The 72,089-nt window shown below is 41.2% G+C and overlaps 5 protein-coding genes and 1 long non-coding RNA gene across 6 annotated transcripts in view; all 6 read right to left on the reverse strand.

The window, feature by feature from the left end:
• Positions 1–896: 896 nt before the first annotated feature.
• On the reverse strand, positions 897–6,283 carry LOC308101555 (E3 ubiquitin-protein ligase TRIM47-like; the record flags this gene model as incomplete). Its single annotated transcript, XM_080450977.1, has 5 exons — positions 897–1,241; positions 1,989–2,084; positions 3,004–3,378; positions 5,710–5,959; positions 6,186–6,283. 5 exons carry the CDS (start codon positions 6,281–6,283, stop codon positions 897–899), a joined length of 1,164 nt encoding a protein of 387 aa, XP_080307103.1.
• Positions 6,284–30,439: 24,156 nt separating this feature from the next.
• On the reverse strand, positions 30,440–31,185 carry LOC308102458. The gene is made up of 3 exons (XR_013934656.1): positions 31,110–31,185; positions 31,024–31,057; positions 30,440–30,791 (listed from the first exon to the last, which is right to left on the reverse strand). It is a non-coding gene; the product is annotated as an uncharacterized lncRNA (long non-coding RNA).
• A 9,179-nt stretch (positions 31,186–40,364) lies between these two features.
• LOC308102453 (uncharacterized protein) lies at positions 40,365–44,064 on the reverse strand. The gene is made up of 2 exons (XM_080452178.1): positions 41,659–44,064; positions 40,365–41,524 (listed from the first exon to the last, which is right to left on the reverse strand). Exons 1-2 carry the CDS (start codon positions 42,449–42,451, stop codon positions 40,821–40,823), a joined length of 1,497 nt encoding a protein of 498 aa, XP_080308304.1. The 5' UTR covers positions 42,452–44,064; the 3' UTR covers positions 40,365–40,820.
• On the reverse strand, positions 44,056–50,135 carry LOC308101556 (endonuclease G, mitochondrial-like; the record flags this gene model as incomplete). Its single annotated transcript, XM_080450978.1, has 6 exons — positions 44,056–44,622; positions 45,381–45,462; positions 47,185–47,294; positions 48,255–48,396; positions 48,615–48,820; positions 49,935–50,135. 6 exons carry the CDS (start codon positions 50,133–50,135, stop codon positions 44,431–44,433), a joined length of 933 nt encoding a protein of 310 aa, XP_080307104.1. The 3' UTR covers positions 44,056–44,430.
• Positions 50,136–58,633: 8,498 nt separating this feature from the next.
• LOC308102455 (tripartite motif-containing protein 16-like) overlaps positions 58,634–72,089 on the reverse strand; it is a 17,257-nt gene continuing 3,801 nt past the window's right edge. The window contains exon 5 of the mRNA XM_080452180.1: positions 58,634–59,247. Within this exon, the coding sequence (XP_080308306.1) occupies positions 58,736–59,247 (512 nt within the window). The 3' untranslated portion in view covers positions 58,634–58,735. The remainder of the gene's footprint in view (positions 59,248–72,089) is intronic.
• On the reverse strand, positions 61,459–68,392 carry LOC308102142 (E3 ubiquitin-protein ligase TRIM47-like; the record flags this gene model as incomplete). Its single annotated transcript, XM_080451744.1, has 5 exons — positions 61,459–61,803; positions 62,504–62,599; positions 63,506–63,880; positions 67,063–67,269; positions 68,321–68,392. The coding sequence occupies 5 exons, from the start codon at positions 68,390–68,392 to the stop codon at positions 61,459–61,461; spliced, it is 1,095 nt and encodes a 364-aa protein (XP_080307870.1).

Genomic DNA, 72,089 nt, shown 5'->3' on the forward strand with positions numbered 1-72,089 from the left:
AAAGACATTTAAATCTGACCCTAACCTCTCCTTTGAGAAATATTCTTGCTTAAATTCTTCAATGTTTCTGTCCAATCTGACAGACAGCCAACCTGTGTACCATCAGTCTGCTCCAGTTCAAATCTCTCCAGTTGCCTTCAGACTTCATCAATCCATGTTTACTATGATGGCTGGTTAGAAAAACAAGAAACACATTTAAATCTCACCTCTCTTTGATATCTCTGGGCAAGTTGTCTTCAGGATGTTGTCTAGTTGGTCTCTCAGACCAGACACCACATCAATCACATCTGGACAGATGACCACACTGGGTGAGACTGGAGATCCACTGGAACTGGAGAGAGACTGGAAACTCTGGAGAGAGACAAGTAAACCAGTATAGACAAGGATGGAAGATCATTAAAGATCAATAAATTGGTACATTGACCACACACACACACACACGCGCGCACGCACACGCACACGCACACGCACACGCACACAAATGATGATTTCAATTTGTCTCTAATTCTCATGCAAATAATTGCGTTTTTGGTATTGAGCATATCAATAAAAAATATACATTTCCGTTCCAATCTATGAACACAAATTGTACAGGGCAGATATTGAATACATTTATACTTTCAAAATATTTGACAAAATAGTGGAAATAGACAATCTACAATCTACAAGCTCAGAAGCTGAACTTGTAGATCTGCTATTTTTGGAAAATGTTTACAATTATGACAATTGTGGAAACTAATTGTGATTATCTCAAATAATTGTGATTAGGCAATTATGTAATAGTTGTGACAGGCCTAATTCTGACAATATTATTGTGGTCTGTACAACTACTGTATCTAGCAACTATATTAGTATTAGTAACTACCAGCATTAATAATGTCATGTTATGTAATATACTATGATGTCATAATAATATGACATGATGGAATGAGATGAAAGAGATGAAATATGAAGCTGATTTCTCCTAAATGAGTCAAAACCAAACAGTAAAATGCCATGTGTGGAACCTGAATGAAAGTGATGATGTCATCAGTGTTGGACAGCTCCTCCAGGTCAGCATGTCTCCTCTCCAGCTGCTCCATGTGGTCCTCCAGCTGCCTCAGGAGAGCCTCAGTCTGAGCCACTGCAGTCTGCTGCTGATCTCTGATCAGTTCTTTAAGCTCACTGCGTCTTTTCTCAATGGAGACCATCATCTCACTGAAGATCCTGTCACTGGCCTCCACTGCTGCTTCTGCAGAGCTCTGCTTCACACACACACACACACACACACACACACACACACACACACACACACACACACACACACACACACACACACACACACACACACACACACACACACACACACACACACACACGCCGAAAGGAAGAAAGAAACTCTTGGTTATAAGTTCTCATGTAAGTGTAGAACTTTGTGGGGAATACATTCAGTCACAACATAAGTATTGTTGGCCATTCCAGAAGTTCCATGATATGATGGATTCTTTACTGTCACTGTTCTTTACTGTCATTCTGGGTACTTTAGTGCAGGGACCCCCAGGGGTCCTTCAGGGGGTTCCAGGGGGTCCCCCCAAAAATATGTTAATATACCATCAACATCTGTTTAACCAACCAAAACAAAAAAAAATCTGTTTAACCACTTAAAATAGCCTAAAATTCTACAAGTTCACAACACATGGCGAACTCGTCGTGACGCGTTGTGAGCTTGTAGATCTGCTATTTTCAAGAACATCTTGATAGAATGTGAAAACATTTGAATAACTTTGTAACATTTTAACAACACAAATCTTATATGTGGATTGCTGGCACATAAATATTTTCAAATGTGGGTCTGCAGCCAAATACATATTAATTGGGGGTCCTTGACATGAAAAGGTGTGAGAACCACTTCTTTAGTGCTTCTGATGACACAAGGCACTGTCTCATCCATATACAGTAGCATCACAGTAAACACAAGAACAAGAACTATTATCATAACATCAGCTCACGTTCAGGGCCTCCATGACCCGTCTCAGGTCTTTCAGCTCCTTCTTTTTCTCCTGGATCTTCTGCTGGACTTCCTCCTGCATTGTCACCAGCTGTTTCTGCAAGAAACAGGAAGAGACAGTTTGGCTTGTAAACAAAGCACATTTTCAAGTCGGGCTACCAATTCTATCCAATCAGGAGAAAGAGAACTCATACAGGATACGAGGTCAAAACAAGTGAGATTTGGATCCACACATCATCTTAAATCAACTTTGTAACTTCCTCAAAATACACTTTTGCAGGGGCAAGATGAATTAACTCATTCAATCTGGGAACGCATCTGTGTCATTTTAGATTTTAGCTATAACAATTATTTTTATAACTTGGCTATTAAAAAAAAAGCAGATCTACAAGCTTGTAGATCTGCTATTTTAGAAAAATCTTTAACATTTGTACAAATCTTTGAATACATTTTTGGAAACATGTTTAACTCAAATCTTTGCTTCTGGGGGTCCCTGGAACAACATATTTTGATGGGGATCGGCGGCCTAAAACAACATTTTGGGGAGTCCTTGACAAGAAAAGGTTTGAGTGCCACTGATATAGCAACGATAGTTTTTCAGATAATTAAGACATTTGTTGAGACATTTGACAGTTACAAATGTTCGCTTTAAGAAATATGTATTCAAAGATTTGCACAAATCTTCACGATTTTTCAAAATGAGCAGATCTACAAGCTCATAGCGCTGCACTCGGTGCCACGCTATGAGCATGTGTATCTGCTATTTTTGAATAGCCAAAGAAATCTAAAATGACACAGATGCATTCCCAGATTTAATGGGTTACCATTATGAAAAGTGATCAATTGCGTCTGTTTTTCATTGGGTCCAAAAGGAGTGTACTTCATCCTTTAATACTTGTTATTGTACAACACCCTGGTTTGCGCTTTTAATGTCTCTGACATGATCATTTAGTTCTGCTTCTATATTTAAAACATGATCTCTCTTATGATTTATCTTCAAGTGATCGTGGTCCTACCTGTTTCTCTGCCTTCTCTGCAGCAGCTGACACCGTGTCATGGCCCTTATGTTCATCCATGGTGCACAGATAGCAGATACACTGGCGGTCTGTGCGACAGAACACCTCCATCAGCTTGTCATGACTGGAGCACATCTTCTCCTGCAGTTTGTTGGTGGCTGGGACCAGCTTGTGCTTCTTCAACGCAGGAACATTGTAGTGAGGCTGGAGGTGAGTCTCACAGTAAGAGACCAGACACACCAGACAAGACATGAGAGCTTTGTGAGGTCTGGCTCCGGTGCAGAAATCACAGGCCACGTCTGCTGGACCGGCGTACAGCAGAGCAGCAGAGGCAGAAGACTGCTGACCTCCTGTACTGCTCAGCTTCATCACACCCTGGAAGTAAAGAGAGGTAACACAAAGAACAACACAACGACTTACTGACATGAGATATTCACACACACAACTATAAAACATATCAGAAATATAAACATTTATCGCTGTGTAAACACGCTCTAAATTCTTACCGTCAGTCCCTCGGCGCTCATAATGGAAAATGACAAACACAGCAATAACACCCTGGTCACAAGTAACACTGATGCATGCAGAACACACTCCTGTTCAGCAAGCATCCACTCTATTTATATGGGTTGGTCTACCCATGTGGGTGAAACCTTCCGTTGATTAATCATGTGACTTGTGTATTGGAAACACAGGCTTTAGCACTATTCTATAACAATGGCCACTGTACCCCAGCTCCTTATCTGACCTAATCAATCAACCCTCTCAACACTCTCATGTGACTCTCATGTGACATGTGCAAAGTCCCCTGATTTCAACACTCTAGGTCAGAGCTGTAGTTTTTAGAATTGTATATATTTGTACTTATTATTATGACTAAATATCCTTCTGAAAATATGATACAGGAAGGCGCTAGATTCTAGCGCCTTCCTGTATCTTATTTTCAGAAGGATATTTAGTTCTAGCGGCTAGAAGGCCACATGTGCAGGTAATACAAACGCCACCGTTACATCATAATAATAGATTATTCTACAGACACGCTGTGAACTTGTAGATCAGCTTTTTACGACATGCCCCGAAAGGGGACGCTAGGGTTCATGTGGTTAATATAATGTTTCTGAGGGCAAATGTTAGACTTTTCCTTCTCCTTCCTTTTTGTCTTTCTCTTCACTTATAGATTATAAGTGAAGAGAAACTTCACTCAGTTCCCAATTTAATTTCCACAAGTCAACGCACGCACACACGCGCATGCACGCACGCACGTGCACACACACACACACACACACACACACACACACAAACACACACACATACATGTGCACACATGTGCACAACCACATACGCACGCACACTCTCTCTCTCCCCCTCTCCCTCTTTCTGTCTCTTCCTTCATCCTCAAGCCCTTCCCGGTGAAAAAGTCCCAGAAGTTGGTGATGGCGGCGGAGGAGGGCTTACTCTCCTCCTCCTCCTGGGGCGCCGCCTGCTTGATCCAGATGCTGTTCTCGGCGGTGGAGCAGCCCCCGCCGCCCACCAGGGAGAAGCTCAGCGCGGAGCCCATGGGGGGCCTCCCGTCCTGGGGCTGGCGCTCCGAGTCGGGGGCCTGGAGCCTGGAAGAGCTGCTGCTGCTGTCCGAGGGGGGGGGGGGGGGGCTGAGCCAAGCTCAGCAGGTTATGGTGGGAGTGGAACTGACACATGTGACGGATGGACTTGCCCGGTGCCGGCTCTGCAGCGTCACCTGGAGGGCGATGGAGAGACAAATAGTTTTTAATAGTCAACACACACACACACACACACACACACACACACACACACACACACACACACACACACACACACACACACACACACACACACACACACACACACACACACACACACACACACACACACACACACACACACAGTCAGTCCTTTCATGTCAGATTTTAACATCTATCTTCACATCCTGTATCAAACATCATCTAAACATGGAGACAACGTTTACAGAGACAGAAACAGAAGGATAAACATTCTTCAAAATAACACTCTGCAATAGAGATTGCAGCCACAGTGCTCACATTTATTTTGAAGAAAAAAGTAGTTTGTTGATTACTTTTGACGCAGTAATGCTATGTTTTAATTTTCATTTTAGAGGTATTTAAAAGGTCTTTAAAGTCCTTAAATTGTCACTTTAAAAATGGACAGATACCCTGTATAAACTATACATACTGTATGTTGGTTTGTTTACTGTTGAGTGAGAAAACAATGTTGCACATTAAGCATAATATCATCATTTGGGGACCTCCTGGGGATCCAGATGCAAAGTTTGAGAACCACTACATTCAGTATAACCAATCTACACTGACTGACAGAGGGCTCTGTAGTAATATCAACAAGATAACAGGGCATACTGTATAATGATTGTCTGCAGCAGGCTTAGTAAAGAAATGTAATGAGCGGAACACAATGGATTGATTGATCATGATGGTGTAGTATACTGTACACATCATTCTTACACATGCTTTATCTAGAAGAGAAAATCTATTATCTATTATTAATCTATTATCTATTATTATAATTATGTTGGGCATTATCAACATACAGAACATAATGTGTAGTAACCAACATATAGTATAACCAAATCAAAATCAAAAATAGTCAACAAGGAGTTTTGTGTATCAGAACATGTAGTTTAATGTGTGGTTGTAACTTGTAAGGTCATCTCACCTCAGCCAGCAAGGTGTTCTTCCTCAGAACAGGTCTGGGACTGAAGCTCTCTCTGCACTGGGGACAGCTGTAGACTCCAGTCTCCTCATACTGGTCCCAGTAACCCTCAATACAGCTTCTACAGTAACTGTGTCCACACTGTAGAGTCACTGGTTCCTTTAGAAGGTCCAGACAGACAGAACAACAGCAGAACTGGTCCTGGTCCAGATCACATGTCTGTTGTTGTTGCTGCTGCTGTTGTGCCATTTGACTGACAACCACACTCACACTGAGAAAAAACACAACACTTTGGTTTACTCTGAAGAGAGACTGGGTTTCGTTTCCTCTGTAGAAAACTAGGAGAGGCAAAGACATCTATGAGGCAAAGGGAGGGACTTCCTGGATGTTTGCAGGAGGCAGTGGTTTTAAAGAGACAGTGAATGTGTAGCACAAACAGGTTCAGCTTGTGGTTGAACATTGTACAGCTGGACTCTCACACTACACCATCATTTCCCCTCCGTGTGGAAAAGCCTGGTGGTGGTGACACGGGGTTAACAGATAATCGGGGGTATTTATTTGGAGGCGGGAACGGCATGAAGGAGAAGGAGGGCAGTTCTGGTAGAAAATGTGTATTTTAGTGAAGTATCTCGACTTTCTCACTAGTTCCACACAGACCACTTTCGCTCCACTTCTTCCAGTGGGCACACATGGTATTGAGTAGCCTGACACTCGACCTGAATTTTTATTTCGTTTCTCTCATGGATTCAGGGAAGAGCGTTAAGAGTTTAACACTCAGGATTACAAAGACATGACCGGGCCAATCAGTGACTGCGTTTCAACTGCTGTCTGTACAACAGTGAAAAGCAGCCCCCTGATTGGCCCGCTCATTTTCTGATTTCTCATACTCTCTGCCTATGGGCCGAAGTCCAGACTGATACCGTGGAGGAACGTGTGAGTGAATCCACATCATCAGTCTGTCAATGCCAGGCTATGTGAACCCGATCATAATGATATAATAAAAAAACATCTGGAGGCCAATTCAGTGATGCCTTATTGCTGTTGTGTCATTGCTTGTCATTCTCTTTTGTTTTGTCCCCTCACTTCAGGTTGGACCTGAAGTGTTCATGGAATTATTCATTGTGTGTGTTATTTCAGGAAACAAGATTAAGTTCCTACAGATTAAGTGAGAGAAATGCCAGTCAAATTGAAGGATGATGAATGAATTCCATTCAGTATTGTGACCTCAGTGGACAGGACAGTGGTACAGTCGACTGGACCTTTGGTTTAACAGCTTTAACTGTCAGGGGACACATGATCTCAAGGCCACACATGAACATGTAACCTATAGTTTAGTACACTTGTCAATGGAAGCAAACTGGATTTTGCTCAAATTCATCTTCTGAGTTGCATTTCATCCTATCAAGTGTAGCCTATAGTTGATACTGTTCATATAATTGTTGTACTTTGCACAATTTTTTTTTTACAAGCATGATGCGTCTGCCATAATTTTGAAATATGTATTTCCCAGGGAATCAGTTTTTGAAATATAATCATTAGTCTAATTCGCATACATAATGTCACATTCTGAGACATTATGGTTGAATGATGGACAAAATATGTTTCCCCCCAGATTTCTTTGGTTATTTAGGTCTTGACTTCACTGTAAAAAAAAAACCATCTATGACATTGTGTGCCATAAAACCTCTCCTACTGTAATTCATAGCTGTGTTATGTACATGGTCCAGATGAAAAAGCTGAATGTACGTATTTGTTAAGCTTTTGGAATTCTAAAAACAAAACAAAAACAAACAATACTGTGAATGCAAAGTTACATTATATGAGATTCTGTTTCAGGTTATGTTTCACTTTGGACACAAGGGGGCAGCGTTCACCACTTGTTTGCTTATAGCCATGCAGGATTTTGCTGTCAATACAAATGAAACTATTTTTTTCTTGAGCAAATATCAGAGTAAAGGCATAATGATTTTGTACAATATTTAGTTTGAGGACACTATAAACCCAACAGAGTAGTGTTTCATTCATCTCTTGGTTAAGGTCCACTGCTCTTGAAAAGGACTATGACATGAAAAGTACCACTTATTATATTAATGTTTTATTGGATAAACTTAGGCTTGTTCAATCTCACATTCAAACTATCAAAAATACGGTATTGTCGCTGTTATGTAGAAAACCTTTATCTCCATATTTCAACTTTAGATGATTTTTTTCTTAAAATAAATAATGCCCTACTTCGTGGTGTGACACTGTTGCACAAAGGTAGTGAAAATAACATATTTTGTTCAACATAGCAAAAAATAAATCATATTTTTGTTTAATGGCCAAAATAGGGACAGCAAAACTATTTGGAGCGTACACACATGAGAAGAGTCACACAGGACTCCAGCTGATATTAGTATAGTTCCAACTGGAACTACAGTTTACAGGAAACACTGTAGTCCAAGTAGTCTATAGGAGGAACTGAGGTTCACCCGGTGATGTCACAGAGTAAACATTCCAAATTCCAAATAAAAACATAGAAGCACTGCCAAATCATCTTTATTTTGTCCTCGACTTCATAAAAACAGGATTTGGGTTCAAAATCAGGGAAGTGGCCCTTTAAGTCTGTCTGTGATTTTCATAAATGTTTAACTGATGAAAAGCATTAAAGAGAGCTTGTGACTAAATAAACAAAACAAAATGAGCAAATGTACTTAGGACTTCTATATTCAATATTATTTATAACCACTTAAAAACCCCAGCATCCGTATTTTGGTCACAGAAAATAGACGATCGACAAGCTCACAACGCGCCGCGCTGCGACGCGTTGTGAGCTTGTCGATCGGCTATTTTCAGCGAAAGCTTTCCCCACAATAACCCAAAACAGAAAAGACACTAGTATTGAGCCCTGAGGGACTCTGGTTACCCATATGAGGTTGAAGTGGTTAATAAACATGATATGCGTCTGCCATCATTTTGAAATATGTATTTCCCAGGGAATCAGTTTCTGAAATATAATCATTAGTCTACTGTGCATGCATAATATGTCACATTCTGAGATATTATGATTGAATGATGTTTTTAGAAAAACAATATTTTTTTCCCCAGATGTTTTGGTTTTGTAGGTCTTGACTTCACTGGACATAAAAAACAGGTTTTTTTTCTATAGGGGCCAAACTGACTTTGATAAAGTGAGTGAAGGGCCACACATTGGATTTTTTAATTGAAACTTGAAACACATAGTGGTGAATTATATTAAAACTGCATGAATTTGATAGACACGATAGACTCATTTATAATAGGGTCAAGTATTATTTTATTTTTTTTAGCTGTGCTGTCTGTATCACTCACTTTATCAAACATATTCCCTATTTTGCACGGCGTCTTATGGCTTATTTAATTTTTTATTCTGAAAACCATTTTAAAATAGCAAAAATAGCATCACCGCAGATCAGCTACTGTATTTTGTAATGTGCAGTTTTAACACTTTGCTAAATTAACCAATTTAAAGGCCTATAATCTTTCATTGTACAGTCTGTTACCAGTTCAATTATGATTATTTTTGGGGGTCACGGCCTGAACAGGTTGAGAACCACTGGGTTATAGATAAACAACAGCCTATTGACTGACTTAGTGACTATTAATTCTCCACTACCTCTCAGAGGCAATTAAGTGGTATTTGAGTGATGGGATGTAGTTTTAAGATAGTCAAAGGGTCAATGCCCCCAGTACCTAGGACACCAATGGAAACAAGACCGCAAGGACCTTTTTGGTGTTATCCTTTTAGACAAAGTGTTTGACTGTACTCGTGCTGTTTTTACATTTCTGTCCAATAAAATGTTTAGTATTGAAAATGGGAAGTACTACGTTAAAGTAAAAATACCTCCGAATTGTACTTAAGTACAGTACTTGAGTACATGTACTTAGTTAGTTACACCACTGGTCTATTGTACTATTGAGGAAGTGATGTGAACTTGAACACGTCTTCTATTTTGCTGAAGAAGTTCTAATAAAGTGACTGAAGAAAAGAGACAGTTCATTCATCATTGTGCAACGGGAAAATGAGTAATAAATGATACAAAGTCCAGTTGTAATCCAAAGTTAATGAGTCATTAACCCATGATATGTCATGTCAACGATGTCATTCATTATGAATCTGTGTGGAAGCCTCTGATGGAAAGTAATTACATGTATATAGAAAAAGTATTGAAGATTACTAGCAAAATTGTTTAAGTGTAGAGTTAGTAAAACTAGATAAAAGCAAACATATTTACACTATGCATAATATTTAATTATTATCATTGTCTAGGGAACAATGTAGCATAGACAAAAGTTTGACTTGACACACACACACACACACACACACACCTCAGTCCTCAGCCTGATTTAACATCTATCTTCACATCCTGTATAAAACGTCATCTAAACATGGAGACAACATTCACAGAGAGACAGAAACAGAAAGAGAAACATTCTTCAAAATAAGACTAAAACACTCTGCTATAGAGGTTGCAGCCACAGTGCTCACATTTATTTTGAAAAAACAAGTCAGTGTAAATGAAGTAAAGTTGATGAAAAGAAAAATGATTACCTGACGGTCTCAAACTCCTTTATATGAATTGAAACATTTTGTTCATTTTGCCAGATAAGTTGTGAGCTTGTAGATCGGATATTAAAGAAATTACAGAAGCTTTTCCCCCCTCTTTTGTTTTTAACAGGTTTTAAGTGTGTAACTGTTTGAAGGACTCAAACGTTCCTACTGTATTTACAAAAAGGGTCAAAAAATATATACATCATATTAAAATATATTTTTATAAGCGATAAATCAATTAACTTTTGACACACAATACCCTATTGACACCATGAGGAGGAAGTATTTGGCCAATGTTTAACAATTTTTTAGTATAGTTTGTTGATTACTTTTAACGCAGTAATGCCATGTTTTAATTTTCATTTTAGAGGTATTCAATAGGTCTTAAAAGTCCTTAAATTGTCACTTTAGAAATGGACAGAAACCCTGTATACATTATACATACTGTATGTTGGTTTTACTGTTGAGTGAAAAAACAATTTTGCACATTAAAAAAATTATAATCATTTGGGGACCACCTGGGGGTCCAGACCCACAGTTTGAGAACCACTACATTTAGTATAATCAATGTACACAGACTGACAGAGGGCTCTGTAGTAATATCAACAAGATAACAGGGCATACTGTATAATGATTGTCTGCAGCAGGCTTATTAAAGAAATGTAATGAGCAGAACACAATGGATTGATTGATCATGATGGTGTAGTATACTGTACACATCATTCTTACACATGCTTTATCTAGAAGAGAAAATCTATCATCAAATGAAGAAAACAAAGTTTTTAACTGAGTATCATCATCAGTATTCTTAACATGTCTACCATGTCTTACACAGCTCTGCTGTATCTCCATAGTTCCCATAAACCCTTATCCCTGGATAGAGAGGTTGTGTGAACGTGGTTTGAACTGTGTGTAGGAGGGTCATTGTGTCAGAAACACTGTAGAAGGACAGAGTACCTGCCTTGTGGTCCAGGTACACCCCCACTCTGGAGGAGAGAGGCCCTGACACTTTAGTCTGAACACTGTTGTGTATGAACCAGTAGTTTTTATCATAGCACTCTATACCCCAGGATTTATCATCGTTTCCAAAGTAGGTTTGTCTGCTGATGTCTTTATAACAGACTGCTATAAAAACCGCTCTACCACTCCACTCTACTTCCCAGTAACAACGTTCAGACAGACCCTCTGTACACAACACCTGACCGTACTTAGTAAATCTCTCTGCATGAGCAGGATAAGGTTGATGTTGTTGTGTTACAGTCATCTTCCTCTTCTCCTCTGACAGGGAGAGACGTGTGTTTATTGTGTTCATGTCCAGAGACAGAGGAGAGGAATCTGTGAGAACACACGACAAAAGACAAATCAAACCTCATGAACCTTATTGTGTTTAGAGTTAGTCTCTCAGATCAAACTCATTAGAGCTTTAAATAACAACATATCAGAATGAAACTTCAACGTTCAGAACCTGCATCAACATGGACTCACATTGTAAAAAGTCCTTTCTGGTCTGAGGCTCCGCTGGATGTAAAACATCAACTGGAGACACAAGAAAACAGTAAAGGTCATCATGACATTGTAAAGGATTTCTATGTCCACACAAAGGGTCAAATCCAATAGACTTTACTGCTGACTTCAGGCATGTAAAACATACAGCGTGAGCCTACAGGAGGTCACAACATACGACTGACGTAAAAGACAACAGGCCTGCTTTACGGCAGTGTCGTAGCTCTCTTAAAGGCACAGTCACATATATAGCATAAATGACAGACATCATACTGAAGAATGGATTAAACTGAAGTTCCAAGGGTTTTGTCAAAAAGTTTCAAGCTATTATAGCTTGATAGTAATCATTGCTATTATATAGTGTTTGTTCAGTAACAGCTGTCTCCCCAGCTCTTCAGAAAATACATTTTCAGGTGGGTTTCACATTTCATTCAATCAGGAGAGAGAACTCCTCAAGATCATTTATTAAGAACAAAAATATAAAAAATAAATAAATAAATAATAATAAATATTAAATGGTGCATTTATATACTGTAGCGGGTGACATGAAACACAGGTCACACTAATCTACTGCCCGCCATACTACAGGCTTTAGTAGCCTTCCCAGACATACTTCCACCTGTACAAACTGTTTCAACACTTACAAAAGACATTTAAATCTAACCCTAACCTCTCCTTTGAGAAATATTCTTGCTTAAATTCTTCAATGTTTCTGTCCAATCTGACAGACAGCCAACCTGTGTACCATCAGTCTGCTTCAGTTCAAATATCTCCAGTTGCCTTCTGACTTCATCAATCCATGTTTACTATGATGGCTGGTTAGAAAAACAAGAAACACATTTAAATCTCACCTCTCTTTGATATCTCTGGGCAAGTTGTCTTCAGGATGTTGTCTAGTTGGTCTCTCAGACCAGACACCACATCAATCACATCTGTGAAGGACCTCACAGGACAGATGATGACACTGGGTGAGACTGGAGATCCACTGGAACTGGAGAGAGACTGGAAACTCTGGAGAGAGACAAGTAAACCAGTATAGACAGAGATGGAAGATCATTAAACCAAGAGATCAATAAATTGGTACATTGACCACACACACACACACGCGCACACGCACACAAATGATGATTTAATTTGTCTCTAATTCTCATGCAAATAATTGCGATTAACAATGTGATTGTGTTTTTGTTTTTGAAAATATCAATAAAAATATACATTTCCGTTCCAATCTATGAACACAAATTGTACAGGGCAGATATTGAATAAATGTATACTTTCAAAATATTTGACAAAATAGTGGAAATAGACAATCTACAATCTACAAGCTCAGAAGCTGAACTTGTAGATCTGCTATTTTTGGAAAATGTTTACAATTATGACAATTGTGGAAAATAATTGTGATTATCTCAAATAATTGTGATTAGGCAATTATGTAATAATTGTGACAGGCCTAATTCTAACATTGACATCTGGTCTGTACAACTACTGTATCTAGCAACTATATTAGTATTAGTAACTACCAGCATTAATAATGTCATGTTATGTAATATACTATGATGTAATAATAATATGACATGATGGAATGACATGAAAGAGATGAAATATGAAGCTGATTTCTCCTAAATGAGTCAAAAGCAAACAGTAAAATGCCATGTGTGGAACCTGAATGAAAGTGATGATGTCATCAGTGTTGGACAGCTCCTCCAGGTCAGCATGTCTCCTCTCCAGCTGCTCCATGTGGTCCTCCAGCTGCCTCAGGAGAGCCTCAGTCTGAGCCACTGCAGTCTGCTGCTGATCTCTGATCAGTTCTTTAAGCTCACTGCGTCTTCTCTCAATGGAGACCATCATCTCACTGAAGATCCTGTCACTGGCCTCCACTGCTGCTTCTGCAGAGCTCTGCTTCACACACACGCCGAAAGGAAGAAAGAAACTCTTGGTTATAAGTTCTCATGTAAGTGTAGAACTTTGTGGGGAATACATTCAGTCACAACATAAGTATTGTTGGCCATTCCAGAAGTTCCATGATATGATGGATTCTTTACTGTCACTGTTCTTTACTGTCATTCTGGGTACTTTAGTGCAGGGACCCCCAGGGGTCCTTCAGGGGGTTCCAGGGGGTCCCCCAAAAAATATGTTAATATACCATCAACATCTGTTTAACCAACCAAAACCAAAAAAAATCTGTTTAACCACTTAAAATAGCCTAAAATTCTACAAGTTCACAACACATGGCGAACTCGTCGTGACGCGTTGTGAGCTTGTAGATCTGCTATTTTCAAGAACATCTTGATAGAATGTGAAAACATTTGAATAACTTTGTAACATTTTAACAACACAAATCTTATGGATTGCTGGCACATAAATATTTTCAAAGGTGGGTCTGCAGCCAAATACATATTAATTGGGGGTCCTTGACATGAAAAGGCTTGAGAACCACTTCTTTAGTGCTTCTGATGACACAAGGCACTGTCTCATCCATATACAGTAGCATCACAGTAAACACAAGAACAAGAACTATTATCATAACATCAGCTCACGTTCAGGGCCTCCATGACCCGTCTCAGGTCTTTCAGCTCCTTCTTTTTCTCCTGGATCTTCTGCTGGACTTCCTCCTGCATTGTCACCAGCTGTTTCTGCAAGAAACAGGAAGAGACAGTTTGGCTTGTAAACAAAGCACATTTTCAAGTCGGGATACCAATTCTATCCAATCAGGAGAAAGAGAACTCATACAGGATACGAGGTCAAAACAAGTGAGATTTGGATCCACACATCATCTTAAATCAACTTTGTAACTTCCTCAAAATACACTTTTGCAGGGGCAAGATGAATTAACTCATTCAATCTGGGAACACATCTGTGTCATTTTAGATTTTAGCTATAACAATTATTTTTACAACTTGGCTATTAAAAAAAAAGCAGATCTACAAGCTTGTAGATCTGCTATTTTAGAAAAATCTTTAACATTTGTACAAATCTTTGAATACATTTTTGGAAACAACATGTTTAACTCAAATCTTTGCTTCTGGGGGTCCCTGGAACAACATATTTTGATGGGGATCGGCGGCCTAAAACAACATTTTGGGGAGTCCTTGACAAGAAAAGGTTTGAGTGCCACTGATATAGCAACGATAGTTTTTCAGATAATTAAGACATTTGTTGAGACATTTGACAGTTACAAATGTTCGCTTTAAGAAATATGTATTCAATGATTTGCACAAATCTTCACGATTTTTCAAAATGAGCAGATCTACAAGCTCATAGCGCTGCACTCGGTGCCACGCTATGAGCATGTGTATCTGCTATTTTTGAATAGCCAAAGAAATCTAAAATGACACAGATGCATTCCCAGATTTAATGGGTTACCATTATGAAAAGTGATCAATTGCGTCTGTTTTTCATTGGGTCCAAAAGGAGTGTACTTCATCCTTTAATACTTGTTATTGTACAACACCCTGGTTTGCGCTTTTAATGTCTCTGACATGATCATTTAGTTCTGCTTCTATATTTAAAACATGATCTCTCTTATGATTTATCTTCAAGTGATCGTGGTCCTACCTGTTTCTCTGCCTTCTCTGCAGCAGCTGACACCGTGTCATGGCCCTTATGTTCATACATGGTGCACAGATAGCAGATACACTGGTGGTCTGTGCGACAGAACACCTCCATCAGCTTGTCATGACTGGAGCACATCTTCTCCTGCAGTTTGTTGGTGGCTGGGACCAGCTTGTGCTTCTTCAACGCAGGAACATTGTAGTGAGGCTGGAGGTGAGTCTCACAGCAAGAGACCAGACACACCAGACAAGACATGAGAGCTTTGTGAGGTCTGGCTCCGGTGCAGAAATCACAGGCCACGTCTGCTGGACCGGCGTACAGCAGAGCAGCAGAGGCAGAAGGCTGCTGACCTCCTGTACTGCTCAGCTTCATCACACCCTGGAAGTAAAAAGAGGTAACACAAACAACAACACAACGACTTACTGACATGAGATATTCACACACACAACTATAAAACATATCAGAAATATAAACATTTATCGCTGTGTAAACACGCTCTAAATTCTTACCGTCAGTCCCTCGGCGCTCATAATGGAAAATGACAAACACAGCAATAACACCCTGGTCACAAGTAACACTGATGCATGCAGAACACACTCCTGTTCAGCAAGCATCCACTCTATTTATATGGGTTGGTCTACCCATGTGGGTGAAACCTTCCGTTGATTAATCATGTGACTTGTGTATTGGAAACACAGGCTTTAGCACTATTCTATAACAATGGCCACTGTACCCCAGCTCCTTATCTGACCTAATCAATCAACCCTCTCAACACTCTCATGTGACTCTCATGTGACATGTGCAAAGTCCCCTGATTTCAACACTCTAGGTCAGAGCTGTAGTTTTTAGAATTGTATATATTTGTACTTATTATTATGACTAAATATCCTTCTGAAAATAAGATACAGGAAGGCGCTAGATTCTAGCGCCTTCCTGTATCTTATTTTCAGAAGGATATTTAGTTCTAGCGGCTAGAAGGCCACATGTGCAGGTAATACAAACGCCACCGTTACATCATAATAATAGATTATTCTACAGACACGCTGTGAACTTGTAGATCAGCTTTTTACGACATGCCCCGAAAGGGGACGCTAGGGTTCATGTGGTTAATATAATGTTTCTGAGGGCAAATGTTAGACTTTTCCTTCTCCTTCCTTTTTGTCTTTCTCTTCACTTATAGATTATAAGTGAAGAGAAACTTCACTCAGTTCCCAATTTAATTTCCACAAGTCAACGCACGCACACACGCGCATGCACGCACGTGTGTGCACACACACACACACACACACACACACACACACACACACACAAACACACACACACACACACATACATGTGCACACATGTGCACAACCACATACGCACGCACGCACACTCTCTCTCTCCCCCTCTCCCTCTTTCTCTCTCTTCCTTCATCCTCTCCCTCTCCATCATACGATGGTCTCGGACCCGGACAAGCCCTTCCTGGTGAAAAAGTCCCAGAAGTTGGTGATGGCTGAGGAGGAGGGCTTGCTCTCCTCCTCCTCCTGGGGCGCCGCCTGCTTGATCCAGATGCTGTTCTCGGCGGCGGAGCAGCCCCCGCCGCCCACCAGGGAGAAGCTCAGCGTGGAGCCCATGGGGGGCCTCCCGTCCTGGGGCTGGCGCTCCGAGTCGGGGGCCTGGAGACTGGAGGAGCTGCCGCTGCTGTCCGAGGGGGGGGGGGCTGAGGCAAGCTCAGCAGGTTGTGGTGGGAGTGGAACTGACGCATGTGATGGATGGACTTGCCCGGTGCCGGCTCTGCAGCGCCACCTGGAGGGCGATGGAGAGACAAATAGTTTTTAATACTCAACACACACACACACACACACACACACACACACACACACACACACACACACACACACACACACACACACACACACACACACACACACACACACACACACACACACACACACACACACACACACAGTCAGTCCTTTCATGTCAGATTTTAACATCTATCTTCACATCCTGTATCAAACATCATCTAAACATGGAGACAACGTTTACAGAGACAGAAACAGAAGGATAAACATTATTCAAAATAAGACTAAAACACTCTGCAATAGAGATTGCAGCCACAGTGCTCACATGTATTTTGAAGAAAACACGAGTCGGTGTAAATGAAGTAAAGTTAATGAAAAGAATATGATTCAACTCCCGCCTGGGGGACAAGCAGATCTACAAGCTCACAACGCCTCTCTGAGCTTGTAGATCGACTATTTTCACATTTTCTGTCTCTTTGTCAGGTAATATTTGGCCAATGTTTGACCATTTTATACGGTATAGTTTGTTGATTACTTTTTACGCAGTAATGCTATGTTTTAATTTTCATTTTAGAGGTATTTAAAAGGTCTTTAAAGTCCTTAAATTGTCACTTTAAAAATGGACAGATACCCTGTATAAACTATACATACTGTATGTTGGTTTGTTTACTGTTGAGTGAGAAAACAATGTTGCACATTAAGCATAATATCATCATTTGGGGACCTCCTGGGAATCCAGATCCAAAGTTTGAGAACCACTACATTCAGTATAACCAATCTACACTGACTGACAGAGGGCTCTGTAGTAATATCAACAAGATAACAGGGCATACTGTATAATGATTGTCTGCAGCAGGCTTATTAAAGAAATGTAATGAGCGGAACACAGTGGATTGATTGATCATGATGGTGTAGTACTGTACACATCATTCTTACACATGCTTTATCTAGAAGGGAAATCTATTATCTATTATTAATCTAGTATCTATTATTATAATTATGTTGGACATTATCAACATACAGAACATAATGTGTAGTAACCAACATATAGTATAACTACCATCTATCAAAATAGTCAACAAGGAGTTTTGTGTATCAGAACATGTAGTTTAATGTGTGGTTGTAACTTGTAAGGTCATCTCACCTCAGCCAGCAAGGTGTTCTTCCTCAGAACAGGTCTGGGACTGAAGCTCTCTCTGCACTGGGGTTAGCTGTAGACTCCAGTCTCCTCATACTGGTCCCAGTAACCCTCAATACAGCTTCTACAGTAACTGTGTCCACACTGTAGAGTCACTGGTTCCTTTAGAAGGTCCAGACAGACAGAACAACAGCAGAACTGGTACTGGTCCAGATCACATGTCTGTTGCTGCTGCTGCTGTTGTGCCATTTGACTGACAACCACACTCACACTGAGAGAGAAACACACAACACTTTGGTTTACTCTGAAGAGAGACTGGGTTTCGTTTCCTCTGTAGAAAACTAGGAGAGGCAAAGACATCTATGAGGCAAAGGGAGGGACTTCCTGGATGTTTGCAGGAGGCAGTGGTTTTAAAGAGACAGTGAATGTGTAGCACAAACAGGTTCAGCTTGTGGTTGAACGTTGTACAGCTGGACTCTCTGACTACACCATCATTTCCCCTCTATGTGTAAAAGCCTGGTGGTGGTGACACAAGGTTACAAGATAATAGGGGGTATTTATTTGGGTAAGAGTATGGCAGAAAATGTGTATTTTAGTAAAATATCTCGAGACTTTCTCACTAGATCCATATTCTCTCCAGTGAGTACATATAGTATTATAGTGAAACACTCTAATAAACTCTAGGATTACAAATATGTCATGGCAAGACAGGTGAACTCATAATAAAGGGGAAACATGAAAATTATACACGGGTGACATCTGGTGGCCAATTCAGTGATGCCTTATTGCTGCTTTGTCATTGCTTGTCATCTATTTTTTCTGCTTTTTTTTGTCCCCTTACTTCAGGTTCAGCTGGAGTTGTACCTGAAGTGTTGATGGAATGATTCATTGTGTGTTATTTCAGGAAACAAGATTAAGTAAGTTCCTACTGCTGATTAAGTGAGAGAAATGCCAGCAGCATTGTCAAAATGAATGATGAATGAATTCCATTCAGTATTGTGACCTCAGTGGACAGGACAGTGGTACAGTCGACTGGACCTTTGGTTTAACAGCTTTAACTGTCAGGGGACACACATGAACATGTAACCTATAGTTCAGTACACTTGTCATTGGAAGCAAACTGGATTTTGCTCAAATTTGCTTCTGAGTTGCATTTCATCCTATAGTATCAAGTGTAGCCCATAGCATAGTTGATACTGTTAATGTAATTGTTGTACAATATGTTTTTAACAAGCATGATGCTTCTGCCATAATTTTGAAATCATTATTAGTCTAATTCGCATGCATAATGTCACATTCTGAGATATTATGGTTGAATGATGGACAAAATATATTTTCCCCCCAGATTTCTTTGTTATTTCTTTGTCTTGACTTCACTGTAAAAAAAAATGGTGTGCTATAAAACCTCTCCTACAGTAATTCATAGCTGTGTTATGTACAAAGCTCAGAACACACAAGTTTCAAAGTATACACACTTTTAGGCATTGGCTGTTGGTTTACATTAACATGGAATAGAAAAGCATAAGTGTAGAGACCAAAATATAGGCCTATAATCTTGTACTGTAATTATGGAATATAGTGTGGTAAAGTGCATTAATCTGTGGAACTATTTGCCTCTATTGAGATGAATGAAAGAGTCCAGGCATGGCTTCTACTTGGTTACTTTATTTAAGGAGAGTCAAGAGTTAACATCACATGGCAGCTTTCGGCAGGAAAAGAGACAGAGTTCAGCACATGGTAGACATTTATACCCTGTTTTCTATAGGCGTGTGCACGAGGTGTGTGTGTTAAGATCCAGATCTCTAAACAGTGTGTATCCAATGTGTGTGTGGGCATGCAATGATGTGCTTCAGTGTGCACGTAGGTGTGTGTGTGTGTGTTACAAATACTAAGACGGTGTGTAAATGTGTGTGTGCTAAATTAAGTTTGGGTGGGTGCGTGTGAATCCATTGTACATAAGTTAGATAAGACAATGTAGTGGTCAACTAAGGTCAGAAGGTCCAGGAGCACTGGCCCCTGGATACCCAATGGAATGGGTCCTTTATTCCCTGTGAAAAGGCTTTGAGGTTTCTGCACCTAATCTAGAACCTTCTAGTATCAGTTAGAAGGCTGACGCAGTAGGCCTTCATTAGTAATGTGCATGGTTACATTGTAGTGTGAGTGCATTACAATATGGGTACTGGTATATTAGTGTATAATGGTATATGATATTATGTATAGATACATGTATGTAAGTACGAACACTATGTGCTGTTTTAGATCACAGTTAATCATTGACCATCGGAGTTTCCTGTGTGTGGCATTCAGTGGGGGATGAGTGTTTTGAGGCCTGTTAATTATGTGGCTCAAATCAGGCTCTGTAAGCCCTTATGTGTGTTCATCTCAGGTATCTCTCTCTAGAACTATGCTATTTCAATATACCACAATAGTAAATCTCTGTTCAACAGCAGAACGGTCAACACCTCATGTTCTTTCACAGCAAAGCAACAGGCACTATGCAAGCAGGCTACTGTATTCTGGAAGGAAAACAAGGAACCATTCATTAAAAACACTCTCAGACCTCTGAATAGGACCTCATAATAATCATTAGCTTTTGCTTTCCAAGCCTCACTGTGTCAATCTTTTCCAGTGAGAATTGAATGTACGTATTTGTTAAACTTGTGGAATGCTGAAAAAAACTAAAAAAATATCTAAAAAAAATAATACTGTGAATGCAAAGTTAAATTATATGAGATCTTGTTAACCTGAAACATTCAGGTTATGTTTCACTTTGGACACAAGGGGGCAGCGTTCACCATTCGTTTGCTTATAGCCATGCAGGATTTTGCTGTCAATACAAATGGAAAAAAAAAATTCTTGAGCAAATATCAGAGTAAAGGCATAATAATGATGTACAATATTTAGTTTGAGGACACTATCAACCCAACAGAAAAGTGTTTGATTAATCTCTTGGTTAATAACAATAGAGGTCCGCTGCTCTTGAAAAGAACTATGACATGAAAAGTACATCTTATTATGAATATGTTTTATTGGATACAATTAGGCTTGTTCAAGCTCACATTCAAACTATCAAAATACTGTATTGTCGCTGTTATGCAGAAAACCTTTATCTCCATATTTACACTTTATGATTTTCTTCTTAAAATAAATAATGCCCTACTTTGTGATGTGACACTGTAGTGAAAATAACACATTTTGTTAAACATAGCAAAAAAAATATCATATTTTAGTTTAATGGCCAAAATAGGGACAGCAGCACTATTTGTGGATGGGAAAGAGATTAATATTTGAAATTGTCATCCTATGAACGGAAAGAATAATGGACAGAAGTATGTGTTCCTCTGGATTGATTTCCATTGTATATTCATTCATATTTCAACTAGCAGCAGCAACTAGCAGCAGCAACTAGAGCAGCAACTAGAAGCAGCAACTAGCAGCAGCAACTAGCACACCTCCCTTCCAAAACCACTCCTAGCCAGGGCTCCCTCACTAAAGTAAAAACACACACATGCATGTTGACTGTTGGGTAAAGTTGGACAAAAACAGGCTAATACAGGAAGTTCATTTGGGTTATATTGAGCTTTTATTTTAATTTTAATCACTCTCTCTTTGAGGTCTGCTTCCGGGAGGCATGTGTTCTTGGAGCGTACACACATGAGAAGATGTAGTCACACAGGACTCCAGCTGATATTAGTATAGTTCCGACTGGAACTACAGTTTACAGGAAACACTGTAGTCCAAGTAGTCTATAGGAGGAACTAAGGTTCACCCTGTGATGTCAAAGAGTAAACATTCCAAATTCAAAATAAAAACATAGAAGCGCTGCCAAATCATCTTTATTTTGTCCTCCACTTCATGAAAACAGGATTTGGGTTCAAAATCAGGGAAGTGGCCCTTTAATCTGTCTGATGAACTGATGAAAAGCATTAGAGAGCTTGTGACTAAATAAACAAAACAAAATGATACAGCCAATGTACTTAGGACTTCTATATTCAATATTGTTTTTAACCACTTAAAAACCCCAGTATCCGTATTGTGGTCACAGAAAATAGCCGATCGACAAGCTCACAACGCGTCGCGCTGCGACGCGTTGTGAGCTTGTCGATCGGCTATTTTCAGCAAAAGCTTTCCCCACAATAACCCAAAACAGAAAAGACACTAGTATTGAGCCCTGAGGGACTCTGGTTACCCATATGAGGTTTAAGTGGTTAATAAACATGATATGCGTCTGCCATCATTTTGAAATATGTATTTCCCAGGGAATCAGTTTCTGAAATATAGTCATTAGTCTACTGTGCATGCATAATATGTCACATTCTGAGATATTATGATTGAATGATGTTTTTAGAAAAACAATCATTTTTCCCCAGATGTTTTGGTTTTGTAGGTCTCGACTTCACTGGACATCAAAAACAGGGGTGCAAAAAAAAATCTATGGGGGCCAAACTGACTTTGATAAAGTGAGTGAAGGGCCACACATTGGATTTTTGAATTGAAACTTGAAACACATAGTGGTGAATTATGTTAAAACTGCATGAATTTGACAGACACGATAGACTAATTTATAATAGGGTCAAGTATTTTTATTTATTTTTTAAAGATATTTTTGGGAACTTTTTCTGCCTTTATTGATAGTATAGTAGGCTGACAGGAAATGGGGAGAGATGCGCCTGGACCGCCAGGCCAGCGGACACTCCTATCTTATTTTTTTTTACACCTGTGCTGTCTGTATCACTCACTTTATCAAACATATTCCCTATTTTGCAAGCCGTCTTATGACTTATCTTATTTTTTATTTTGAAAACCATTTTAAAATAGCGAAAATAGCTTCACTGCAGATCAGCTACCGTATTTTGTAATGTGCAGTTTTAACACTTTGCTAAATTAACCGATTTAAAGGCCTATAATCTTTCATTGTACAGTCTGTTACCAGTTCAATTATGATTATTTTTGGGGGTCACAGCCTGAACAGGTTGAGAACGACTGGGGGGTTATAGATAAACAACTGCCTATTGACTGACTTAGTGACTATTAATTCTCCACTACATCTCAGAGGTGAGTGATGGGAAGCAGTTTTAAGATAGTCAAAGGGTCAATGCCCCCAGTACCTAGAACCACAGTGGAAACAAGACTGCAAGGACTTTTGTGGTGTTATCCTTCTAGACAAAGTGTTTGACTGTACTCGTGCTGTTTTTACATTTCTGTCCAATAAAATGTTAAAAAGGGGAAGTACTACAGTAAAGTAAAAATAACTCTGAATTGTACTTAAGTACAGTGCTTGAGTAGATGTACTTAGTTACTTTACACCACTGGTCTATTGTACTATTGAGAAAGTTATGTGAACTTGAAAACATCTTCTATTTTGCTGAAGAAGTTCTAATAAACTGACTGAAGAAAAGAGACAGTTCATTCATCATTGTGCAACGGGAAAATAAGTAATAAATGATACAAAGTCCAGTTGTAATCCAACGTTAATGAGTTATGATGATATGGCATGTCAATGATGTCATTCATTATGAATCTATGTGTGGAAGCCTCTGATGGAAAGTAATTACATGTATATAGAACATGTATTGAAGATTACTGGCTAAATTGTTTAAGTGTTCAATTAGTAAAACATAGAAAGTGGATAAAAGTAAACTCAGCATTATATTTACACTATGTATAATATTTAATTATTATCATTGTGCAGGGAACAATGTAGCATAGACACAAGTTTGACTTTTACACACATATTTTTATAAATGATTAAATCGAATAACCGTTGACACACAATACCCTATTGACACATTGAGGAGTAAGACATTACACCAGTGGTTCTCAAACTTTTCAGGCCGCGACCTCCCAGAATAATCCTATTTGAACTGGGGACCCCCCAAAATAATATTTGAACTGGGGACCCCCCAAAATAATATTTGAACTGGGGACCCCCCAAAATTATATTTGAACTGGGGACCCGCCAAAAATAATATTTGAACTGGGGACCCCTGAAAAGAATCATATTTGAACAGGGGACCACCCAACCTGACAAGCACTTGGAATTGCAGGAGTGGAAGCATTACATTTAGTGTAACTCCATTGATATTGTGAAAATAGCAGATCTACAAGCTCACAAAGCCTCGCGTTGCAAGGCGTTGTGAGCTTGTAGATCAGCTATTTTCACATTTTCTGTCTCTAGGTCAGGTAATATTTGGCCAATGTTTCACCAGTTTTTATAGTATAGTTTGTTGATTACTTTTGACGCAGTAATGCCATGTTTTATTTAAATATTTTAGAGGTATTCAATAGGTCTTAAAAGTCCTTAAATTGTCACTTTAGAAATGTGCAGACCCACAGTTTGAGAACCACTACATTTAGTATAACATTACATTACATTACAGTCATTTAGCAGACGCTTTTATCCAAAGCGACTTACAATAAGTTCATTCAACATAGGTAGGGAACCAATCTACACAGACTGACAGAGGGCTCTGTAGTAATATCAACAAGATAACAGGGCATACTGTATAATGATTGTCTGCAGCAGGCTTATTAAAGAAATGCAATGAGCGGAACACAATGCATTGATTGATCATGATGGTGTAGTATACTGTACACATCATTCTTACACATGATTTGGTTTTCAACTGAATATCATCATCAGTATTCTTAACATGTCTACCATGTCTTATACAGCTCTGCTGTACCTCCATAGCACCAAAGCATTATCCCTGGATAGAGAGGTTGTGTGAACGTGGTTTGAACTGTGTGTAGGAGGGTCATTGTGTCAGAAACACTGTAGAAGGACAGAGTACCTGCCTTGTGATCCAGGTACACCCCCACTCTGTAGGAGAAAGGCCCTGACACTGAAGTCTCAACATTGTTGTGTCTGAAACTGTAGTTTTTACCATAGCACTCTAAACACCAGGATTTATCATCGTCTCCAAAGCGTGTTTGTCTGCTGATGTCTTTATAACAGACTGCTATACAAACCCCTCCACCACTCCACTCTACTTCCCAGTAACAACGTTCAGACAGACCCTCTGTACACAACACCTGAGGGTACAAAGCAGACACACACACACACACACACACACACACACACACACACACACACACACACACACACACACACACACACACACACACACACACACACACACACACACACACACACACACACACTCTGTGTGTGCTTGCAATACTTTGCCACGCTTTCTCCCTGGATCTATTTATTGTGGTCGCGTTTCCTTCGGCCACAGAGAAAAACGCTGCTCGAGTTTTGTTCCCCGCTGCCATGATTGGTCAAGTTCAAGGAATCTGCGCTCGAGTTCATGGTCTTTTATAGAAATACGTCGTCGGCGAATCGCCGCCCATTTAGCCTGGCTTCATTATCCTGGCTGGACACAGCCTGGCTTGACATAGCCTAGCTCGACAAAGTTGCTCCTTTTCAGCCTGGCTTGGCGTCTCAGGAACGGAATAAACGAGGCTTTTCGGACCCGACTTTGTCAAGCCTGGATTTGGCTTAAGGCCAGGCTTTTTTAATTCACCTTTTGAGGAACAGGCCCCTGGTTATTACCCAGGCGGCCCGGGTTCGACTCCCGGTATAGGAACTCAATGATGTAACATCATGATTAGTGTGCGTGGGAATCTAATTTTAAACAAGCTTAGTGCTTTATGAGCCTTCCAGTTTAGTACACCTTGTATTGTGAATTTGTGCTTCCATGTACTGTTGTTCTGTTGTGTGAAACTATGGGAGAAAGAAAAGCTGTTAATCATGACATTCAGGCCTGGGCTGCGGCGTGGTGGTCCAGGCACCCTAGGCTACAATGCCAGCATGACAGCGTGTTCGAGTCCCGAATCCCGATGACAATTACTGCATGTCCATATATTATTGTCTCCGCCGTAGGTGGAGAATATGTTTTCGCTTCGTCCCGCCGTGTGTGAGCAAACATTGTTAGCCAAGCTAACATTGGGCAAGCTCCACGTGACACGTGTCAATTTGTTGACACCAATGCCTCTGATTGGCTAGAGGGACGCGTGACGAAATAAAATTCTATAAATAGGTGTGTCACTTCAAAAAGCCCCTACTTTTTGAAGTGAGGTAAAACAGGATCAATCAGACTTGATTGGAACAGTACCTTCAGTAAGTCCAAATCACCCGTCTGTGCGTGTGTGTCCCTGTGAGAACACCTAACATTGGTCAAGCAAAGGCGCAGAAGGCCAAAGCTAAGAAAGCATACTCATCTACAATTGTAACACAGAAGAGGACTAGAGTTGAAATGATCCCACAACAAAGCCGAAGTCTTAATACGTGTCAATATGTTGACATCAATGTCTCTGATTGGCTAGAGGGATGCATGACGAAATACAATCCTATAAATAGGTGTGTCACTTCAAAAAACCGTTTACGTTTTTGAAGCGAGGTAAGACAGGATCAATCAGTCTTGATTGGAACAGTATCTTCTAGTCCAAATCACCCGTCCGTGCGTGTGTGTGTCCCTCGTGCGTATGTGTGTAACATTGGTCAAACAAAGGCGCAGAAGGCCAAAGCTAAGAAAGCATACTCATCTACAACAGTAACACAGAAGAGGACTAGAGTTGAATTGATCCCACAACAAGGCCGAACCCTACTGTATCTCATTAGTTATTGCTATGATAATATAATTGCTATAGTCTGCTGGCGGAGACTTGTGCTCCGAGGAGCACATTTTCTAGTTATTATTATTATTATTATTACAAGGAGTGTAGCAGTCCAAATGTCCCATAGCCTGTATGTCCCAGCCACCCCGCCCCGGCCCCACCCATACCTACCAACCTAATTATAGAATAGCAGATCTTCAAGCTCACAACACGTTGCAATGCGTTGTGAGTGATGGTGTAATGGTCTAATTGTCAGGCTTTCACCTTGGGGATTCCATGTTCAAATCCCAGTCCTCCAACAGCTGATGGAGTGCTTTAAATTTTCGAAGGCTAAAATACAAAAGAACAACTCAAAAGCACTAGAAGTCAAATCTGGGGTTGAACAGCAACTTTACTAACTGAAGGCTAACATACAAGAGAATGTTTCAAGAATACTTGGAGACATCTGCTGTGAGTCACTGAGCGAGCGATGGTCTAATGGTCTAATGCTCAGACTCTCAGCACAGAGATTCCATGTTCAAATCACAGTTATTTTACATAAAGAAATTCAAAACCATCTAATTCAATTATCTCTCTCCCTGCTGTAAAGTAGGCCACAGGGCTCTAAGCTTGTACAAAAGCCAATGGATGGTTTCTTTTGATTGACCAACTATTGACTTGATTGTTTTGATTTTGTAAAATGTCAGGCATAGAGTTATCCCCCTCAAGGATCCCTGGGGTCCCCGGACCTCACTTTGAGAACCACTGTCCACCACAGAATACAATTTCTCACTAAATCTATTTACTAACTAAACCAATAACCAGCATATATATGTAGTGTGCTTGCTTGGGTTGCTCATTTGGCATTTGAATCATACTCTGTTAATACTGGGCTCACTAGCTCAGTCAGTGTATGATTACACAATGTCAAAAGATAAGATAAATAATCAACTAAGTGTTCTTTATAATTTGTTGTATAACTGTTGCGTTGGCATTGATTACAAATTTTCAGGGCTGGATTTTGTCACCTCACTGTAATGACCTTATTTTTGGCATCACAGATACAGAAGATAATAGTCTTCATGAGTTACTTAGGCTACAGGTTGGGAAAAGCCATGTTTTAAAAAAAAGGGGGAAACAGCGCCCCCTGCGACGTCGTATGGACGTCCAAAACGGACGCCCAAACGACGTCTGAGTCAGGACCTCAGTCAGTAAGTAAGCTGACAGAGTGAGGTCCGACTCGGACGTCGTTTGGACGTCCGTTATGGACGTCCATACGACGTGGCAGGGGGCGCTGTTTCCCCTTTTTTGCTGTGTTTTTGCAACTAGTGAGGTCCGACTCGGACGGCGTATGGACGTAACGTTGTATGGACGTCATATGGTTGTGCGCACAGTGGGGGTAGTGCGTTGCAAAATGCATAAAGAAATAGTTGAATATATTCCTTCACTTCAATAAATCAAATATGATTGTTATTAACTAACTACCATAAAGAACATAATGTAAAGCAGGCTAAAATAATTATGTCAACAAGGCAGGGATGTTAGCTGGTATTATCATTATTATTATTATTATTATTATTATTATTATTATTATTATTATTATTATTATTATTATTATTATTATTATTATTATTATTATTATTATTATTATTATTCATGAGTCACATGACTATCAAGTATATTGGTCTCATGTTGACATTTGCTCAATTAGTGCATTTCCCCCACTGATATAATAATAGTATTCTGTATTTTTTGTATAGTGTAGTGTAGTACGGTGGTTCTCAAACTTTTTATTTTTTTATATATATTATCAAGGACCCCCGAATTAATGTATTTGGCCGTGGATCTCAATACAAGATTTGTGTTGACTAATTATGGGTCCTCATCCTACCCAAAACTTATCATCTTGGGGTGCCTGCTGGCCTAGCGGTCCAGGTGCATATCATATATACTGGTGATCCAGCTTGCCAACATGTAATGGGTTCAACTCCCGATCCGATCCCGACGACCCTTCCAACAGGAGATATTTTTCCAAGGGGGGGGGGGTTCTTGACCACGCTGGGGGTCCCCCCCAGGACATTTTTAACAGAGTAGATGTAATTTCCAGTATTCTGGTGGATTTTGGGAGTTTGACACTTTTATCAGGCTTTACTTACATAGGATACATGAAAAAGTTAAACGTAGCAATAAAAGTGCCATATTTAATAATACCATTTTGCTGTGGACCCCCTGGTCACTGACATGAGTGACATCACAAGGTATTCTTCATTTTACATATGGTCCAGTATATTATTAATTCATATCAGTCACTGTATTCCAGTGGGGCAAGGCACCCTACTGTAAGTCTTAAACAAAATATATAAAACAACCCTAACAGTGGGATAAAATCAATAGAGAGTATGCACATGCGTCACTTTTCCACTGTGACATCTGAAATACATTTTACACCCATATCCTCAGACAGATATAGTGTCTGCTGATGGACACACTAGATAGCGTCCAAACAGCACTTTTTAGTCTTTTTAGTCAGTCTGTCCAAAAAGAGGGTTAAACACTTATACCTCTATGATTCAAACACACCCCAAACACACACACACGAAACGTCTTTTTAAAAGCTGTTTATTTAAGATGTGACGGATGTCAACACAACAATCTGAAGGGAACAACAAACGCTTCAGTTAAAATAAGGTGACCGTTATTTAAAATGATTAAGCAACAAAAACAGAACGATTGATGGAGTAATAATAACCAAGAATTAAACATGGACTAAAATACAATAATTATGGGTCATCAACATCCACTGTAATCACAAAGAGACACAAGACACAATTAAGGGAACATCTTTATGTATCAGCTAACAGTATGGAAACTGTATAAGGCTATAAATATGATTTGTAATCAAACTGTACAATCTATTCAGTTAAATGAACAAAAATGTCCCAATCTGGTATTCACACTGTCACAAAATAATATATTTAGAGATTAAGCATCATTAGAATAATCTCATTACGTTTATATACAAATGATTTATTATCAATAGAAATAATCAGTTTTCTTCCCCTACATATTCATAATCACACAGGGAAATATGTTTGTCACAGTCAAGTCATGACAGGAGTACTGTATTGTAATATATGTAAAATGTACACAGCTGGTTTCTGTGCTGTCGGGCAGAAACCAGCTGTGTCCAAAATATAAACTTTTCAGGAAATGTAAAAGAAAAAAGAAAACCTTTTAAGAACAACACAATACTGCCTCATTAAAGTGGCAACTTTATGCATTGTCAGATACTTGAATGTGTCCTTCCTTATATTATCATCACTTTACCCAAATACAGCTCAAGTGGAGTTTTTTTGACCATTCATGTTTTTCCGTCTGACTTTGTCATTCTAATCAATGATGGAAAAAACAGCAGATAGGTGGTTTGACCGACAGTTTGATGATACAATGGACTTAGGAGGTTTAGTCTTTAAGCACTTTTTAATAATTTTCATTGGTTAAATATTTGTAAAACCCACACACAGACACAAAAGGTGTTCAATAGCACTGATTTATGAAAAAAAAGAAAAAGTAGCAAAATGGAGATAGCTGGTTTCTACCCGATAGCGACATTATGGTATGTATGAATGGTACTGCATTATAAAATACAACATATTAATACAAATGGCTTACAAGGCCACTGTGGGCTGATGGCTAGATAATGATTCTATGGTGACAGCCCAGAACAGAAAATCTCACAAGTTCAATTCCCAAGACAGCTAGTTTATCTATCCTGGCAATGTTTCTTTGCCACAGTACCTCTAGTACTGCTGGCTTTATATCCTACCAGGACCTCTAGTACTGCTGGTTTTATGTCCTACCAGGACCTCATGTACTGCTGGCTTTATATCCTACCAGGGCCTCTAGTACTGCTGGTTTTATGTCCTACCAGGACCTCTAGTACTGCTGGCTTTCTATCCTACCAGGACCTCTAGTACTGCTGGCTTTATATCCTACCAGGACCTCTAGTACTGCTGGCTTTATATCCTACCAGGACCTCATGTACTGCTGGTTTTATGTCCTACCAGGACCTCTAGTACTGCTGGCTTTCTATCCTACCAGGACCTCTAGTACTGCTGGCTTTCTATCCTACCAGTAGTACTGCTGGTTTTATGTCCTACCAGGACCTCATGTACTGCTGGCTTTCTATCCTACCAGGACCTCATGTACTGCTGGCTTTCTATCCTACCAGGACCTCATGTACTGCTGGCACTGACAGATCTAACCTGTCAGTGATTACATCAGGAGAATACCAGGTTACCACTTAAACCCTCGATATACACAGTGAAACGGACCTGAGTTTCAACTGTACTCTCGTTTCCTTTTACACCAAATCTCTTTGTCAGAAATAGCTGATCTCCAAGCTCACAACGCGTCACATTTTGACGCGTCATGAGCTTGGACATCAGCTATTTCTGGTGAACGTTCCCCCCAGAACAGTGAAATTTGGGGTTCAAGCGCTGAGTGGTCCGGTACTACGCTGTGCTCCTGGGCGATGGCCGCCAGCTCCTTCAGGAACTCTGCGTACAGGATGACAGCGAACACTCTGCTCCGGGCCTGGGGGGGGATGGGCGGGCTGGGGGGCAGGCGGGGGGTCTTCTTCCTCGTTTTGAGACGGTGGGGAGACGCCATCATACGGAGACGACCACAGGAGACACGCCCTGGACAAGAGACATGCAGAACAGAACACCCAGGCTGTTATAAGAACTAATGAAACACTTGACTTGAATAGACCAAGTTAGAAAGACGTTGAACTAGCCCAAACCAGATTAGGCTAGAAGGGACTAATCTAAATTGGACTAAACTAAAACTAAAATAAATTGGAGGAAAAATGTATTATGCTAAACTGAACTCTACTAAAACTATCTTCAATTAAACTATTCAAACTAGTCCATGCTAACCTGTTAGCAGTCAATACAGCCAGTCTTGCGTCCCAGAGGTAATGAAGGTAATTCACATCCATTGGAAACTCACAACCAACACTGTCTGCATTTGTGAGAGAGAGAGATACAGAGAGAGACAAAGAGACAGAAAAATAGATAGAAAGAGAGAGAGATACAGAGAGACAGAGAGAGAGGGAGTTGATTATACAATCTTGTTGCACTGTCAGAACACAGTAGTGGATGGAAATACACATGATCTATTTTAGTTTTTGGAAATGTGTTTAAAGTATGCACACCATTTGGATGGAAACTTAACCACAGTGAAGTGACGAGGGTGTGTGTGTGTGTGCGCGCGTGTGTTCTCACCTGCTCCTTTGGGCCAGTGTATGTGCTCAGAGTGTGTGGGACACCAGGAGGGCATAAGGAGGCGCAGGAGGAGTAGACGTCTCTCTGTGTGAGAGAGGAGCGCTCCCTCACACCCAGATGCTCACATGGGATCAGCTATCTACACACTAACACAAAAGACACTATTTAGATTATAAAATACTAGTTCTCACCGTGGGGTCAGGGGACAACCAGGGGTCCAAATGTTGACCTGTTCTGGTCATGTTTAATGTGCTCTATGAATATGAGTTGAGTTGAGTTACCGGTCTGTAACTCTGAATGGAACAAAATGGACAGATACTGATGTTCAGATCACTTACACATGATCATAACTATGACAAAAGGACGTAGACATTGTTGTTTTTATTGCCTTCTGTGGTCGACAGGAAACATTGAGAAAAACAAAAGCACAAATATAGATACAAAACAAACAATAACGCAAAAAACAGACAAAACTAATTAACATCAACAATTAGATAAATAAAATGACCAACACAAAACAATGATCTCAAACATAAAAGCAATATAGACAGACATAAATATAAGACCAGAGTAAGTAAGACCAAAAACTAAATTAATTTAACATGAATATCCCATCATAAAGAATTTTTAAATTTAAATATAACATACCACGCCATACTCATCATGAGCTCAACTAAACAGAGGAACACATACTGACAGGCTCTGTGTGCATAACTGCAGCCCTGATTTCCAGACGGGGTTTCCTGTTCCTGTTGATTGGCTTGTAGGCAGATTTGAACCGTAAACACATATAATAATGTAGGCCTGACCTCGACTAAGTCGACTAGTCGACTGGTTAGTCGCGGGGGGTCCGAGTCGACTAAGTGTCTCTTAGTCGAGTCTAGTCAAAAAAAAAAAAAAAGGGCCAAAAATGTTTTAAATTGTTTTTTGGCCAAGTCTACACCTGCAACCACACGTAACTTCCACTTTATTCTTCTTATTCCTCGTCTTTGTATTGGTATTGTTTGTGTTGGAGCGCCTCAGTGCGGCTGCAGAGTTCATGTGCAACCTCTTCGAGAGAGAGAGATAGAGACACTAGAAACTCTGCTGGAGACAAAACAAACTGTGTAGACTTGGCCCTTTGAAATAAAATGTATTTTGGCCCAAAAAATAATAATAATTTTTTAAATAATAATTTTTTTTTAGTCGACTGCCAGTCGACTATTGGCAATTAGTTGCCAATTAGAGTCGACTAAACAAATCCTTAGTCGGGGACAGGCCTATAATAATGACACCTTCAGGAAACCGGGAACTGATCAGTCAGCCGTGTTGTCACATCACAGGTTTTACAGGTGTAAATCAGTGAGTGAAATATGGTTTTGTGCTAGCTCCATCATTTTGTAGGTAAATAAAACAGCAAAGACTACAGTTCAGTCAGACAACTCTTAGATTGGATTAGAATATATATTTATTAGCAATATATATTTGCAAGCTTAAGCATGGTATAGAAACAAGAGGAAGCATGGTTTGGCGTCAGGCCTCTGAATCCATTCATTCCCTGTAAGGATAACATTTTAATGAATGTTACATGCCAATTAGCATTTACAGGGAATGAATTAAACCCCCAACACAGCAGAGACCCCCAAAACGGCATGGGAGCACAGGGCCTGACGCCGGACCAACCATCTGTGAGAATGGTGGAGCTCCATGAACCTGTTTCTTACTAACATGATAATGTTCCTCAACTTTTAAACTTTAAGTTTAGCTAAACAAATGCAGCATGCATCCATGTGTTCAGCGAGCCTGATGAATCCAGGTACCCGCTGCTCCCTGAATTCAGGAGTCCTAGACGGTATCCTAATATGGCGTCCACGCTGTGCCGCACCAACTCGGATTCGAAGAGGACATTCTATATTTATTTCTTTTTCAAAGAAATCTGCTATATATATATACCATATATATATATAAATGAGGTCATCCTATGATGAATGATAACTATTGTTTATCATCCATAATAAATAAAGTGTACTGACTATGTGTGTAAAGACGTGCTATCTTTACTTAACATCTGAATCAGTACCCAACTATACCTGAGCAGCAATTTCTAATAGACTGAGCTTGATATGATTAGCCTGACTACATAGCCATAAAAAACAACATTTTTTAGCGCTATAGGAATAAACCAACATTTTTTAGCACCATGACATCACCAACTAAACTAAATCCCCAGCAATCCACCCGAGTTGTAATTAAAGCGTCAATAATGCGCAAGCAGCATTTATTGAATTAGCAATAGAACAGCGTGAGCACTCGTACTCAGAGCTTTTATCCTGCAGAATGTCATCCTTATTAACCAGAATCTACGTAAGCTCCTGAGGACCATCGCCCCAGAGATTTAAGAAAAGCAATCTTTAAATTAAGCAATCAGTATTGCGGCAAGCGCTTTTATTTTATTAATAGCAGACTTTACACAGCGTGCGCACTCATAAGCTTTTGGGCATGCAGGATTTCATTTTTGTTAAATCGAATGTATCTAGTATAGGCTCCTGAGGACCATCGCCCCAAGGATTTAAGTGAAGCTGAAGGCACAAGCAGCGCTGCAGTTGTCGCCGCTCCAATGCGAAGGGAGTGCGCTGTGTAGACGCTTGGAGAAAGCCCGCAGCTTGAGCAGATCTCTCTCAGCTTAGCAGTAAACCAGGCTCTGGTCATCGGCTTGCCGCCATCAGTGAGGAACAGAGGATCATTTGGGGCAGACACCGGCCTGGTTGCCAGGTAGCTCAACATAGAAGTGAAAGGACAAAAATCAGAATTATTCCTTGCGATGATCACAGGAGTTCCTTTACACCACTTATCAGTTTTTGAATGTTTCAAATACACAGTGAAATACGCATGCTCTATGGTTAGGTCTGAAAAACAGAGATCATGCAGAGGATTGAATGCCAGTGATCTAGTAATAAATTCTCCACATCTCATAAACCCATAGAAAGCCATTAACAAGACTGCCTCCACCATTTTATCCACATAGGGCGTGTACACCCGTGATCTTAATTTGGACACCAGCTGTTGCACCAAAGTGATTGTAAGAGGTAAGCGTTTGTCATTGCCTTGGAGTCGCTCTTTTTTGAGACCGTTGAGAAGCAGACGGATTGAAGATTTCCTAGAATACTATCTACTGATGGGTCTTGGCAACGAAGATGGAACTGAATGCCGGCTATTAAAGCTTTGATGGACTGAGGCTGCAACTTGCGGGACTCAAAAGAGTGGACTATGAATGCGCATACCATAGGGATATTCACAGGTAATGGCGGGCAAGCAAAACGGGCACAGAAAGAACAAAAGAACCACCATGCAGAATCATAAGATTTTAATGTGCTTTTTGCTAAACCATTTCTCATGTATTTGGCAGCGGAATTCAGCAAAGACAGGAGAGGACTTTCGGTGCCTAATCTAGGATCGCCTGGTGGAACCCCGGGCAAGCCAGGCCGCTTGGCTTTGCGTCTGGACACAATTTTTGGAATTCCTGAAATTTGAATCGAGACAGAGCATCAGCTATTTTGTTCTCGTACCCTGGAATGAAAACGGCGTGCATAATGAAATTTCCCTTAATGCACGTCCAGGTAAGACGCCTCATAAACTGATTAATTACGGGAATTGAAGAGCGCCCCTTGTTAATTATATGCACAGCGGCCTCGTTGTCACACAAAACTGTGATCTTTTTCCTGGACCACTGGCTACCCCACAGTAATGAGGCTACGACAATTGGGTACAATTCGAATAACGCTATTGATTTACTACCCTCTGGCATATCAGCCATTTCTTTTGGCCAGCTTTCCGCGAACCATTCTCCATTGAAAAACCCCCCGAAACCCACGGAAGGCGCGGCATCTGTGAAAAAATTAATTGACGCGGATGTTTCTGCTAACTCATTATAAAAGAAGGAAATGCCGTTCCACTGATCCAGAAACAGTGACCAGAATCTTAAATCTGACTGGCTTCCTTCGTCTAACATGATAGACCCCTGCAAATCTTTTGTCGTTTTGGACAAATCTAAAAGTCGGGAAATGAACGAGCGCCCTTGTGGAATAATTCGCATGGCATAGTTTAAATGGCCAAGCAGAGAAAGCATTTCCCTTTTTAGCACCGAGGCTGCCGAAGTGAAAGATTTGATAATCTCCCTGATGCGACACAATTTCTCTTCGGGAAGAGAGGCTTGCATGAGGACACTGTCCAGCATGATGCCCAAAAATTCTATCCGAGTGCAAGGCCCTACTGTTTTCTCCTCAGACAGAGGAACTCCGAATTGTTTGAAAACATCTCGTACTATTGAGATGCAACGCGCCGGAGGTGACCCGGCGAAATCCACCACTAGAAAATCATCCAACAAATGCAATACGAAAGGCAATTTGTAGGTGTTGGACAAAATCCAGCATAAAGCTTCTGATAGCGTGTCAAAAATCCGAGGGCTGCTCCGACAGCCAAACGTTAGTTTAACGGAAAAATACAATTTGGACCGCCATCTAACCCCGAAAATATGCCATTGTGAAGGATGTAATGGCATGACTTTAAAAGCGTCCGTAATGTCCGCCTTCCCAAGCCAAGCGCCCTGACCTGCAATTTTTAGCATTTGAATGGCATTATCTACTGTGGCATAAAATAAGGAAAACGGGGCCAGAGGAATTAAGCTGTTAATGCTCGGGACTGGCCCTTTATACCGGAAGCGCCATGAAAGACGCCATGAAAGACGGCCGCATTCGTACAAGCTCCGTAGCATCGCAACGTTTTTCCATCTTTTTAGTATTTTTTAGCCTTCTCTTTTTTCCCTACACCGTCGCGTGTCTAAGGAGTTATGACAGACAAGCACTTATGGACATCAGCACAGCGATTACACACAGAATTCCGGACTTTTTTGCCGAAAACCTCCCGCTCGGCTGGGGGGGGGGTGGGGTACCCTTTGTTCCGGCCGGATCAACAACATACCCCCGTCGAAAAAGACCGTGGCGGCGAGGCACTAGAGCGGGTCTTCTCGTAAGAACAACAAAACGTGGATATAAACCTGCACTGCCTTCAATCCTGCTAGCGAACGTTAGATCTCTGTGTGAATCAAGAACAGTGACCACTATGGACGACTTACTGGCGCGCGTTAAATACAACGCAGAGACGAGGAGGACCTGTGTTGTTGTGCTAACAGAGACGTGGCTAACGGAGTTAGCATCTGATTCTTCTATCACTCCTCCTGGCTTCACCGCGTATAGGAAAGACAGAGACCCTGTACTGAGCGGTAAGCAACATGGGGGGGGAGTTTGTGCCTTGATCAACAACAACTGGTGCAAAGATGTTAAAATCCTAGACAGTCACTGCTCACCAGACCTTGAACTTTTAATCATAGCCTGCCGTCCTTTCTACCTACCACGCGACTTCAGCATCGTGATTGTAGCCGTTGTTTACATTCATCCTGGAGCTAATAAGGACACAGCTATGAGGGAATTACACCAGGCGATCAGTGCACAAGAAAATCGCCACCCGGACTGCGCAGTCATCTGCCTAGGCGACTTCAACCGGACAGACTTAAAAAAGGTCTTTCCCAAATTCCACCAGCATGTCGCCTGCAGTACCCGTGGTGACAATATTCTTGACCACTGCTACACGCCCTTCAAGGATGGATACAAAGCTCTCCGCCGCCCACCGCTAGGAAGCTCTGACCACGACGCCATCCAGCTGCTACCTGCCTACAAACAGAGGCTAAAAAGGGAGCCGGTCGTTGAGAAGGAAATCCGAATCTGGTCTGAGGACACAGACGCTATGCTACAATCCTGCTTCTACCAGACTGACTGGGGGATGTTTAAGAACGCCGCTGGGAATAACATCAACGAACTCTCAGACTCAGTCACTGGCTTTATCAGCAAGTGCATAGATGACATAGTCCCAAAAAAGACAGTTCGGATCTATCCCAATCAGAAACCATGGATGGACAGCGGAGTACGTGCACATCTGCATGAACGGGACGCTGGTTTCAAATCTGGCGACGTGGAAACGCGCAACACGACGCGCGCGGCCCTAAACAGCGCCATCAGGAAGGCGAAAAAGGCCTACACAAAAAAGATGCAAGACAAACTCAGCAGTGGCGACATCAGGAGCACATGGCAGGCAGTACACACCTTGACAGACTGCAAAACAAGAACCAGAAGCGAGGTGAACCCGCCTGCCTCCCTCCCCAACGAACTGAACACTTTCTACGGCCGGTTTGAGATCAGCTCCAACCGCGGCAGCCAAGCGGGGCCATCAGCAGCACCAGCAGAGGAGAACCCTCCTCTAACCATCTCGGAGAGAGAAGTGCGTACAGCCTTCACACGGGTCAACATCCACAAGGCAGCCGGACCTGATGGGATTCCAGGCCGGGTCCTTAAGACATGTGCAGACCAGCTGGCGGGTGTCTTCGCTGACATCTTTAACCTCTCCCTCTCCCTGGCTGTGGTCCCTGCAGGGTTCAAAATGTCAACCATTGTGCCCATTCCCAAAAAGGCCAAAGTGACATGCCTGAACGACTGGAGACCTGTTGCTCTCACCCCGATCGTCAGCAAGTGTTTCGAGAAACTGGTGAGGGAATACATCAGCTCCACGCTACCTGCCTCGCTGGATCCGTGGCAGTATGCATACCGCAAAAACAGATCCACCGACGACGCTATTGCCATGGCTCTCCACACCGTCCTCTCGCACATGGACAACAAGCTGCTGAAGGACAAATATGTACGTATGCTGTTCGTGGACTACAGCTCAGCATTCAACACCATTGTCCCAGCAATACTTGACAAAAAGCTCAGACACCTAGGGCTACACCCAAGCATGTGCGACTGGATACAGGACTTCTTGTCCAACCGACATCAGGTGGTGAGAATGGGCAGCATCACATCCGACCCCCTGACCCTCAACACCGGAGCACCCCAGGGATGCGTGCTGAGCCCTCTCCTCTACTCCCTGTACACGTATGACTGCATAGCCACACATGTCTCCAACACCATCATAAAGTACGCGGACGACACGACAGTGATAGGCCGAATCGTCAACAACGACGAGTCTGACTACAGAGAGGAGATCAAATCACTGGCACACTGGTGCCGTGAGAACAACCTCTCTCTTAACGTCGACAAGACCAAAGAACTGATCGTGGACTTCAGGAGGCCGCGGAGAGACCATGCGCCCATCCTCATCGACGGTGCTGCAGTGGAAAGGGTCAGCGAGTTCAAGTTCCTCGGAGTACACATCGAGGAGGACCTCAAATGGGAGACGCACTCCACACACGTGAGGAAAAAGGCTCAGCAGCGACTGTACTGGCTCCGCCGCCTGAAGAAGCTCGGAGTAGGACGTCGCATCCTCAGGCTGTACTACAACAGTTCTGTCGAAGGCATCCTAACAGGCTGTGTCACGGCCTGGTACGGGAACTGCACTGCCCGAGAAAAGGTCAGCCTACAACGAGTAGTGCGATCGGCAGAGCGGATAATGGGAATCGAGCTCCCAGCGCTCCAGGAACTGTACAAAAAGCGGTGCGTGGTCAAAGCCAAGCGCATCATCAAGGACAAGCACCACCCAAGTCATAGACTGTTCAACCCCCTACAACGACCGCGACCGGGCAAGGGGCTCTACCGCAGTATCAAGAGTTCCACCACCAGATTTTGGTGTAGTTTCAATCCAGCCGCTGTCAGAATGCTGAATGGGGCATAAGCCTGGATGAGTTCAGCAGCCTGACAGCAGGCGGCGCAGACTTTTCTGGCTCTTCCTGAACACACCTGTGGATTATACCAGGGACAATGACTTGGACTTTAGCCCCCCCCTCGGACACACCTGTGGACTACACCAGGTACAAATGACTTTTTGTTGCACTCCCTCATGGAGCTACATGCGGATTATACTAGGGTCAGTCCACTCTAGGTGGACACGCACTGACCTTTTGCACCTTAATCCCTTGTATAACGCACTGACTTTTTTTGGGTCTTTTTATTGTGCTCCTTAAGCACCTTAACGTCCTTGTCTATCATGCACAGTATAAGTATAACATGCACAGTACAATACATTGCTGCTATGCTCAGGCACCTTAGTTTAGTTTTTTTAGTTTTATTTATTATCTCAGGTAATTTGTAAATATGTAGATAACTTGTCTGGCCTTCTGCTGCTCTCTTGTTTTTGATCTCCTTCCCACCTGCCCCCCACCCTCTTCTTCTCCCCCCCCCCTCTTCTTTCTATGGAAACTAACGTTGCGATGGGAACGATGTACAAAAAAGAATTTCACCCACTTTTTTACCTTGTAAACCTGTGATGTGACAATAAAACTGATTCTGATTCTGATTCTGATTCTTTATGAGGGGCTGACAGGTCCACGATTAAACGCTTTTTCCCTGAATATTTTCTCGTGGCAATTCCAATGGGGCTAACCCTAAATGGGTTGAATGGCGATTTGGAAAATGGACCTATCATGTACCCCTTTTTAATTTCCTTCTCCAGTAGCTCGTCTACCACTAGCGGATCCTTAATGGCGGATTGTAAATTTGGACACACATGTGTGATTTTTGGAAGCCAACATAGACCAGCTAAGAATCCCTGCACTAGTCCGGTGATGAGATAGTTGACCCAGCACTGGTTCGGATGATCTTTTAGAGCCGTAGAAAGAGCAGGGACGATCACAGGCGTGGATGGATGCAAATCATTTATTTGGCTGATTTTGCAGCCGGACGGACCCTCCGTGGGCACACAGACCGTGGGTGGCTGTCTGCGCACCAGCTGCAAATATGCATATATTTACAATTATGATATGTGCAAACATTTTCATTGAAATTAATGCATATGGGTGTTTTAGTGCCCGGAGCATAAGGCACCTGTCTTTTGCTGGGGCCAAACGCTGCAGCTTGAGGGCCGAATGCCGCCGGTTGCTGGCGAGGAGGCCGGCTCTCACCCAGCGCCAGGAACGCAGATTTTGGGCATAGATTGGAACGGTGGCTGAACGATGAGCATATGGTGCAGGAGATGGCTTGATGGCCCGTGAAGTGCCTGCTGATCAGGCCTAAATCTACCACTGCCCAATCGATCCTCTGATTAAATCTTTGAATATACATAGCTGCCTTGGAGGAGAAACTTTTGTGATATTCGAAAAACAGCATCCCTCCATAGGATAGAGCCAAATCTGCGATAATGGACAGGTAAGTATCTAACTCTACTCTCCTATCAGGATACACCTCACAGATTGTGTCTCTGTACACGCCGAAAGCTACGAAAAATTCGGCTAAAGTAAGAGATTTTGATAATCTGGGATCGCTCTCCTTTAACAGAACAGAGAAATCGCCACAATCCACCATCCTTTTCTCAGACGAATCTGCTGCGTTAATCAGAATTTTGATGAGGTTAACGTCCTGCCCTGTTAAAGCAAGTAATGTATAACTTATTAATCTCATAATTAACCCATGCCCTGTTAAAGCAAGTAATGTATACTTATTAATCTCATAATTATCCCAACATGATATAATACAGATATCGGTGCAGCCTGCGTACCTTCGAGTATCTGGGTCCTGAGAACGTCAGGAATAGCCCCTGCTGGGGAAAGAAATGCTGCTCCTACCGCTGGCGCCTGGACTGCAGTTCCCAGGTTCCTCCTGGGTTTGACTGCCGGATCGACTGCTGCTGACGTCATCGTGACGAAGGGAGTCGCTGCGGAAGTACCTGCGCTGCCATCGACCTGGGTGCTGGCTCTATTTTCCAGCATGATCAGCCTCTGGGTCATGCTGGATAATGATGATTTAATATCGGTAAGCGCGTATAGCACTTCTGCATTCTGCGCAGGGGCCGAAGAAGCGGTGGTCGGAGCTGGAGAGGCCTGAGGAGGGGCAGTCGGAGGAGCAGAGGAGGCTGAAGGCGTAGCGTGAGCAGCGTCAGCAATTTTCCGCTGTTTTGGCGGAGCTTTGGCACCTTTTCCCCCGCTTGGACCGCGCTTCTTCGCCGGGGCTTTCCCCTTCTTGCCTCTGCCGGTTTCAGTTTCTAGATCTTCCGCCAGACTTTGATCTTTCTCTAGCAGAAACTGAAACAGCTCCTCATGGCTAAACCCGTGTGGAACGGGTATATTATTTACGTACAATGCCTCCAGGATCCGCACCACTGGCCAGTCACCCAGCTGTTTTTGGACTACCAGCCGGGAACTACGGCGCCGCTGATCAGACGCAGAGTCGATCTCTTTGGCCGGGGGACCCGGAATTTCCTCCGCACCCCGTTCGCTCCCCGTGTCCGTGGAGGAGGAGGACATGGCGAGGAGTACGAACGACCAGGAGATGATGAGTATATAAACTTTCATGGGCGGCAGCGGTAAGCAGCGAACGGCGGCAGCAGGTAAGCAGCGAACGGCGATAGCAGGAACTCAGCAGACAGCAGCAGTAGTAGCGACACACGTCAGCTCAGCAAGACAGGGCAGCTAGAGTGAGCAGGTAACAGCACAGTACCTATAACCACCCGATCAGGAGGAAAGTGCATGTGACTAGTCACCTGATCGGTTGGCCCAATCCCTTGAGTTGCCTGGCCTGAACTAGCTCCGTAAACTGCGCCTCATTTCTGCACAGAACCTATAAATGTGTTCCAGTCATACTATTTGTAAGCAAGATGCCATTTCACATTCTTTTTTAAAGGTGTTTTGTTGCTGGTCGGGCTAATCTCTTTTGACATGGGTTCCCAGATTGCTGTCGGGCAGAAACCCTTGTATCTCCATATTTAAACATTTCATATTTTTTTCGTAAATGAATGCCCTACTGTTCTACTACAGTGTCATACAAAAGTAGTAAAAAATAGCCAAACGCAATGTAAGGATAAGGATAATTCCTTTAACAGGTCCTTTCATGAAAGTCCTTGCCGTCTTGTTTCCAATGAGGGCCTGTGAGCAATTAGGGGTTAAGTGTCTTGCTCAGGGAGAAATTTCATTTCATCGACACATTTGCTGGCCTGGCCTGGAATCGTACCTGGGGCAACCAGGGCCTCTGGCTCCCTAGGCGGGCTCACTAACCACTCAGCTATGGCCGCATGTAGTTCAGCTGTTTTGGTTATTAATGTAAATAATAAATAAAGTGAAAGTGTTTTTTTATAAATATTGAACAAATGAAAAGTATTAACAAGAGCTTGTGCTTAAATAACTACATTGGATCCATTTCCTGAAAAGTAGCGTTTTTTGGACATACAAGGTTTCCACCCAACAGCTACAGTTTACTTCCCATGTGGATCATTTGGATAGGCAGTCATATTGTCCTGTAAATGACTACGGGACGGGATGGTAGTGGCCAATTCACCAGCACAAGACCAACACCGTCGCTCGCTGCACTGGCATCGTGTCTGTACCAGGAAATGTCGTACTGTTGTTCATGATCAAAACATGTAAAGATCCCTGAGTTACACCAACATTGTTCTCGTGAAGTAGTTTTGTAATTATTATAAAGATTGCTCTGTCCGTTTAGTGACGAGGCTGTTAACAGCCCACTACTGACTGCCTTGCGTTGCCAACACAAACCCAACAATTACATTACAAATCGACGTTCGATTGGCTGATCAAAATTGACAAAATGACAGAAAAAGGTGAGTCACAGCAATCTGAGAGAAAGACAATAGAGAGAAAGAGGGCAGAAGAAAGTAGAGTCCATTTTACAGCTAGTACTCACGTCCCACGCTACTGTTTCACCGCTGTATGTAGAAATGTCACTGCACATGATATTATTAAATATTAGGGCGCCTAGGGGGTCCTCAGAGTAACTACAGGGGGGCCGCCAAATTATTGTGTGATGGGGACTTTTTTTTACACTAACCACTTGAACCCTATCATCCCTATTCTTACATTAGCCGAAAATAGCCGATCTACAAGCTCACAGCGCCTCGCACTGCGAGGCGCTGTGAGCTTGTAGATCGACTATTTTCGGCAAATAGCTCTTGGTGTACAGGGGAAAAAAGAGCGGACCAATACAGAGCCAAAGGGCACGTTTACAACGTATTGAAGGTTTAAGTGGCTAAATGTCTGAAAACACATTCAACATGAATCCAATATGTAATGGGGGGGGGTCCCTGCTTCATCTCTCTCTCAGCTAGGGGGTCCTTGGCCTGAAAAACGTTGAAAACCCCAGGTGTAGAGGGTGGCACGGGTCTGCCCGGCAACCAAAGACCCGAACCGAGAACTGAGCCGGGTCCAAAATATTGACTTGTCCCTCGGGTACGGTCGTGCTCGGTCCAGGGCATCTGAAATGGATGGATTTGTAGTCTTATGTGGTGGTGGTGATGATGGTGGCTGGGATTCGTAGTTTTTCATTTAGCAGTGATGGCCTGCAGGGTGTTGGTTCTCTTCATGATGTTTGGCACAAACAGCAGTCCTGAAGCTCTCTCGATGGTGTCTATGGGAACCAGAAAGCGCTCCAGCGGGGTCTTCTCGTCGACGGGCGAGTTGGGCATGATGTAGGAACGAAGCTCCACCCCGTTTGACCCCTCCAAAATCAACACCTGGACACGATAAACAAATAGTAAAAATTCATGATAATGGCCAGGGGTGCACATACAGTAACTGGTCGTCAAAATGCATGCTGAGCGGCACATCAAACGAAGGGAGGCGCTCTCGCGTACCGACCGCTGGGACAGGAATTTACTTCCTGAAGCCACACTCACACACTCACGGTGATGCACGCGTCCGCCCCATACACACCCTATACTATACTTTTACTTCTACTCCACTACATCTCAGAGGCAAATATTGAACTTTTACTCCACTACAATTATTTAAAAACTTTAGTTACTAGTTACTTTGTAGATATAAATTATTATATTATAAAATATACATTAACCACTTTAGCCCTATTTTATACTTAGGCTATTTGAAAATAGCAGATCTACAAGCTCACAACGCGTCGCGATGCAACGCGTTGTGAGCTTGTAGATCTGCTATTTTCGAACATTTTTGTACTTTTACTTTTGGTACTTTAAGTATATTTACTGATGTTTTGACCCATATGTTGTAAAGTAAAAAAAACAAAAACAAAGAAAGAACTTATATTTAAGTTATTTGTAGTTAATTCATCGTTTTTTTTACAAAGCCTAAAAGGCAAACTGAAATGTAATTTTCATTCATATGTTCTAATGTTCAATGCCAAGAACACACAATGAAATTGTTAATCGCAATTGTTTGTGCGACAATTAACGGTCAAGTAAAATGTCATGATTGTCACAGGCCTAGTGGAAAGGGGCCATAAAAACAGGAGGCCTACCTTGAAGAAGTGTGTTGGCACGGCAACGTGGTTTCGTCCCAACACCTGGTACTTCACATACAGCTTCCCATCAGGCTCCTGTCTACACACACACACGCACACGCGCGCACACACGCGCGCACACACACACACACACACACACACACACACACACACACACACACACACACACACACACACCAAACATAAACACACATAGCAGTCATGAACAACAACATCAATCAACCTTTATCCAAACCTCGCTAATGATTTAAATTCACTAGGTTTCAGTTCATTCCAGGTGTGTGTGTAGGTGTACTATACCTGGGCAGGTACAGCGGTCAGGTGTGTGTCAGGTGTGTGTGTAGGTGTGTGTGTGTAGGTGTACTATACAGGGGTCTATTCCACGAAACCTGGATTAGGGATAAACCGGGTTTAAACCGGGTTTAATCGGCTATCCTGGCTTAAATTATCCAGGAATCGGTTTCACGAAAACTGAGTTAGCTCGGCAGATTAACTTAGCCAGTAAACCTGGATATGTTTATCCATGATCCTGTTTCACAAAAGAAAATTGAAGCAATCCTGCCTTAGTTACCATGGTAATTTAGCTGTGAAGTTAGCCTGGTCCGGACCAGGCTAACAGCCAAGCTTTATTAATCCAGTGCCTTGTTCTTCAAGTTTTGTGAAATAGCTGTTAGTCCAATGACTCCAATCATAAACCAATGAGTTTTTCCACACTTATTCAATTCTTATGCGAAAATCGAAGATCTACAAGCCCGAAATGTTTTTGTCTTATGGCGGCCGGGGGTCCCCAGCCCCCCATGGACCCCCGCCCCCGTGGACCTCCGGACCCCCGTGGACCCCCGTATACCCCGGACCTCTGTTGGGGGTCAACGGGGGTCCGGGAGTACACGGGGGGCCGGGTACTCCCGGCCCCCCGTTGACCCCCGGCCCCCCTTTGACCCCCGGCCCCCCGTTGACCCCCGTGGACCGGGGACCCCCGGCCGCCAAAAGGCAAGCTTTTCACTTGTAGATCTTCGATTTTAGAAATTAGAAAATTATTCTAAGTGTGTAATTATAATTCCAACATTCACTTAAACTCCTTATGTTTAAGCCTAACTGAATTATATATTTATGGATTTGTATATAAATTAATTGCATATTTTTGGACAACTTGTGCATTTAATTTCTCTGCAATACTTTGCCACGCTTTCTCCCTGGATCTATATTTATTGTGGCTGTGTTTCCTCTCTTGCTTATTATACATTTTACTTCCTTGTATGATTTCATGAGCTGCTGCAGTGCTGCTGTTCAGCCACAGAGAAGAACGCCACTCTGGTTTTGGGCTCCATGATTGGTCAAGTTCAAGTATTCTGCTATCGACTTTCATGGTCTTTTATAGGAATATGTGAACTCACATTCAGCCTGGTTTAACGATCCTGGCTCGACAAACCTCTCCTTCTCAGCCCGGCTTGGCGTTCGTGGAACTGAATAAACCAGGCTGAACGGCGCAGGCTTGTCAAACCTGGATTTGCCTTTCAAACCAGGATAATTTAATTCCGCTTTCGTGGAGTAGACCCCTGGGCAGGTACAGCGGTCAGGTGTGTGTGTGTGTGTACTGTAGGTGTACTATACCTGGGCAGGTACAGCGGTCCGGTGTGTGTCAGGTGTGTGTGTGTGTGTAGGTGTGCTGTACCTGGGCAGGTACAGCGGTCAGGTGTGTGTGTGTGTGTGTGTGTGTGTGTGTGTGTGTGTGTGTGTGTGTGTGTGTGTGTGTGTGTGTGTGTGTGTGTGTGTGTGTGTGTGTACTGTAGGTGTACTATACCTGGGCAGGTAGAGCGGTCCGGTGCAGACGTAAACATTGCGGTAACGCGTGGTCAGTGAACGACACATTTGCTCCAGATTGTTCCATGCCTTCTGGTTCATATGAGGATTCTAGAGCAGAGGAGAGGATGACTGTTATTATGGTGTGTGTGTATCAATGCATCACTGTGTGTGGTCACACCAGTACAACCACCACTACAGAAATACCATCACTGTGGTCACACCAGTACAACCACACCAGTGTTGATTTTGACAGCAACTTTTGATTTTGTTTTAGTAATAGTCTTTTGAATAAAATTCCATTTAGTCATATTTTAGTCATCTGAAATGTTTTAGTTTTTTAGTCTAGCTTTAGTCGACTAAATATCATAAGATTGTAGTAGACTAAATCTACATTTGATTTAGTCTACTAAAAATGTATGTTGGCGGTGCCTTGATGGCGTCGTAATGGCTGATCTTACACTTGGTTGCATGATGAAAATAGACGATCTACAAGCTCACAGCGACGCGTTGTGAGCTTGTAGATGTGCTATTTTCAGAGCAACACCTGAGCGCAACCAAACATAAAATGTCTTGTCTTCTAGTTCTACTGGATCTCTTCTCCACTAGTCCCTCACTTTTTTATTTGTTGACGAAATTGTCAATATATTTAGTCTCAGTTTTAGTCATCATAGCTTAGTTTTTATTTAATCTTCATCAGTGAAAAAAGGTAGTCATAGTCATAGTTTTTCGTCATAGTTTTAGTCGACGAAATCAACACTGAACCACACTCCCTTCTTAGAAATGTAGCGGAGTCTAAATATTTGTTTATTTTATTCATTACACATTTTGTGCCAGGGAAACAAATAAATCTTCATTATAAAAATCTGGACTGGAGGTAAAAACACACCAACATAACCAGCGAAAACCCGATGCATCCCAACAGATAAATATCGGCTACTGCCATCGGTGAATGTATTATTCATTATTATTATTATTTGCCAATACACCGATGGCAGTCAACGAGGCAAATATCGTCCGATACCAACATGCAGCCAATATAGTGGTGCGTCCCTGGTATTATTACAGTACCTGTGGTGAGACGTTGCTCAGGTAGAAGGTGTCGTCCATGGCCTTTTGGTTCCACTTGTGATTGCCTGCTGCAGCCAGGTGACCTCTGTCAAAGCCACTCCCCTTGTAGTCTGCGTTGGTCGATCGGTGGTACACGTGAACGCTGGGAATCAAACCGCAGAAATATCAGCCACCAATAGAGGAGAACCGCACAGAACAGCCACCAATAGAAGAGAACCGCACAGAACATCCACCAATAGAAGAGAACTTTAAGTTAAACTGTTTAAGTTAAACTGTTTAATGGAATACGACGCTGTTAATATTATTACTACTATTATTATTAACAACAACAACAACAACACTAATACTAATAATCATCACCTGTCATCTTCTTTGAAGTTACAGTTGTTCCTGTTTGAAGGTCCAGTGATGGAGGAGGAGTTCAGCTGTTCTATTACCCAGGATGCCGTGCGGGTGCGGGGGTCATAGGAAGTGACATAGGACTCTCTGGTCTTGACGTTAGCCAATGAGGGGAAGCCGTACTTCGCTACTGCCCCGCCTGGTACAGGTGTGCCCCCCTGGTACGCCTGAAACACAGACCATAATAATGAGCATTACATTCAAATCAAACTGCTTCTGATATAAATAAAGAAATATTAATTACCGGTAATTGCACACACTGAAAGTGAACTTTACTGATACCAAGAAAGTGGAGCTCTAAGATCTTTACACTGGCTACCTGTATGTCAAAGAATCGTGAACATTTGTGCAAATCTATGAATATAAATATGTATTTTTAAGTGAACATTTGTAACTCAAATCTTTGCTTCTGGGGGGTCCCTGGAACGAAATATTTGGAGATGGGGTCTACGGCCAAATAATACATATAATTTAGGTTACCTTGACATGATGACAAAGTTTGGAAACCACTGATATTGTAGCAAACAGAAAACTGTTTAGGGTCATTACATTTTCTTGTGAAATCATGAACCATCCAGACCTCTCAGGTCATCTGGGAGAGGTCTGCGTTCTGAACCCAGACTCAGAACTAAGCGTGGAGAAACAGCGTTCAGTTTTAAGCACCATAGGAAGCACCATAGAAGACAGGAAAGCACCATAGGAAGCACCATACGTAGAAGACAGGTAAGCACCATAGGAAGCACCATACATAGAAGACAGGTAAGCACCATAGGAAGCACCATACATAGAAGACAGGTAAGCACCATAGGAAGCACCATACATAGAAGACAGGTAAGCACCATAGGAAGCACCATACATAGAAGACAGGTAAGCACCATAGGAAGCACCATAGAAGACAGGTAAGCACCATAGGAAGCACCATACGTAGAAGACAGGTAAGCACCATAGGAAGCACCATAGAAGACAGGTAAACACCATATAAGATTGCTTGATTGATTGATTGAATGATAATAATAAACAGTTTGCAAATAGTACAGAGGTAGGATTTTACAATGATTGTTAAGAGGATAACATTTAGCCCTTTAAGAAGAAGACAGAGAAGCACCATAGGATCAAGTTACATGGAAAGCTTTTATGTAACAACATAATGTATTGGAGGTCCCTGCTTGGTCTCTCTCTCTGACCCCTGGTCTACACTGACTACAGTAATGAGGAAACAGTGCGTTGACAGTGATGAGTGACCACTAACTAGTGCATTTACAGTATAATAAACGTACTGACCGTCAGGTCGGTGGAGGAGGCCTCTACACTGGGTATGGGGACGACAGGGAGGTGACACAGGAGACCATGGAGGTGTGTGTCCTCCTCCTGATGTTTCTCCTGCTTCTTCTCCCTTAAAGCAGACACTAACAGACCCAGACCCGTTCCCACAGACACCCCCACCCCGCCCACAAACCACCGAGACCTCAGAACCCGCTGCATTCTGTCAGATAATCATTCATGTAATGAGAAGAACGATAACAATGATATTAAAGGCTCTTTTTTTGAGGACAAACTTGGTGCGGTTCCTCTCTCTATGGTTTCATGGGTCGCAGGGTTATGACGTTAACCGGTGTTGCCAGGTTTTGACAGGGAAACAAGCAAAAATGATCCAAGTAGTAGGTCAAACCGATATGTGATGCTTTAGGCGGTGGAAACCAACTACTGATGAGTTGTGTTGATGCTTATCTCTCTGGAAGGAGTTAATGTCGCTCGAGGTCGCTGATGTATCTGCATTAAGCAGGGAGTTCCGTCGCCTTTATACCGTTGGCTGCTGTCCTGGTGTCACTACTGATGTCAGTTAGTGTCAGTCATATATCCATATATGGAAGCGGGCTTATGTCAGTTATGCCCAAACCTGGGACTATAATGTCAGTCCTGGACGTTTCGGTTATCTCCATATACCAGTGGTGGGAAAAGTACTCAGATGTTTTACTTACTGCAATATAGACATACTCTGTTACAAGTAAAAGTCCAGAATTCAAAATTTACTTAAAGGAGGAGTTCACCCAAAAAATTACTTATTTTCCATCAATTGCACACCCCATGAAGCCTTGAATCCATGGATTTATTTTAGTTTTTGTGGCATTCCTAAGCTAATCATTTGATTCCCGTCTCCTACTGGCTAATGTATCCGGTAGGAGACACAAAGTAGATTATTTGTGTCTCCTACCGGATACACACCCGGTCATCAAATTATTGGCTTAGGAATGCCACAAAAACCAAAATAAATCCATGAATTCAAGGCTTCATGGGGTGTGCAATTGATGGAAAATAAGTCATTTTTTGGGTGAACTCCTCCTTTAAGTAAAAGACCAAAGTATTGGCATCAAAATATACTTAAAGTACCAAAAGTAAAAGTACTAAAATAGCCTAGGTATAAAATAGGCTAAAGTGGTTAATGTATGTTTCATAATAATCATAATTTATATCTGCAAAGTAACTAAAGTTTTTAAATAATTGTTGTGGAGTAAAAGTACAATATTTGCCTCTGAGATGTAGTGGAGTAGAAGTAAAAGTATAGACAATGGGAAATACTCCAGTACAGTAAGAATTCCTCAAAACAAAAGTGTACTTAAGTACAGTACTTGAGTAAATGTACTTAGTTACTTTACACCACTGTCCATATATGGAGTTCCAGGAGGGGTTCTCTGATGTCAGGGGCCGGGCTAGGTATGTTAGGTATATGATCTCTCCATCTATGGAAGGTTGGGACTTGGGATCGAATGGGTCACTAAAGGTCAGGACTGAATAGGTCATTCATCCCCTTATATAGGTTTCTGGGCATCCTGCCATGATCCACCTTGCGGTGTTATCCATCTATGGCTAATACTGGCAAGTATGCCCTGAATGTTCTTTACAAGGTCTATGAAAACAGTGTTCATTTTGACAGCAAATTCTGATTTAGTCTTTAAAGTCTTTTAAGTAACACACCATTTAGTTTTAGTTCTATTTTAGTCTTCTGAAATTGTTTAGTATTAGTCTAGTCTTAGTCGACTAAATATCAAAATCTTAGTCTTTTAGTCTAGTCTAAGTCAACAAAATTAACACTATGAAAACAAGCTCAAAAGAAGCGAGCCCTTCGGCCTTTAAACATTGGCTATTTGAAAATAGCAGATCTACAACTCATGGCGATGCGACGATCTGCTATTTTCCTAAGAAAAATATTGAAAACAATTTGACATTTTAACATCACAAATCCCCCCCCCCCCCCCAATTATTTACAAGCAACTTTACAGAAAAACAAGCCCAAAGTCACTTATAATAAGCAGACATGGCAACACTGGACATAACTCAGTAGACTTCTTTTTGTTGTAGTTTTATGGCAAATTAGCATCCATAGGCAATGCATTACCGCCACCTGCTGTTCAGCTCAGAGCACTTCACTTTCAAATCTGTCCCACCACAGACCTGGTGCTCTAATGGATCTATTCTAAGACGTTATTATGACTAATTATGCTGAATCCTAAATGGGTATTTCACTTTAAAACACTTGTGGGTTCATTTTCCACGTCTACTCAGGTCTCAGACCCAGACTGGGGGTCAAGGCTGCACACAAAAGGACCGGCCAGTAGACTCATGAATAGCCTAGACCACGTACAAACTAGGTTGCTCTTTAGTTGTAGCTACAGGGACACATTAAAGAGACATACCCACCTATCAAAAGGTAATTCCTGATATGAGCCCAAACATTTTTTCAAATTCAAAAGGTTAATATCTTTCACATTGCCCTGTCATGATTCATGACCTACTGTACTACTGCAATTCTTTGATTTGGTAAAACATAGCATCTGAGAACACAGCAATTAATTCAATGTTTGTTCACTGGAACAACACAAGAACCTCCCCCCCCCCCCATCTATATACCCCTAAACTCGTCTCTTATTTTCTTGTGTAAAGGCCAGACCGCACCAATGCAACTCCTTGCAACTGCCATTGGGGATAATGGTTGCAAGTAGTTGCTTGTTGCAATAGTCAGGGGATATTGAAAATATCTTGGAATAAATTCCTTACCAAGAAATTTCTTCACCAATGTGTTTGTAAAAGTGTCTAGTAACACATCTCATAAAGACTGAAATGCAGTTTCCCTAGGGGAATTTTTGACAGCTGCTGAAAGTTGGGGAACCCACCATAACCTTATGCGGGGGAAACATACCATTTTTATTCTGTTTTAAGTAGCATGTGAGGGGTCAAACGAGGGTGTTTTTATGATTCTGAATCCATTGCAAGCAGTTGTTTTGCACCAAAACCACTCCTTGGGCTAAAAACGGCCCAATCTCAATGGGCTTTTTACACAAAAAGTATACCTGGAAAAGGATGGCTATGGCCGTTTTTAGCCCAAGGAGTGGTTTTGGTGCAAAACAAATGCTTGCAATGGATTCAGAATCAATCACCCTAGTTTGACCCCTCACATGCTACTTAAAACAGAATTAAATTTAGATTTTCTTTTTTATCTTTTTTTTAACCAAGGTTATGGTGGGTTCCCCAACTTTCAGCAGCTGTCAAAAATTCTCCTAGGGAAACTGCATTTCAGTCTTTGTGAGATGTGTTACTAGACACCTTTACAAACACATTGGTGAAGATCTTTTTTGGTAAGGAATTTATTCCAAGATTGGAAAATACTAATATCCCCTGACTATAATGATTATGTACAATATTTAGTTTGAGGACAATATCAATCCAAAAGTATAGTGTTTGATTAATCTCTTGCTAATAACAATAGAGGTCCACTGCTCTTGAAAAGGACTATGACATGAAAAGTATTGGAGCACATCTTATTATAAATATAATTTATTGGGTAAAATGTGTTTACTATCAGTGTGATTCAGTACATTCCTCTCTTACACGTATCATGAGGCTTGTTCCAGCTCACATTCAAACTGCCAAAAAATACTGTATATTGATGCTGTTATGCAGAAAACCTTTATAGGATTTTGTTCATGAAATAATGCCCTACTTTGTGGTGTGACTGACACGGTTACACTGTTTTATATTTGTTTTTGTAAAACAGCAAAAGAAAAAAAATCACTTAAACATTATTTATTTATTATGTTATCAATCATATTCAAGTGATTTCAGGGAGGGACAGAAACTAACTCCAGTCACTTTCAGTTCAGGGGTTCTCATTGTATTGTTGAATCACAATGTTATTGTATGACTTGGTAATCTGGGTTCAGTTACTATAGTGTTGAATGTTTCATATTCAATGTGTTCTGGGCTTTGAAGAGACAATGCTGCACATTTTCAAAAATAGTGGAAATAGCAGATCTACAAGCTCTCACACACACACACACACACACACACACACACACACACACACACACACACACACACACACACACACACACACACACACACACACACACACACACACACACACACACACACACACACACAGAATTTATCAGATATTGGTCTTGTCCTCTCAGTCCTCAGACTCTTTTAACATCTATCTTCACATCCTGTATAAAACGTCATCTAAACATGGAGACAACTTTCACAGAGACAGAAACATTCTTCAAATCAGACTAAAACACTGTTAGAGGTTGCAGACTGACATTTATTTTGTAAAAGTGTCTAGTAACACATCTCATAAAGACTGAAATGCAGTTTCCCTAGGGGAATTTTTGACAGCTGCTGAAAGTTGGGGAACCCACCATAACCTTATGCGGGGGAAACATACCATTCAAAAGGTTAATATCTTTCACATTGCCCTGTCATGATTCATGACCTACTGTACTACTGCAATTCTTTGATTTGGTAAAACATAGCATCTGAGAACACAGCAATTAATTCAATGTTTGTTCACTGGAACAACACAAGAACCTCCCCCCCCCCCCCATCTATATACCCCTAAACTCGTCTCTTATTTTCTTGTGTAAAGGCCAGACCGCACCAATGCAACTCCTTGCAACTGCCATTGGGGATAATGGTTGCAAGTAGTTGCTTGTTGCAATAGTCAGGGGATATTGAAAATATCTTGGAATAAATTCCTTACCAAGAAATTTCTTCACCAATGTGTTTGTAAAAGTGTCTAGTAACACATCTCATAAAGACTGAAATGCAGTTTCCCTAGGGGAATTTTTGACAGCTGCTGAAAGTTGGGGAACCCACCATAACCTTATGCGGGGGAAACATACCATTTTTATTCTGTTTTAAGTAGCATGTGAGGGGTCAAACGAGGGTGTTTTTATGATTCTGAATCCATTGCAAGCAGTTGTTTTGCACCAAAACCACTCCTTGGGCTAAAAACGGCCCAATCTCAATGGGCTTTTTACACAAAAAGTATACCTGGAAAAGGATGGCTATGGCCGTTTTTAGCCCAAGGAGTGGTTTTGGTGCAAAACAAATGCTTGCAATGGATTCAGAATCAATCACCCTAGTTTGACCCCTCACATGCTACTTAAAACAGAATTAAATTTAGATTTTCTTTTTTATCTTTTTTTTAACCAAGGTTATGGTGGGTTCCCCAACTTTCAGCAGCTGTCAAAAATTCTCCTAGGGAAACTGCATTTCAGTCTTTGTGAGATGTGTTACTAGACACCTTTACAAACACATTGGTGAAGATCTTTTTTGGTAAGGAATTTATTCCAAGATTGGAAAATACTAATATCCCCTGACTATAATGATTATGTACAATATTTAGTTTGAGGACAATATCAATCCAAAAGTATAGTGTTTGATTAATCTCTTGCTAATAACAATAGAGGTCCACTGCTCTTGAAAAGGACTATGACATGAAAAGTATTGGAGCACATCTTATTATAAATATAATTTATTGGGTAAAATGTGTTTACTATCAGTGTGATTCAGTACATTCCTCTCTTACACGTATCATGAGGCTTGTTCCAGCTCACATTCAAACTGCCAAAAAATACTGTATATTGATGCTGTTATGCAGAAAACCTTTATAGGATTTTGTTCATGAAATAATGCCCTACTTTGTGGTGTGACTGACACGGTTACACTGTTTTATATTTGTTTTTGTAAAACAGCAAAAGAAAAAAAATCACTTAAACATTATTTATTTATTATGTTATCAATCATATTCAAGTGATTTCAGGGAGGGACAGAAACTAACTCCAGTCACTTTCAGTTCAGGGGTTCTCATTGTATTGTTGAATCACAATGTTATTGTATGACTTGGTAATCTGGGTTCAGTTACTATAGTGTTGAATGTTTCATATTCAATGTGTTCTGGGCTTTGAAGAGACAATGCTGCACATTTTCAAAAATAGTGGAAATAGCAGATCTACAAGCTCTCACACACACACACACACACACACACACACACACACACACACACACACACACACACACACACACACACACACACACACACACACACACACACACACACACACACAGAATTTATCAGATATTGGTCTTGTCCTCTCAGTCCTCAGACTCTTTTAACATCTATCTTCACATCCTGTATAAAACGTCATCTAAACATGGAGACAACTTTCACAGAGACAGAAACATTCTTCAAATCAGACTAAAACACTGTTAGAGGTTGCAGACTGACATTTATTTTGTAAAAGTGTCTAGTAACACATCTCATAAAGACTGAAATGCAGTTTCCCTAGGGGAATTTTTGACAGCTGCTGAAAGTTGGGGAACCCACCATAACCTTATGCGGGGGAAACATACCATTTTTATTCTGTTTTAAGTAGCATGTGAGGGGTCAAACGAGGGTGTTTTTAAGATTCTGAATCCATTGCAAGCAGTTGTTTTGCACCAAAACCACTCCTTGGGCTAAAAACGGCCCAATCTCAATGGGCTTTTTACACAAAAAGTATACCTGGAAAAGGATGGCTATGGCCGTTTTTAGCCCAAGGAGTGGTTTTGGTGCAAAACAAATGCTTGCAATGGATTCAGAATCAATCACCCTAGTTTGACCCCTCACATGCTACTTAAAACAGAATTAAATTTAGATTTTCTTTTTTATCTTTTTTTTAACCAAGGTTATGGTGGGTTCCCCAACTTTCAGCAGCTGTCAAAAATTCTCCTAGGGAAACTGCATTTCAGTCTTTGTGAGATGTGTTACTAGACACCTTTACAAACACATTGGTGAAGATCTTTTTTGGTAAGGAATTTATTCCAAGATTGGAAAATACTAATATCCCCTGACTATAATGATTATGTACAATATTTAGTTTGAGGACAATATCAACCCAAAAGTATAGTGTTTGATTAATCTCTTGCTAATAACAATAGAGGTCCACTGCTCTTGAAAAGGACTATGACATGAAAAGTATTGGAGCACATCTTATTATAAATATAATTTATTGGGTAAAATGTGTTTACTATCAGTGTGATTCAGTACATTCCTCTCTTACACGTATCATGAGGCTTGTTCCAGCTCACATTCAAACTGCCAAAAAATACTGTATATTGATGCTGTTATGCAGAAAACCTTTATAGGATTTTGTTCATGAAATAATGCCCTACTTTGTGGTGTGACTGACACGGTTACACTGTTTTATATTTGTTTTTGTAAAACAGCAAAAGAAAAAAAATCACTTAAACATTATTTATTTATTATGTTATCAATCATATTGAAGTGATTTCAGGGAGGGACAGAAACTAACTCCAGTCACTTTCAGTTCAGGGGTTCTCATTGTATTGTTGAATCACAATGTTATTGTATGACTTGGTAATCTAGGTTCAGTTACTACAGTGTTGAATGTTTCATATTCAATGTGTTCTGGGCTTTGAAGAGACAATGCTGCACATTTTCAAAAAATAGTGGAAATAGCAGATCTACAAGCACACACACAGAATTAATCAGATATTGGTCTTGTCCTCTCAGTCCTCAGACTGTTTTAACATCTATCTTCACATCCTGTATAAAACGTCATCTAAACATGGAGACAACTTTCACAGAGAGACAGAAACATTCTTCAAATCAGACTAAAACACTGTTAGAGGTTGCAGACTGACATTTATTTTGAAAAAAAACAAGTCAGTGTAAATTAAGTAAAGTTAATGAAAACATAATGATTACCTGATGGTGTCAAACTCCTTTATATGAATTGAAACATAATTTTGTCATTTTGCCAGATAAGTCGTGAGCTTGTAGATATTAAAGAAAGTACAGAAGCTTTTCCCCCCTCTTTTGTTTTTAACATGGCTTCATAAGTGTGTAACTGTTTGAAGGACTCCAAGGTTTCTACTGTATTTACAAAATGGGGTAAAAACATTGTTCATCACATTAAAATGTTTTTAAAAGCGATTAACTGTTGACACACAATACCCTATTGACACAATGAGGAGGAAGACATTACACCAGTGGTTCTCAAACATTTTCAGGCAGAGACTCCCCAAAATAATCCTATTTGAACTGGGGACCAGCCACCCTGACAAGCACTTGGAATTGCAGGAGTTGAGGCATTACATTTAGTTTGACTTCATCAATATTGTGAAAACAGCAGATCTACAAGCTCACAGTGAGCTTGTAGATCGGCTATTTTCACAAATTCTCTCTTTGTCAGGTAATATTTGGCCAATTTTTGACCATTTTCTATAGTATAGTTTGTTAATTACTTTTGACACAGTAATGTCTCATTTTAGAGGTATTCAATAGGTCTTAAAAAGTCCTTAAATTGTCACTTTAGAAATGTACTCTGTATACATTATACATACACTATACATGTATGTACGGTATGTTTGTGTTTGTAGGTTTGTTTACTGTTGAGTGAGAAAACAATGTTGCACATTAAGCAAAATATCATTTGGGGACCTCCTGGGGGTCCAGACCCACAGTTTGAGAACCACTACATTTAGTATAACCAATCTACACAGACTGACAGAGGGCTCTGTAGTAATATCAACAAGATAACAGGGCATACTGTATAATGATTGTCTGCAGCAGGCTTATTAAAGAAATGCAATGAGCGGAACACAATGGATTGATTGATCATGATGGTGTAGTATACTGTACACATCATTCTTACACATGCTTTATCTAGAAGAGAAAATCATCAAATGAAGAAAACAAAGTTTTCAACTGAATATCATCATCAGTATTCTTAACATGTCTACCATGTCTTACACAGCTCTGCATCTCCATAGTTCCAAACCCTTATTCCTGGATAGAGAGGTTGTGTGAACGTGGTTTGAACTGTGTGTAGGAGGGTCATTGTGTCAGAAACACTGTAGAAGGACAGAGTACCTGCCTTGTGGTCCAGGTACACCCCCACTCTGGAGGAGAAAGGCCCTGACACTTTAGTCTGAACACTGTTGTGTGTGAACCAGTAGTTTTTACCAATGCACTCTAAACACCAGGATTTAACATTGTTTCCAAAGTAGCTTTGTCTGCTGACGTCTTTATAACAGACTGCTATACCAACCCCATAACCACTCCACTCTACTTCCCAGTAACAACGTTCAGACAGACCCTCTGTACACATCACCTGAGTGTACTTAGCAAATCTCTCTGCATGATCAGGGTAAGGTTGTTGTTGTTTTGTTCTAGTCACCTTCCTCTTCTCCTCTGACAGGGAGAGATCTTTGCTTATTGTGTTCATGTCCAGAGACAGAGGAGAGGAATCTGTGAGAACACACGACAAAAGAAAAATCAAACCTCATGAACCTTATTGTGTTTAGAGTTAGTCTCTCAGATCAAACTCATTAGAGCTTTAAATAACAACATATCAGAATGAAACTTCAACGTTCAGAACCTGCATCAACATGGACTCACATTGTAAAAAGTCCTTTCTGGTCTGAGGCTCCGCTGGATGTAAAACATCAACTGGAGACACAAGAAAACAGTAAAGGTCATCATGACATTGTAAAGGATTTCTATGTCCACACAAAGGGTCAAATCCAATAGACTTTACTGCTGACTTCAGGCATGTAAAACCATAGATATATATAAAGGCTAGATGACTCACCCGCGCTGCTGGCCAATGGAGTACGACGTTGCCACATGGCGGCCATCTTGAAACAGTCATTCATAACATTATGTCTATGGAGCATATACTTTAAAATAACCATAGCGTGCTCAATTTTCATCCGATTTTCAAACGGTTTGGTGTGTTGTAAACACCAAAGATGTAATAAAATTATAAAATTATAAAATTATAAAAAATAAAAAAAAACATGATTATAATTATAAGTATGCAGTATCATAACTACATCTTTGGTGTTTACAACACACCAAACCGTTTGAAAATCAGATGAAAATTGAGCACGCTATGGTTATTTCAAAGTATATGCACCATAGACATAATGTTATGAATGACTGTTTCAAGATGGCCGCGGTTGAGCTACGCTTGCGCCGTCCCCTTGAGCCATCTAGCCTTTATATATATCTATGAAACATACAGCGTGAGTCTACAGGAGGTCACAACATACGACTGACGTAAAAGACAACAGGCCTGCTTTACGGCAGTGTCGTAACGTAGCTCTCTTAAAGGCACAGTCACATATATAGCATATATGACAGACATCATACTGAAGAATGGATTAAACTGAAGTTCCAAGGGTTTTGTCAAAAGGTTCAAGCTATTATAGCTTGATAGTAATCATTGCTATTATATAGTGTTTGTTCAGTAACAGCTGTCTCCCCAGCTCTTCAGAAAATACATTTTCAGGTGGGTTTCACATTTCATTCAATCAGGAGAGAGAACTCCTCAAGATCATTTATTAAGAACGGAAATATAATAAAAATGATAATAAATAATAATAAATATTAAATGGTGCATTTATATACTGTAGCGGGTGACATGAAACACAGGTCACACTAATCTACTGCCCGCCATACTACAGGCTTTAGTAGCCTTCCCAGACATACTTCCACCTGTACAAACTGTTTCAACACTTACAATTGTACAGTACAGTATAGGGGCTGGTTAAAACACAATAAAGACATTTAAATCTGACCCTAACCTCTCCTTTGAGAAATATTCTTGCTTAAATTCTTCAATGTTTCTGTCCAATCTGACAGACAGCCAACCTGTGTACCATCAGTCTGCTCCAGTTCAAATCTCTCCAGTTGCCTTCAGACTTCATCAATCCATGTTTACTATGATGGCTGGTTAGAAAAACAAGAAACACATTTAAATCTCACCTCTCTTTGATATCTCTGGGCAAGTTGTCTTCAGGATGTTGTCTAGTTGGTCTCTCAGACCAGACACCACATCAATCACATCTGGACAGATGACCACACTGGGTGAGACTGGAGATCCACTGGAACTGGAGAGAGACTGGAAACTCTGGAGAGAGACAAGTAAACCAGTATAGACAAGGATGGAAGATCATTAAAGATCAATAAATTGGTACATTGACCACACACACACACACACGCGCGCACGCACACGCACACGCACACGCACACGCACACAAATGATGATTTCAATTTGTCTCTAATTCTCATGCAAATAATTGCGTTTTTGGTATTGAGCATATCAATAAAAAATATACATTTCCGTTCCAATCTATGAACACAAATTGTACAGGGCAGATATTGAATACATTTATACTTTCAAAATATTTGACAAAATAGTGGAAATAGACAATCTACAATCTACAAGCTCAGAAGCTGAACTTGTAGATCTGCTATTTTTGGAAAATGTTTACAATTATGACAATTGTGGAAACTAATTGTGATTATCTCAAATAATTGTGATTAGGCAATTATGTAATAGTTGTGACAGGCCTAATTCTGACAATATTATTGTGGTCTGTACAACTACTGTATCTAGCAACTATATTAGTATTAGTAACTACCAGCATTAATAATGTCATGTTATGTAATATACTATGATGTCATAATAATATGACATGATGGAATGAGATGAAAGAGATGAAATATGAAGCTGATTTCTCCTAAATGAGTCAAAACCAAACAGTAAAATGCCATGTGTGGAACCTGAATGAAAGTGATGATGTCATCAGTGTTGGACAGCTCCTCCAGGTCAGCATGTCTCCTCTCCAGCTGCTCCATGTGGTCCTCCAGCTGCCTCAGGAGAGCCTCAGTCTGAGCCACTGCAGTCTGCTGCTGATCTCTGATCAGTTCTTTAAGCTCACTGCGTCTTCTCTCAATGGAGACCATCATCTCACTGAAGATCCTGTCACTGGCCTCAACTGCTGCTTCTGCAGAGCTCTGCTTCACACACACACACACACACACAAACACACACACACACACACACACACGGACGCGCACGCACACGCACACGCCGAAAGGAAGAAAGAAACTCTTGGTTATAAGTTCTCATGTAAGTGTAGAACTTTGTGGGGAATACATTCAGTCGCAACATAAGTATTGTTGGCCATTCCAGAAGTTCCATGATATGATGGATTCTTTACTGTCACTGTTCTTTACTGTCATTCTGGGTACTTTAGTGCAGGGACCCCCAGGGGTCGTTCAGGGGGTTCCAGGGGGTCCCCCCAAAAATATGTTAATATACCATCAACATCTGTTTAACCAACCAAAACAAAAAATAATCTGTTTAACCACTTAAAATAGCCTAAAATTCTACAAGTTCACAACACATGGCGAACTCGTCGTGACGCGTTGTGAGCTTGTAGATCTGCTATTTTCAAGAACATCTTGATAGAATGTGAAAACATTTGAATAACTTTGTAACATTTTAACAACACAAATATGTGGATTGCTGCCACATAAATATTTTCAAATGTGGGTCTGCAGCCAAATACATATTAATTGGGGGTCCTTGACATGAAAAGGCTTGAGAACCACTTCTTTAGTGCTTCTGATGACACAAGGCACTGTCTCATCCATATACAGTAGCATCACAGTAAACACAAGAACAAGAACTATTATCATAATATCAGCTCACGTTCAGGGCCTCCATGACCTGTCTCAGGTCTTTCAGCTCCTTCTTTTTCTCCTGGATCTTCTGCTGGACTTCCTCCTGCATTGTCACCAGCTGTTTCTGCAAGAAACAGGAAGAGACAGTTTGGCTTGTAAACAAAGCACATTTTCAAGTCGGGATACCAATTCTATCCAATCAGGAGAAAGAGAACTCATACAGGATACGAGGTAAAAACAAGTGAGATTTGGATCCACACATCATCTTATATCAACTTTGTAACTTCCTCAAAATACACTTTTGCAGGGGCAAGATGAATTAACTCATTCAATCTGGGATTTTAGCTATAACAATTATTTTTATAACTTGGCTATTAAGAAATAGCAGATCTACAAGCTTGTAGATCTGCTATTTTAGAAAAATGTTTAACATTTGTACAAATCTTTGAATACATTTTTGGAAACAACATTTTAATTCAAATCTTTGCTTCTGGGGGTCCCTGGAACAACATATTTTGATGGGGATCGGCGGCCTAAAACAACATTTTGGGGAGTCCTTGACAAGAAAAGGTTTGAGTGCCACTGATATAGCAACGATAGTTTTTCAGATAATTAAGACATTTGTTGAGACATTTGACAGTTACAAATGTTCGCTTTAAGAAATATGTATTCAAAGATTTGCACAAATCTTCACGATTTTTCAAAATGAGCAGATCTACAAGCTCATAGCGCTGCACTCGGTGCCACGCTATGAGCATGTGTATCTGCTATTTTTGAATAGCCAAAGAAATCTAAAATGACACAGATGCATTCCCAGATTTAATGGGTTACCATTATGAAAAGTGATCAATTGCGTCTGTTTTTCATTGGGTCCAAAAGGAGTGTACTTCATCCTTTAATACTTGTTATTGTACAACACCCTGGTTTGCGCTTTTAATGTCTCTGACATGGTTATTTAGTTCTGCTTCTATATTTAAAACATGATCTCTCTTGAATCTCTTGATTTATCTTCAAGTGATCGTGGTCCTACCTGTTTCTCTGCCTTCTCTGCAGCAGCTGACACTGTGTCATGGCCCTTATGTTCATCCATGAGGCACTGATAGCAGATACACTGGCGGTCTGTGCGACAGAACACCTCCATCAGCTTGTCATGACTGGAGCACATCTTCTCCTGCAGTTTGTTGGTGGCTGGGACCAGCTTGTGCTTCTTCAACGCAGGAACATTGTAGTGAGGCTGGAGGTGAGTCTCACAGTAAGAGACCAGACACACCAGACAAGACATGAGAGCTTTGTGAGGTCTGGCTCCGGTGCAGAAATCACAGGCCACGTCTGCTGGACCGGCGTACAGCAGAGCAGCAGAGGCAGAAGGCTGCTGACCTCCTGTACTGCTCAGCTTCATCACACCCTGGAAGTAAAGAGAGGTAACACAAAGAACAACACAACGACTTACTGACATGAGATATTCACACACACAACTATAAAACATATCAGAAATATAAACATTTATCGCTGTGTAAACACGCTCTAAATTCTTACCGTCAGTCCCTCGGCGCTCATAATGGAAAATGACAAACACAGCAATAACACCCTGGTCACAAGTAACACTGATGCATGCAGAACACACTCCTGTTCAGCAAGCATCCACTCTATTTATATGGGTTGGTCTACCCATGTGGGTGAAACCTTCCGTTGATTAATCATGTGACTTGTGTATTGGAAACACAGGCTTTAGCACTATTCTATAACAATGGCCACTGTACCCCAGCTCCTTATCTGACCTAATCAATCAACCCTCTCAACACTCTCATGTGACTCTCATGTGACATGTGCAAAGTCCCCTGATTTCAACACTCTAGGTCAGAGCTGTAGTTTTTAGAATTGTATATATTTTTACTTATTATTATGACTAAATATCCTTCTGAAAATAAGATACAGGAAGGCGCTAGATTCTAGCGCCTTCCTGTATCTTATTTTCAGAAGGATATTTAGTTCTAGCGGCTAGAAGGCCACATGTGCAGGTAATACAAACGCCACCGTTACATCATAATAATAGATTATTCTACAGACACGCTGTGAACTTGTAGATCAGCTTTTTACGACATGCCCAGAAAGGGGACGCTAGGGTTCATGTGGTTAATATAATGTTTCTGAGGGCAAATGTTAGACTTTTCCTTCTCCTTCCTTTTTGTCTTTCTCTTCACTTATAGATTATAAGTGAAGAGAAACTTCACTCAGTTCCCAATTTAATTTCCACAAGTCAACGCACGCACACACGCGCATGCACGCACGTGCACACACACACACACACACACACACACACACACACACACACACACACACACACACACACACACACACACACACACACACACACACACACACACACACACACACACACAACACACACACACACACACATACATGTGCACACATGTGCACAACCACATACGCACGCACGCACACTCTCTCTCTCCCCCTCTCCCTCTTTCTCTCTCTTCCTTCATCCTCTCCCTCTCCATAATACGATGGTCTCGGACCCGGACAAGCCCTTCCCGGTGAAAAAGGTCCCAGAAGTTGGTGATGGCGGCGGGGGAGGGCGTACTCTCCTCCTCCTCCTGGGGCGCCACCTGCCTGATCCAGATGCTGTTCTCGGCGGCGGAGCAGCCCCCGCCGCCCACCAGGGAGAAGCTCAGCGTGGAGCCCATGGGGGGCCTCCCGTCCTGGGGCTGGCGCTCCGAGTCTGGGGCCTGGAGCCTGGAAGAGCTGCCGCTGCTGTCCGAGGGGGGGGGGGGGGGGGGGGCTGAGCCAAGCTCAGCAGGTTATGGTGGGAGTAATCTCTCAAGAACAGATTCTGCACTGCGTTGGAATCTGTCGGGGAGGTTCGTCATAACGTGTGCGCATTGGCTACAAGTGGGCGTGCCTTCAGATCAGGAAGCAGGCCGCGCTTTACCCAATCAAATGTAGTGGGCGGGATTCATATGTCCGTCGATCTTTCCCCCTCGAAACAAACCCAAACTAATTTAACAATAGCGTCCGCGGAGCAGACAAAACCACGGAAAGATATTCACATTTTAACTTACTCTTTCATCATAGAAACAAGTGGGCTTATAACCAAAACGATCCATGTTCTCTGGGAGAAGTGGTGTCTGTGTTCCGTGTAGAAATATTGTTAGTGGGAATGAAAACATAGTGGCACCCACCGGAAGTGAAAGCTGAAGGCATACACAAACACCGGTTTCCTTGCGCACTGGTGTTACGTTTTCTTCCGCCCAGAGCCAACAGACATAGAACAAACAGCAGAGGTCGCTGTTTTTCATTTTCAGTTGGATCTGGGTTCCCAGATTGTGGTGGGAGTGGAACTGACGCATGTGATGGATGGACTTGCCCGGTGCCGGCTCTGCAGCGCCACCTGGAGGGCGATGAACAGACAAATAGTTTTTAATAGTGAAACACACACACACACACACGCACGCACGCACGCACGCACGCACGCACGCACGCACGCACGCACGCACACACGCACGCACGCACACACGCACACACACACACACACACACACACACACACACACACACACACACACACACACACACACACACACACACACACACACAGTCAGTCCTTTCATGTCAGATTTTAACATCTATCTTCACATCCTGTATCAAACATCATCTAAACATGGAGACAACGTTTACAGAGACAGAAACAGAAGGATAAACATTCTTCAAAATAAGACTAAAACACTCTGCAATAGAGATTGCAGCCACAGTATTCACATTTATTTTGAAGAAAAAACGAGTCGGTGTAAATGAAGTAAAGTTAATGAAAAGAATTATGATTCAACTCCCGCCTGGGGGACAAGCAGATCTACAAGCTCACAACGCCTTTCTGAGCTTGTAGATCGACTATTTTCACATTTTCTGTCTCTTTGTCAGGTAATATTTGGCCAATATTTGACCATTTTATACGGTATAGTTTGTTGATTACTTTTGACGCAGTAATGCTATGTTTTAATTTTCATTTTAGAGGTATTTAAAAGGTCTTTAAAGTCCTTAAATTGTCACTTTAAAAATGGACAGATACCCTGTATAAACTATACATACTGTATGTTGGTTTGTTTACTGTTGAGTGAGAAAACAATGTTGCACATTAAGCATAATATCATTTGGGGACCTCCTGGGGATCCAGATACAAAGTTTGAGAACCACTACATTCAGTATAACCAATCTACACTGACTGACAGAGGGCTCTGTAGTAATATCAACAAGATAACAGGGCATACTGTATAATGATTGTCTGCAGTAGGCTTATTAAAGAAATGTAATGAGCGGAACACAATGGATTGATTGATCATGATGGTATACTGCACATCATTCTTACACATGCTTTATCTAGAAGGGAAAATCTATTATCTATTATTAATCTATTATCTATTATTATAATTATGTTGGACATTATCAACATACATAACATAATGTGTAGTAACCAACATATAGTATAACCATCTATCAAAAATAGTCAACAAGGAGTTTTGTGTATCAGAACATGTAGTTTAATGTGTGGTTGTAACTTGTAAGGTCATCTCACCTCAGCCAGCAAGGTGTTCTTCCTCAGAACAGGTCTGGGACTGAAGCTCTCTCTGCACTGGGGACAGCTGTAGACTCCAGTCTCCTCATACTGGTCCCAGTAACCCTCAATACAGCTTCTACAGTAACTGTGTCCACACGGTAGAGTCACTGGTTCCTTTAGAAGGTCCAGACAGACAGAACAACAGCAGAACTGGTCCTGGTCCAGCTAACATGTCTGTTGTTGCTGCTGTTGTGCCATATGACTGACAACCACACTCACACTGAGAAAAAACACAACACTTTGGTTTACTCTGAAGAGAGACTGGGTTTCGTTTCCTAGGAGAGAAAACTAGGAGAGGCAAAGACATCTATGAGGCAAAGGGAGGGACTTCCTGGATGTTTGCAGGAGGCAGTGGTTTTAAAGAGACAGTGAATGTGTAGCACAAACAGGTTCAGCTTGTGGTTGAACATTGTACAGCTGGACTCTCACACTACACCATCATTTCCCCTTCGTGTGGAAAAGCCTGGTTGTGGTGACACAGGGTTACCAGATAATCGGGGGTATTTATTTGGAGGCAGGAACGGCATGAAGGAGAAGGGGGGCAGTTCTGGTAGAAAATGTGTATTTTAGTGAAGTATCTCGACTTTCTCACTAGTTCCACACAGACCACTTTCGCTCCACTTCTTCCAGTGGGCACACATGGTATTGAGTAGCCTGACACTCCACCTGAATTTTCATTTAGTTTCTCTCATGGATTCAGGGGCTGGAGCGTTAAGAGTTTAACACTCACGATTACAAAGACATGACCGGGCCAATCAGTGACTGCGTTTCAACTGCTGTCCGTACAACAGTGAAAAGCAGCCCCCTGATTGGCCCGCTCATTTTCTGATTTCTCATACTCTCTGCCTATGGGCCGAAGTCCAGACTGATACCGTGGAGGAACGTGTGAGTGAGGCCACATCATCAGTCTGTCAATGCCAGGCTAGGTGAACCCGATCATAATGATATAATAAAAAAACATCTGGTGGCCAATTCAGTGATGCCTTATTGCTGTTGTGTCATTGCTTGTCATCTGCATTCTCTTTTGTTTTGTCCCCTCACTTCAGGTTCAGCTGGAGTTGGACCTGAAGTGTTCATGGAATTATTCATTGTGTGTGTTATTTCAGGAAACAAGATTAAGTTCCTACAGATTAAGTGAGAGAAATGCCAGTCAAATTGAAGGATGATGAATGAATTCCATTCAGTATTGTGACCTCAGTGGACAGGACAGTGGTACAGTCGACTGGACCTTTGGTTTAACAGCTTTAACTGTCAGGGGACACATGATCTCATGGACACACATGAACATGTTACCTATAGTTTAGTACACTTGTCATTGGAAGCAAACTGGATTTTGCTCAAATTCATCTTCTGAGTTGCATTTCATCCTATCAAGTGTAGCCTATAGTTGATACTGTTCATATAATTGTTGTACTTTGCACATTTTTTTTTAACAAGCATGATGCGTCTGCCATAATTTTGAAATATGTATTTCAGTTTTTTAAATATAATCATTAGTCTAATTCGCATACATAATGTCACATTCTGAGACATTATGGTTGAATGATGGACAAAATATGTTTTCCCCCAGATTTCTTTGGTTATTTAGGTCTTGACTTCACTGTAAATAAAAAACATCTATGACATTGTGTGCAATAAAACCTCTCCTACTGTAATTCATAGCTGTGTTATGTACACTAGACCATACCCGGTGAAGTGCGCCACGATGTAGAATGAAATGTGACTCCCTGGCATAGGCATGTTAGTCGCCCGCCCCCTCCCGCTCCCACCCCGGCCCAGAGTGGGCGGAGTCTATGGTGTGACAGACTTTGGTGTTGCCATGTTCGCCTATTGTAAGCGGTTTAGGGGCAATATTGGTGGAAGTGTGTTTTTGGCGTTGGTTGTGAAAGTGCAGGTGGGTGTGGGGACGCGTTGTGAGCTTGTAGAGCGGCTGTTTTCCAAGAGGCAATGTATATGTGTGACGGTGCTTCGTTTGGCCTTCTTTTCATAGACCTTGTTGCTTGTAGGGCTCGCTTCGTTTGGCCTTGTTTTCATAGACCTTGCTGCTTGTTTGTCTCGCGAAACCTGGCAACCTTGCACAGCGTGATCTGCCATTGTTTGACACATAAACGGTAATAATAAGCTGAGATTTGATGTAATCGAAAAACGGGCTTCACAGTTCCATGCACATGGTAATGGTCAATGGCTGTGCGCAATTTGAGATCAATAGCTCCAGGCACTGAGGAGAACCGGGCAGAAACATTTTGGGCTCAGAGGGCTCAGAGGTTTGGACTCAGAGGTTTGGGCTCAGAGGTTGGTCTCAGAGCTTACTGGAATTATAGTTAGATAAACGGTAATAATAAGCTGAGATTTGATGTAATCGAAAAACGGGCTTCACAGTTCCATGCACATGGTAATGGTCAATGGCTGTGCGCAATTTGAGATCAATAGCTCCAGGCACTGAGGAGAACCGGGCAGAAACATTTTGGGCTCAGAGGTTTGGGCTCAGAGGTTGGTCTCAGAGCTTACTGGAATTATAGTTAGATGGTCCAGATGAAAAAGCTCAGACAAGTTTCAAATTATACACACTTTTAGGCATTGGCTGACAATGGCTGTTGATTTACATGGAATAGAAAAGCATATGTGCAGAGACCAAATTATAGAACTATAATCTTGTATTGTAATTAAAATACACTAGAAGGTAGACTGACAGACAGACAACTTATGATTAAGAAAAGGTCAGCATTAAAAGGGGAAATGGAATATAGTAAATCTCTGTTCAACAACGGAACGGTCAACACCTCATGTTCTTTCACAGCAAAGCAACAGGCACTATGCAAGCAGGCTACTGTATTCTGGAAGGAAAACAAGGAACCATTCATTAAAAACACTCTCAGACCTCTGAATAGGACCTCATAATAATCACTAGCTTTCCCTTTCCAAGCCTCACTGTGTCAATCTTTTCCAGTGATAATTGAATGTACGTATTTGTTAAGCTTTTGGAATTCTAAAAACAAAACAAAAACAAACAATACTGTGAATGCAAAGTTACATTATATGAGATTCTGTTTCAGGTTATGTTTCACTTTGGACACAAGGGGGCAGCGTTCACCACTTGTTTGCTTATAGCCATGCAGGATTTTGCTGTCAATACAAATGAAACTATCTTTCTTGAGCAAATATCAGAGTAAAGGCATAATGATTTTGTACAATATTTAGTTTGAGGACACTATCAACCCAACAGAGTAGTGTTTCATTCATCTCTTGGTTAAGGTCCACTGCTCTTGAAAAGGACTATGACATGAAAAGTACCACTTATTATATTAATGTTTTATTGGATAAACTTAGGCTTGTTCAAGCTCACATTCAAACTATCAAAAATACGGTATTGTCGCTGTTATGTAGAAAACCTTTATCTCCATATTTCAACTTTAGATGATTTTTTTCCTAAAATAAATAATTCCCTACTTCGTGGTGTGACACTGTTGCACAAAGGTAGTGAAAATAACATATTTTGTTCAACATAGCAAAAAATAAATCATATTTTTGTTTAATGGCCAAAATAGGGACAGCAGAACTATTTGGAGCATCCACACATGAGAAGATATAGTCACACAGGACTCCAGCTGATATTAGTATAGTTCAGACTGGAACTACAGTATACAGGAAACACTGTAGTCCAAGTAGTCTATAGGAGGAACTGGGATTCACCCTGTGAGTAAACATTCTAAATTCAATATGAAAACATACAAGTTCAATTATGATTATTTTTGGGGGTCACGGCCTGAACAGGTTGAGAACCACTGGGTTATAGATAAACAACAGCCTATTGACTGACTTAGTGACTATTAATTCTCCACTACATCTCAGAGGCAATTAAGGGGTATTTGAGTAATGGGATGTAGTTTTAAGATAGTCAAAGGGTCAATGCCCCCAGTACCTAGGACCCCAATGGAAACAAGACCGCAAGGACTTTTGTGGTGTTATCCTTTTAGACAAAGTGTTTGACTGTACTCGTGCTGTTTTTACATTTATGTCCAATAAAATGTTTAGTATTGAAAATGGGAAGTACTACGTTAAAGTAACAATACCTCCGAATTGTACTTAAGTACAGTACTTGAGTACATGTACTTAGTTAGTTACACCACTGGTCTATTGTACTATTGAGGAATGTGTGAACTTGAAAACTGTTGTTCTATTTTGCTGAAGAAGTTCTAATAAAGTGACTGAAGAAAAGAGACAGTTCATTCATCATTGTGCAACGGGAAAATAAGTAATAAATGATACAAAGTCCAGTTGTAATCCAAAGTTAATGAGTCATTAACCCATGATATGTCATGTCAACGATGTCATTCATTATGAATCTATGTGTGGAAGCCTCTGATGGAAAGTAATTACATGTATATAGAAAAAGTATTGAAGATTACTAGCAAAATTGTTTAAGTGTACAGTTAGTAAAACTAGATAAAAGCAAACATATTTACACTATGTATAATATTTAATTATTATCATTGTCTAGGGAAAAATGTAGGATAGACAAAAGTTTGACCACACACACACACACACACGCACACACACACACACACACACACACACACACACACACACACACACACACACACACACACACACACACACACATACACACACACACATGTGTCCTCAGCCTGATTTAACATCTATCTTCACATCCTGTATAAAACATCATCTAAACATGGAGACAACATTCACAGAGAGACAGAAACAGAAAGAGAAACATTCTTCAAAATAAGACTAAAACACTCTGCTATAGAGGTTGCAGCCACAGTGCTCACATTTATTTTGGAAAAACAAGTCAGTGTAAATTAAGTAAAGTTGATGAAAAGAAAAATGATTACCTGACGGTCTCTAACTCCTTTATATGAATTGAAACATTTTGTTCATTTTGCCAGATATGTTGTGAGCTTGTAGATCGGATATTAAAGAAATTACGGAAGCTTTTCCCCCCTCTTTTGTTTTTAACAGGT

This window comes from Gymnoscopelus braueri (genome assembly GCF_963280865.1).
Source record: "Gymnoscopelus braueri genome assembly, chromosome: 15".
NCBI classification, from domain to species: Eukaryota; Metazoa; Chordata; class Actinopteri; order Myctophiformes; family Myctophidae; genus Gymnoscopelus; species Gymnoscopelus braueri.

What these genes read in the sequence shown, in the direction of transcription:
- LOC308102453 (XM_080452178.1), bottom strand. Translation starts at nt 42,451, where the DNA reads ATGAAAGTTTATATACTCATCATCTCCTGGTCGTTCGTACTCCTCGCC. An exon ending in CAGGACCCAGATACTCGAAG is followed by an intron (nt 41,525 to 41,658) that starts GTACGCAGGCTG and finishes TTGCTTTAACAG; the next exon opens with GGCAGGACGTTAACCTCATC.